General features: G+C 43.8%; 1 protein-coding gene and 1 long non-coding RNA gene across 2 annotated transcripts; one reads left to right on the top strand and one right to left on the bottom strand.

Annotated features, from left to right (window-relative positions):
- Positions 1–18,961: 18,961 nt before the first annotated feature.
- Positions 18,962–23,521, bottom strand: LOC144331388 (uncharacterized). The gene is made up of 3 exons (XR_013398491.1): positions 23,320–23,521; positions 22,606–23,091; positions 18,962–21,101 (listed from the first exon to the last, which is right to left on the bottom strand). It is a non-coding gene; the product is annotated as an uncharacterized LOC144331388 (long non-coding RNA).
- A 9,482-nt stretch (positions 23,522–33,003) lies between these two features.
- On the top strand, positions 33,004–54,851 carry LOC698176 (lysozyme-like protein 1). The gene is given in 7 exon segments (XM_015146723.3): positions 33,004–33,009; positions 34,577–34,609; positions 34,611–34,687; positions 37,320–37,483; positions 37,993–38,151; positions 52,200–52,278; positions 54,660–54,851. Coding segments are annotated over 7 exon segments (588 nt in total). The 3' UTR covers positions 54,730–54,851.
- The last annotated feature ends 17,238 nt before the right edge of the window (positions 54,852–72,089 follow it).

Below are 72,089 nucleotides of genomic sequence, written 5' to 3'. Positions count from 1 at the left end.
AGGGAGAGAGTTCTGCTCAAGGAAATTCAGACAACACAATACGCATCTACCCAGACGTGGTTGGTCACTTAGGAACAGTCTTACCTTTAGGAAGTGCAACTAAAAGCTTAGCATCAATTCCTCTTTTGTGGTTGGTGAGCTGATCTTTATCTTCAAATGAGAACTCTTTCTGAAAGTGAAACATTTCTCCATTAATAGTTAAGTCCATTTAAATCAAGATAAGATGTTAAATAGAAAATGCAGAACATAAAAATTATGCCACTGTTGATTGCAAGTAAAACGTTTTATATTGGGGAGCAAATTGGTAGCTTTTTTCATTTACTTATATTTCTGTAAATATTGTGATTTCTTGTGCAACTAAGTAATTACAGCAGGATTGTCGGGTGGTGTGTGAAGACATTGCTGAACTGGAAGTTGTGTGCTTTAGCTCGGACTGACCCCCTCTTCTTGACCTAGGAATAGCTGTGCAAGCTTGTATTAATTACTCAACCTCTCTGTGCTACAATTTCTTCTTCAGAAAATCAGTAACTTGTCTAGGTGATCTACACGCTGTCCTCCAGTGTTAAAATACATTAAAGTAACAGATGCCTTCAAACAACCAAGGCATCAAAGCATGGTCAAAAGTTTGGAAAGCCTCATGAAGACTCGTGTTGGAATAAAAGAGGAAACGAAAGAGGAGAATAATAAAGGAAGTGAGCCCTTACTGTGGACTTTCCCCCATGTTAAGCACATGGTATCTCCTTAATTATCTCCCCAAGACCCTACGAGGTATGAACTACTCAGCGGGGTGCTGATAAAGGTACAAATGGCCCTGACCTCTTGCCCCGCCCACCCGGGCCCTCCACCTGGCCTTGCAAAAAGCACCTGCTTTGTAGTATTGACTGGTGGTGTCAACACTCCCACCATGGCGGATCTCAGGCTCCCACAGGACTCACTGAACTCAAAGTCGGGAGAGAGGCACGCACGTCAGGCTGCAGCACAACACCGGAACTAGTACCATCCCCAGTTTACAGATCCGGAAATTGTTACGTGATTTGCCCAAAGACTCATATTTGACAAGAAGAGGAGATGAGATTCAAATCCGTCTCCTAGTTTAATACCAGCCACAGTCACCCCAAGACTGCTGTGTACACAACTCCAACTCTTTGATGTGCCCGGAGCAGGCAGGGCAGAGGGTGCTGCTGCCTCGAAGGAAGAAAACAAACCTGTGGAAACAGGGAACTGCAGTTCCTCAAGGTCAGTGTGACCTCCAGAGGGGTAAAAGATGGGCATGAAAAAGACTCACTGTGAAGCTGACCTTCCCCCTGTATGGGTGCATTTCCATAGAGGCCAAGGAAGAGACCGAGGAAGCCGCTGTGGGTACTGTGTAAGTGGGACAGCTGAATAAGCTCTACCCTCTGTGTAAACTACACGGAAAGAACTTCCACACAGTCCAAAGCGTGGCCACCATCCCGCGCTCCTAGAACCAAGCCCATCTGAAATCTTCGTCTTTCCATATCCAATGTAGCAAAGCTTATACTCCACAGGTAAGTGTATTCACATTATTTAATGAAAAGTCTAGAGAATAATTAGGCTTCATAAGCCACACTCCAGATTGGCTGGAAGAGCCCAGGACACCGGCCTAGTCAGAAACTTGGAATTAGCACTGACTTCTAAACACTGAATTGTAAGGCAGTAACTACTGCTTTCAATGTAGAAACCTCAAAAAATTAAATAATGGCAGAAATGTACCTGACTTAAGGAATGGCATGTTATTTTAACTGATTATTTAATTGCTAATTTAAATATCTTGACAAAGCTCTGTACTTTGGGAAACTAACATCTTTTCAGGAAAAAGCATCTACATTAGAATGAAATAATGCAATCCCTGAAATATTCAACTTGCTGGGCATTGACCTTGGGGCACAAATGCTGTCTCATATTTTCAAAAATAAACATCTGTATGTCTTTATTTTCCTCTTTCTTCATGTTTCTCAGAAAGCTCAATGGAGTCACTAATGAAAAGCAAAAAAGTGTCCCTGAGTTAAATACTCCGCTGAATTTACAGAGTGAGCTTTACGAGTCATCACCGAACACTGCCTGGCTCCACGGGCACTTATTTTCTCCAAACACACTACAAATAGTGCCAGCACCACGTCAAGTGCAGCCTTTTGATGGCAGGTCAGAAACTAAAGAAAACCCAAGCTTTAAGAGGAAAGTCTCTGATGCTTCTTAACGTGGTTCACTCGATATGCTGTTTCCTCCGCCTGAGCTCTCTCCCCACCAGCCTTCTGCCGTCCTGTGGCTGCTCTTGCTCCTCGTCGGGGCCTCAGTTGACTGGTCATGTCCCGAGGGCAGAGCACCTGGACCCACTGCCTATCCCGACCAGCACCAAAAGTATATTACACACCTTGGTAATCCCAGCACTTTGTGGGGACTGAGGCAGGAGGATTGTTTGAGCCCAGAAGTTCGAGACCAGGCTGGGCAACATAGCAAGATGCCATTTCTGCAAAAAAATAGAAAAAATAGCCAGGCACAGCGGTGCATGACTATAGTCCCAGCTACTCAGGAGGCTGAGGTGGCAGGACCCAGTAAGCCTAGGAGTTTGAAGCTGCAATGAGCTGTGATTGTGCCACTGTGCTCCAGCTTGGGAGACAGAGTGAGACCCTGTCCCTTAAAACATGAATTAAATTATTGAATTAAATATTATTTTAAAAAATTAAAATATGTCGAATGAATGGCTACTACAAAACGCTTCAGATGAATTCTACAATTCACTCTGAAGTATTTTTTGTGTACCTTTTATGCAAAGTTGATGTGATGGCCAGGGCAAAATTATTGCAAACATGGAGAATAACTATAAGAGCATACGGTCAATAACATCAGTCATAAGCCCCTCCTCCCTCCCTTCCGTCGCACCCTCCTTCCTTTCCTTTCTTCCTTTCTTTCCTTCTTTCATCTTTGGATAGGACATAATTTGTAACACATCACTTCTTAGTACCTTTGCTCACCTTGCATACATGTGTGAAAAACTGGCATAATTTCACATGTTTATAAAGTATCAATTTTAGAATCTGCAGCTTCCAGGTAAACATTTATGAGTCCACATGGCTGTCATCACCCTCTGGTCCTGTCTCCGCTGCCTCTCTCCCCTGACTCTCTCTCCTGGTCCCGCTAAATGACTGGGTGCTTCTGAGAAAGTGGATGAGCAGGCAGGAGGAGCGGGAGCAAGCAGACCAGGCTGGAAAGTGTGGCTCTGGCTCAAGGTGGTGCCACAAGCTGTGATTGATGCAAGACCCCTCAAATCAATAAATGAAATCAAGTTTCTCTTTTTTTTTTTTTTTTTTTGATGGAATCTTGCTCTGTTGCCCAGGCTGGAGTGCAGTGGCATGATCTCGGCTCACTACAACCTCCACTTCCTAGGTTCAAGCGATTCCCCTGCCTCAGCCTCCCGAGTAGCTGGGACTATAGGGGAGCAACAGGGCGCCCAGCTAATTTTTGTATTTTTAGTAGAGATGGGTTTTCACTATGTTGGTCAGGATAGTCTCGATTTCTTGACCTCGTGATCCCCCTGCCTCAGCCTCCTAAAGGGCTGGGATTACAGATGTGAGCCACGGCGCCCGGCCCAAGTTTCTTTCTTTCTTTTTTTTTTTTAAAATTATGTTTCTTCCTTGAACTTTCACTACCTGAGGGCACCGATCATCAGTGAAATTACAGGTAAGACGCGCTTGTAAAATTCGGGACGGTTCATCAGTGAGCACCTTTTTCGGCTCATCTGATGCTGATGAAACACAAGCACCTGTGAGAGTGCGGACTCTCCTCTCCTCTCTGCTTCTTCTGACTCAGAGGTCCCTGAGCAGGGAGACTGGTAGGTTCCATTACTAACACATATGAGCAGTGACCCCAATAGCACAGAGCTCTCGGATGCCGGATACCTCCCTTCCTCATCAGTCACCCCCCATCCCCAATCTCCCCAGGGACAAAGGGGTGTCTGCAGAGGCAGCCTCTGCAGGCCTTGGTGTCTCACTACAGCTCAACCAAAACTAAGATCCTGTGTTTCAGTAGGGAAGCATCTCTCCATAGATACTAAAGTAAATGCTATCCACTTCATTTTCTGTATTTTGATTTTAACTTTCTAACAGTGAGAAACACCTTTTGGATTTTTATCCAACTCTCTGTCTCCCCTGAAACAGTGCTTATTCGTTAGGACTGATTGTTTGTCCTGCCACCCCACTTCCTCTGCTTCAATAATCTGAGAAGAGAATGCCTCCTGCTTCCGTGGCAATTTTTCTTTAAAATGTGTCCCATTGGCCAGGTGCAGTGACCCTTGCCTGTAATCCCAGCAGTTTGGGAGGCTGAGGTGGGTGGATCACGAGGTCAAGAGATCGAGACCATCATGGCCAATATGGTGAAACCCATCTCTACTAAAAATACAAAAATTAGCTGGGCATTGTGGCACGCGCCTGTAGTCCCAGCTACTCAGGAAGGCTGAGGCAGGAGAATCGCTTGAACCTGGGAGGCAGAGGTTGCAGTGAGCCAGGATTGTGCCACCGCACTCCAGCCTGGTGACAGAGCAAAATTCCATCTCAAAAAAATAAAGATGTGTCCAATTAACCTGCTTAAATGCCTACCCATAGCAACATGGGGGAATTTTATTAAAGGAGAGCAGGATACTCTGCTGTTATTATCTCTATTTTTTACAATGTGGAGTATGCTTCTATTACAAGGGCTGTCCAGCACCCATGCGGGGACTGTCCAGCATGCACCTCTGCAATCTATTCATTCTGCTGCTGAAGTTTAAATTACAAGATACGGGAGATGAAGTCCCATTAGCTCATATTTTCGTCTCTTTTAGCTGGTGTCTGGTTGACCAGATTTCTTTTAAGGAAGCAGGCTCTTACACCTCCAGCCCATTTTACACTTAGCACCGTAGCACATAGGCTGTCATTTTAATAGGTATGCATGACGTAACACCCATGATTTGAGAACAGCTGTGTCTCTTTGAGTCTCTGTCCACTGATGTGTGTGACTTTCATATTGCGTGCTTTTCCTATCCTTGAATAAGGAATGCCTTCCTGTCTCTTGTTTCCTCAGTCACTTACTAGCTCCATGATAATTAAACCAACTCGCTAGGGACATATTAGAAACCAAGCTTCAGATCCTATTAAAATATGGCCAAGATGAGAAATATGGATGCATCCCATTAAAAAAGTAACGTTTTGTGAGTCAGTTAAGACAACCTCACTGATGATCCTGGATCATCATTGTTCTAATTAACCTTATACTTAGATGTGCTGCTTGATGATATTGTATGTAAAAATTAATAATCCCAGCACTTTGGGAGGCCGAGACGGGCGGATCACGAGGTCAGGAGATCGAGACCATCCTGGCTAACCCGGTGAAACCCCGTCTCTACTAAAAAATACAAAAAACTAGCCGGGCGAGGTGGCGGGCGCCTGTAGTCCCAGCTACTCAGGAGGCTGAGGCAGGAGAATGGCGTGAACCCGGGAGGCGGAGGTTACAGTGAGCTGAGATGGAGCTTGCAGTGAGCCGAGATCCAGCCACAGCACTCCAGCCTGGGCGACAGAGCGAGACTCCGTCTCAAAAAAAAAAAAAAAAAATTAAATAAAGCATAAACATTTAAAAGATGTGGATGAAATACACCAAGGATTTGTCCCATCCAATGTGTTCACAAGATCAACTGCCATTTTCAAATGCAGAGCAGGCTCAGCCTGAGGAGGACAGGAGTTAGACCCTTGTGTATTCCAATGTTATTGAAATGTAAATCCTTTTTGGTCAAGGAACAATGTCATAATACCTTAGGCACAAGAGCAACTGAGTGGAATTTGGGGCTGGGTCCTTCCACTATAATGAAGCACAGATTGAGACCTTTGCCTGACTGTGTAGGGGACAACTTTGTGCCTCCATCTGAAAATATCAAACTCTATTAATAACAGCGATCTACTAAGAAGCACCTGAGATACAGCTACTGTGTATGGCAGAGACATTCATTTCCACACTTCCTTACATCTATGATGATGTGTCATGGAGTTTTAGCACATTAGGCAAATCAAAATAGCACTCATAATATTCTGTAGCCAAGGGGACTGGAAGTACAGAAAGGTTAAGAGAGAGTTGGGAAGACCAGGGAACAAGAACTCACATGGATGGATGGATGGATGGATGGATGGATGGATGGATGAGTGGATGGAGAAAGGGAGGGAGGAGGGAAAAGAAGAAGGGAAGGAAGGAGAGAGGGAGGAGGAACAAGTCTAAACCATTTCTAAAAAGAATCTAGCTCTCTTCTTTGATGGACAGATTGCAAAAGGACACTGCCTGCTTAGAGGCAGGTGTGAGAAAGAAAAGATAATAGTCCTTTAAAAGTTTGCAATGACAAGAGACACCAAGATTCTGTTCTCCAAATCACATCCATAAACAGAATTAAATACAAAAAGAATCCTGTGCTTCATACATTGTAATAAATCAAACTCTAGGGAGAAAATATATTGCCAAACATTGAAACTTAAGAGTTAGGTGTTCAAGAGAATAATTTTAAAAGCTACGACAAATCTTCAAAATTTAACAGTCCTTGAGACAAGGCTACTTTATCTTGAAACTTTCCTTTGACGTGGGAATCCAGCGAAGCTTAAGTTTTTATTGTTGAAATCTAAGGGAAAAGAAATAATGTAACATTGAAATAGTTACACAAAATGTTTAAAACCCAATGAGAAAAAATTCCCCAAACTCTCTCTGAACATATAATTTAAGAAAAAGGAAACCATTAACCAGATAAAAACTAGAAATACAAAAATGACACCTAAGAATCAAATTCCACATGTAAATTTACATAGGCAAGTTTTTTTTTCTCTTCTAAAAAGTAGCCAACTTTACTCCAAGGGTAAAACTAATAATAATAACAATAATAACACAAATAATAATAATTCACACGTAGTTTAATGCTGTCATTTGAATTTGTCATGGCAACAAGAGTAACTCAAAGCAATTAAGTACTGAATAGTTACATACTCAGGAAAAAAGGAGAAAACAGGAAATTTTGGTCACGGTAACTAGAAATGTTTGAGATGCCTTTAAAGCATGGGGGTGGGGACTGAAGAGCAAAAAACAACTCAGCTGTGTCTTTTGCTTTCATTAAAATCAAACAATAACAACCAATTAAAATAACCATTTATTTATTTTTGAAGACAAGATACATATTATGTAAAGACAGCTGGTAACAATTCTATACAAGAAAAACACATCCCAATTGAACAGGTTAATCAAAACCACAGACAAAATTTATAAGCAGTCTAATGGCGTGTAATCTGTTTTACAGCCATAGGAACCATTGTCCACTAAGAAAACCACAAGCAAACCACTTACAGAAACTTCTTCCCCTAAGGAAGTGTCTTTGGCCGTTTAATAGTTAGACGCAGAAGCCTGAAGAAAAAGAAGTACAAAATATATCAGACGTCAACACTCTGTTATCCATCAAAATACATCCTCGATCCTGGAATTTGGAACTGTGGCCAACTAAAGAAATACAATAAAATGAGAGATATAATGCCAGTAAAACATCTAAGCTTTTCTCCTAACTATACAAGTTTCTTGTTATGTAATTAACAAAAGAGAAATCAATTCACAAAACTATCAAGTGCTGTAGGAGAAAATTCCTGAATCTGAGGTCTGAATTGTTCAAGTCACTTCCCAATAGTGCATTTGAGTTGGAAAACAGTTTTGATGTATCATGGCTGAGTTTCAAATGTGATACTCAAAACAACCTTAGCGTTTCATTTTTGTTCAATCAGTAAACTGAACATGCCACACCACTTCAGTAGTTAAATTGAGAGCATGTATTTTCCTCCGGGCTGGAAGAAAGCTACTGAAAAGACAGTATCTGGTTCCAAATTGTCTCACATGAAGAGTTAATAAAAAGATGCTACTCACCACTGCCTACTGGAAATAATTTAGTATGTATAGCATTTGATTTAGAAAAATATTTTAGCTAAAGTGCAGCACATCTAGAATTTGATCCAAAGTATGGGCATTCCGATTGCATTTGCAATTTTTCCTACATAAAGGTTTCAGTGGTTTAGTAATAACTTTAATTTACTAAGGGAAAAAAAATTCACATTATCAACAATCACAAGATAAGCTCAGTTAGCTATTTAAAGTGTCTTTTGAGAAATGTGTATAAGTAACTGGACACAGGAGAATACACAGGGTAAAATAGAGGAGCCCAAGCATTCATTATGTTACATAAGTGTATTTCATATTTCTCTTGCCTTGCCTTGTTTCTCAGAGAATTTGAAAGCTCCCAAATAGCTGGAAAAACCTGGGCTTCTGAACATGGCTGCACACAGAAGGCTCAGTCACACAGCCTGCTCTACAGCTAATTCTCAGCCAGCAACGACCTTCGTCTGGTCTAAGCAAAACTGGGTTGAGATTTTTCACAGTGCAGGACTAGAGCGTCCAGGCACTTGTGTCTTTGAGCCTGTGGTACACGAGAAGCAAGGGGCTGCTGGCTGGAACAGCTCAGACCCCATAATCAGATTACGAACAGAAATTAAGCCTGGAGGCGCTGCAACAGACTGGAGCCCAGTGATGGGACGTGCGTGATGTAGATGACCAAGGCAAAGCCATGGCGCATCCCAGCATTTGCTCTGGCTAAGGAGACAGTGCTGCAACCCAACCATCATTGGAGGAGTCAAATACAACTTCCTCTCCCTACAGACACACACACAGAGAAAAACCTACAGAGACCCTCATGTACTGGGAAGAAGGGACCCTTGAGTATTTCCAGGCTGCTCCAAATCTGGCTTTGGCTAAGTTAAATGAAGTATTTTACCTAATAGAGAGCCAAAAACCCATACTTAAGATTTATGAACAACATGTGAGTGAAACTGTGGGAAAAGAAAGGTCAGATATTACTGGACATTCCAATTTTTTTTTCTTTTTCTTTTTTGAGATGGAATTTCTCTCTTGTTGCCCAGGTTGGAGTGCAGTGGCGAGATCTCAGCTCACTGCAACCTCAGCCTCCCGGGTTCAAGTGATTCTCCTGCCTCAGCCTCCCAAGTAGCTGGGATTACAGGCGCCTGCCACCATGCCTGGCGAATTTTTTTGTATTTTTAGTAGAGACAAGGTTTCACCGTGTTGGTCAGGCTGGTCTCGAACTCCTGACCTCAGGTGATCCGCCTGTCTTGGCCTCCCAAAGTGCTGGGATTACAGGCATGAGCCACCGTGTCTGGCCCCAAAATTTTAATTTGAGGCAGAAGCCATTAAGTTAAACTTCACCTGTTAGACCACCACCTGTTTAATTTCAACCACAATACGTAGTTGATGGGCCCAAGCAATGCTCATGCAATTCCAAGAAAAATTTGCAATAATTACAGACTGACCATATTTACAGAGAAGTGGGACATTCAAGAGAACCAAGGGAAATAATGTCATTTGCAAACTAAGGAAATAGGGCTAGAAAGGTAACTGACTGCTGGATAGAAAACTGTTTGGTGATGGAGCTAGGGGATCTTGGGGAGGAGGGATCAGGACTGTGATTCACCACAGGAGCAGGGACTCTGAGTTTGTCTTTGTATCTTTAGTTCTGGACACTGTACCTGGTGCACAGTAGGTCTGCAGGAAATGTTTGCTGAATGAACATAGGAAATCATGAGATAATCTCTTCTAAGAGCTAGAGAGCTCCTTCTAAAATGGGTGCGTGGAGTTAGTATCCTGTGTTCAAATCAGGTGGACTTAGACTCATTTGTAAAATACAAACACACTTAAGGTGAAAATGAAGAATTATATGCTGAATTAATAAAGGCACATAAACACAAGCTATGTCAACCCTGGGTACTAGAGGGGTCAGTGATAGCATTTGGCATTTTTCTCTAAACTCCTCATTACATTATAGTCATAAAATCGGGAAAAACTATGGCAAATAGGATAGTTAAAAAAAAAACTCAGCGAGGGACAACGTCAGTACCATGAATAATTAAATTAGAAACTTGATGGTAAGGTCATAGATAATTAACAAGGAAAAGAAAAAAGGGAGTGTTGGGAGGAGAAGAGGAAGGGGAGGAAATAGTAGAAGCAATTGATTGAGGAAATAAAGAGATGAACCAGGCATGGTGGCTGACACCTGTAATCCCAGAACTTTGGGAGGCCAAAGCTGGAGGATCACTTGAGGCCAGGAGTTCAAGACTGGCCTGGGCAACATGGCGAGGCCCTGTCTCTACAAAAAATAAAAAATGAGCTGGGTGTGGTGGTGCACGCCTGTAGTCCCAGCTACTTGGGAGGATGAGGCATGAGGATCCCTTAAGCCCAGGAGGTTGAGGCTGCAGTGAGCCATGATCGTACAGCTGCACTCCAGCCTGGGCAACAGAGTGAGACCCTGTCTCAAAGAAAAATAAAACACAGAGAGAGAGAGAGAAAGAAAGAGAGAGAGAGTGAGGATGAAATTATATGTTGACATGTGGACAAAAAAATCCTTTATAAAGGATTTTCGGAGCATAGTATCGCTGCTTACCACACTTTCTGTGCCTGAAAACTGCTCTGCCTATAGAATAGTCAATTACAGTCATCCGAAAAGAATCTAAATGTTGATTTTGAATTATTATTAAGGAATAAGTCTATTCTGAATTTTCTTTTCAATTTGTCCTGTCACTTGCTTTTCCTTTTTTTCTTTTCTTTTTCTTTTCAACATTTATTTTAGATTTGAGGGTACGTGTTGCAGATTTGTTACACGGGTACATTGAGTGATGCTGAGGTTTAGGGTGCGATGGATCCTGTCACCCCAGTACTGAGCATAGCACCCAATCGTTAATTTCTCAGCCCTTGCAGCCCTCCCTCCCTTCCAATATTTTAAATTTTTTAAATGAAATTCTACTACAGAATTTTTTAAAATGTTGGATATTCTCTTTAAGTTAGTAACAAAGTCTTATTAGAATTGTTTGCTTCACCTATGGATTATGATACAAAGCAAACTGACTTAAATATGACTTAATTGTTGAAAGGAAAAAGCACAACATTCTTTATGAAATTATGGATATAAAATGTAATCTATTATTTAACCATCCTATCCATATGAAACCAAATAAGACTGAAGAAAAACCTATATTTTATCTTAATAGAAAGTATCCGTGAAAAATTTTCATTTACTCTCCAATAATCATAATGAATTATTATTTTTAATTTTTCCACTTGACATTCAAAAATTATTATTATTATTATTGTTCTAGGCTAGCTCATTCACACAGGGGAGCTACAAAATACCCAAACATTTCCTCACATCATTCTGTAGGTTAACACATTTATTTGCAGAGGAATTCTAAGTTGTGACTGTGGCTTTCTCAAATTTCAGGGAGAAGACGATTTAACTGAGCGCTGATGGTGGTGTGTTCCCTCTTCAATAGCATCACACAGCCACCAGCTCAGCATGAATGCACAAAGTTCCCTGCTGCTGTGTCCACTGAGAAGCACTAATCTTGCTCAGGGCAATGCTTTATGGAAGTACCATATTTTACTGGATATTTTTAAGGTTGTAATCTTTAACTAAAGAGAAGTAAAAGCAACTATTTAAGTTGCCTTTAGACGGGCATGCAAACCTGCTTTAGGAGAAGGGGTAAAACCGTGTGCCTGGGAGAGGCTGAGGGAGGTCACTGTCACAGTATGTCATGGAACATGGTCATCTCATGGTACACTTCACACCATGACATGGTACACATGACATCGGGCCATGGTACATGCCATGCTGTGTCATGGTACATGGGTGGTGGCTGGAGGAGACCTGAAGGATCTATGAGTGAGCCATTGCGTGGTATCACTGGAACAAGCGAATCAGGCCCGGGTGGACCCTGGGAAGACTGGAGCCGAAGGGGCCTTCCTGATCACCTGGTCTTCATGTAGTGAAATGTTAGGTGACTCCTATAGAATACTCAAGGTCACAAAGCTTGTGGCGTGGAAGTGCCAGGCTGAAAATCCACATGCTCCGACTCTCCCCAGGACAATTCCCACATCCCTGATCAGCCTGAACACAAGAGAACCGGGGCCATTGCTGTAACCTTGTCCTGGATTGAGGTCATAGGGCCTCCCAGCCCTGGCCTGCAGGGATGTTGCTGGTAAAGGGGCCAGCCTGACCCCAGAAGGAGACGTCAGCCAGTTGCAGTTGTCTTTCATAAACCTTATATGGTTTCTAAGTCTAGTTTCGATTCCACAGATGTTGCTCGAAACCAGGGCTGCCCCCAGATATGAGTAACTAGGGCATAGCTAAGGCCGTAAGGCTCAGAGAGGTCAGTGTCCCTGGTGAGGTGTGGGTGTTGTATTAAAAAAAGGAAGCAATTGATTATTATTTTTCATTTTCTTCCTAATTCTCTCACCTTATTGGAGAGGAATAAGATGTGGACGTGGCTACTATGAAGTGCGTAGGAAGCAAGGACTCATTAACTCTATTTCTGGAATTGCACACACAGAAATTACTATAAATGAACTCAAGGATGTTTACTGTGATTTTGTTTATAAATTTATAAAACTAGAACTAGTCTACATGGGGGTGCATATAGAAGACTGCGTAAATAAATTAAACAAGCAAACCAGGGTTGAAACTCCATTACTGATTTGAAAATTCTTAATGTTACATTAGAGATACACACATGCCTAATCAGAATGACAGGAGATAGAGCAAGCGTTAATTTTCTCATAATTCAGAGAACTCTGTTCATGTTTTTCCTTCTCTATTTTCCAAAGTATCTACCATATGCATGATTTCCTTCTGTAATTAGCAAAACAATTAAATACAAATGAAGATGAAGGCAATAAGACCAGCCACAATAAAATTTAAAAAAAAAAATCAAAGAGGAAAATAGGACAGTGAGGCCGGGATAAAGTGAAAGAACATATATGGAAGCACTCTGAAAATGGACTGCATTATTTAATCTGCGCAAGAAACTCCTTATTGAAAAGAGATTCGGGTTCAGTGCACGCTCCTGCAGAGGTCTGTATGATGTCACCTCCTGTCACCTTATTGTGCTCACTGAACATCAATGAAAGCATTCCCAGTCTACAGGAAAATGAGCTGAAATTTATTTATTTATTTATTTATTTATTTATTTATTTATTTGAGATAAGGTCTGGCTCTGTTGCCCAGGCTAGAGTGCAGTGGCACGAACACGGCTCACTACAGCCTCAACCTCCTGGACTCAAGCCATCCTCCTACCTCAGCCTCTTGAGTAGCTAAGACCATGTTCAACTATTTTTTTAACTTTATAAATATGGGATCTTGGCCAGGCGCGGTGGCTCACGCCTGCAATCCCAGCACTTTGGGAGGTCAAGGCAGGTGGATCACCTGAGGTTGGGACTTTGAGACCAGCCTGAACAACATGGTGAAACCCCATCTCTACTAAAAATGCAAAAATTAGCTGGGCATGGTGGTGCATGCCTGTAAGCCCAGCTACTTGGGAGGCTGAGGCTGGTGAATCACTTGAACCCGGGAGACGGAGGTTGCAGTGAGCCGAGATCGCACCATTGCACTCCAGCCTGGGCAATAAGAGTGAAACTCTGTCTCAGGAAAAAAAAAAAAAAAAAAAAGGTATGAGTTCTTGCTATGTTGCCCAGGCTGGTCTCAAACTCCTGGCCTCCAGTGATTCTCCTATCTCAGCCTCCCAAAGTGCTGGGATTACAGACATGAGCCACTGTGCCCAGCTATGAGCTGGAATTTAAATGGACAGTACAGGGGAGTGTGATATTATGACTGGCTGTTGTCTGAATATATACTGTTGTGAGTTATTGATACACTTCCAAAATTAAGAAGTGCCATGGAAATGAGTTTAATGAAATCTACTATAAGCCACCAAGGACCACAGCTGGACTGAAATTCCAAAGTGAAGGATATATTTTCATAGCCCAGTAAAGGAGCATTTTGTATGCTAGCAACAGCCATAAATGGTATTCTCATCTTCTTTGGTGGATTTTCTTTATGTGTGCAGATCTGTAACTGGAGGCAGAACTGCCTGACCTGAAGCAGTCCCCCGTGGAAAGCCCACTTAGGCCCTTTCATTTCCCTTTGATCACATCTCACAGGTCAGTTGGACCTTCCCGATTCCTCATTTTAGTCTAATTCTCCTCCTGTGTGCACTGTGAGATGCTCTGTGAATTTTGGTTAGTGGTAATGTTTTGGACAAGCCTGCAAATAAAATGTTGTGTTACATCACTACATAAGGTAATTTAAAACAGATCACGTAGGTAGAGACGAAAAGGCAAAAGTACGTTCAATAAGAAATATTACAAGTCACAGCTATTTTTTCTTTATCAGATGTGTTAAAAGAAAACGGTGCCAGCCTTTCTATACTTCAGAATTCTTTTTCAAAGAAGAGGCTTATTGCAATCACCTAAAAGACGTATTAGTGTCTTTAAAATAAATGTTCAAAAGAGTAATGTTAACATTTGTAATGAAATTATCTCCAATCATTTTAGTTTCTGGTTCATTTCAAGTCTATGGCTAATGACTCTTAGGGAGAAAAATGCAGGTACCTCAGAGGAAGAGAGGGTGGAGAACTGATTGTCAGAAAAAAAGATAAAGATCAGTTCTGTTTAAAGTACACACTGAAATATACATAAAATGGAATATTATTCAGCCTTAAAAAGGAAGGACATTCTGACACTTGCTACAATGTTGAGGAACCTTGAAGATGTTATGCTAAGTGAAATAAGCCAGTCACCAAAGGACAAATACTGTACAATCCTACTTATATGAGGCTTCTAGAATGGTCACATTCAGAGACAGGAAGTAGAATGGTGGTGATCAGGGGCTGGGCAGAGGGAAAACTGGGGAGCTGTTGAAGAGGTAGAGTTTCAGTTTGGAATGATGAAAAAGTTTTGGAGAGCGATGGTGGTGATGGCTGCACACTCTGTGAGTGAATGCACCTAAATGCCACCGAACTGTTCACTTAAACATGGTTAAAATGGTAAATGTCATGGTATGTATATTTCAGTTCAATATACAATAAAATGTACACTGAGGGCAAATCACAGCTGATGTAAAATGCAGGCACATGCTGAGCACCTGGAGAACAGCTCTTGTGAGGGGCACATGGCTGGCCCACCACTCGCAGGAGGCCAGGAGACGCCAAGGCCGATTCTGACCTGTTCAAAGCCCCAACCCACAAAGGGCTCTTAAACAATGATGTGATGAATAGACATAAAACTAACTGTTCCCAGGAACGGTGGCTCACGCCTGTAATCCCAGCACTTTGGGAGGCTGAGGCAGGAGGACTGCTTGAGACCAGGAGTTAGAGACCAACCTGGGCAACACAGTGAGACCCCATCTCTACAAAACATTTTTTAAATTAGCTGGGTATGATGGTGCACACCTGTAGCCCCAGCTACTCAGAAGCCTGAGAAGGGAGGATTACTTGAGCTCAGAAATTTGAGGCTGCGGTGAGCTTTGATCATGCTACTGCACTCCAGTCTGGGTGACAGAGTGAGACCCTGTCTCTAATAATAGTAATAATAATAATAAGTAGTAGTAGTAGTAGTAGTAAACTTAGGTGTTCACTGTATGAAGTCTGTGGCTGCATCCTGGGACATCATGAGGTGCAACGTGCCACACCTTCAGAGCTGCGGCGGCCCACGCCTCTCCTCTCGTGAGAAGAAGACCTCATGCAGAAGGGAAGGGGCTGACTCCGGTACAGTCGTCCAGGGAGGGCGGAGAAGGCTCTGCCAAATGCAGTCATTCCATGCTCACTACTTGATGGTTTTCACATGAACAGAAAGCAGGGAAACACTGAATCATCACAGAGGGGAATTTCTTATGAGTCTAAAAGTCCAGATGGCAGACAAGTGTATAAAAAATGCCTGTTGCTACCCAATAGATCATAGCTGTTCTAGAGCTAGACTTGAATGATTTGAAGGAAAGAGTTTTGAATCAAGTAATTTCTGGCCCTCCTTGTTCTCAGAAGGGCATCTTAATAAAATAACAACAATGACAAACTCAGCAACAATAATCAGTATGAAAATGCAAGATAAGCTCACCCACTCACCATCCCCAATGTCACTCTTGTTTTTCATGGTTTTTTTTTTCCCCTTTTTTGAGGCAGGATCTGGCTCTGTTGCCCAAGCTGCAGTGCAGTGGTGCAATCACAGTTTACTGCAGCCTCGACCTCCCAGGCTCAAGTCATTTTCCCACCTTGGCCACCTGAGTAGCTGGGACTATAGGCGCACACCACCATGCCCAGCTACTTTTGTATTTGTTGTAGAGACAGGGTTTCACCTTATTGCCCAGGCTGGTCTTAAACTCATGAGCTCAAGTGATCCTCCCACTTCAGCCTCCTAGAATGCTGGGATTACAGGCGTGAGCCACCGCGCCCGGCCTCCATGGGTAGTATTAACTTGTACCCGAGACCTACCAGGCTCTCAGAACAGGTTCCCAGTCCCTTGTTGATTAATGCAGGGTAGGGGAGGGCGTGTTTGTGAGATTTCACACGTTCATGATTGACTTTCTTCATGGTCATATTATTGCACCAGGAAAGCAGATCCCGTGCTTACAGTGCAGGTGCCATGGGGAGGTCATGACACAGAACAAATCAAAGGCATATTCCACAGTCCATTGAAATGACTCAAGACACATTTACGCTTATGCATGGGTGTAACATCTGATTAAGCAAAAGATATCAAACTTGGGTGGCCCTCAGACCATGTGCGGTGCTTGTTTAAAAGGAAAGACCCCTCACCCCAGATGATTAGGATACGCCCACAGAGTTAGAAAACCATGAATACAAGCCACTGATGATATAAAGCCCGGGAAGAAGCAGGGAAACAGCATAATCAGATGGGGTGAGTGTGATGAAGGAAGGCTTCCTGGAGGAGGAGGCTGGAGAGCTTATTTGTGGAGGAGACGATGGCAATAGGTGAATGGGAAGGCCAAGGGCCCTCACCTCTGTGCCAGGAAGAAAAGTGGACACCATGGGAGCTGGAACTGGAGAGGCCTAATGGGGACTGAAATGGTCCCATCCCTCTGTATGGTAAATGCACCTGACAGCAATCACTTAGGCACACCATGAGAATGGCCCTGTATGGCGGAGGCACCCACATGGGGTTCAGGCTTCCAAGCTAAGGAATCCAGGAGAAGCCAATTGGAGATTCATTCCTTATCTATGAGGAACATCCGAGCAGTTTCCCTGCCCCGCCCCCGCCACTGCATGCACAGGGGATCAGGGCTGTTTGTTTTGGGGTATGTGAAGGCTGCCAGGTGGAGATTGTCGGGGGAGGTGCCAAGTGGACATGCTATTGCCATATCAACTGCACGTCTTTTGAAAGCCATTGTGGTTCTCCTGCTCAGCCCGCTGCCACTGGACTCTCTCCCCTGTATACAAATTCCCAACAGAACCCCCTGTCTCGTTCGCTGGCTCTGGGTCTCTTCTTCGGCCTCTTAAAACTTGTGCCTTCCCGTGGAGTTGACAGGGTTTGGCATGACACCCATCCACATTCAGACGGAACGTGCCGTGGGCCCAGCCAGGGCATTCTGAGGTGGGAAGGGAGGCCATGGACAGCCCGCGAAGAAGCATCAGAGCCATCCCTGAAGCCCACGTGGAAAAAGAAAATTCAGACACTTGTCACACCCAGACATCAAGCTGGGGTACATCACGCTGCTTGGTCTTCAGGTAGTGAGAAAACAAATTAAAAAAAAAAAGAAAATAGGGTCTTGCTCTGTTACCCAGGCTGGAATTCAATGGCATGATCATAGCTCACTGCAACCTCGACCTCATGGGCTCAAGTGATCCCCCCACCTCAGCCTCCCAAGTAGCTGGGACTATAGGCATGCACCATCAATACCCAGCTAAGTTTTTTATTCTTATTTTTCCCCCTGTTGTTACTGGGGTGCAGTGGCACTATCCCAGTTCACTCCAACCTCAACCTCCTCAACTCAAGTGATCCTCCTACCTCAGCCTCCCGAGTATCTTGGACCACAAGCGTGCATCACCATGCCCAGCTAATTTTTGTATTTTCTGTATGGGCTTTCGCTATGTGGTCCAGGCTGGTCTCAGCCTCCTGGGCTCAAGTGATCTGCCCACCTCGGCCTCCTAAAGTACTGGGATTACAGGTGTGAGCAGGTAAAATTATTTCTTTAACAGAAGGAGAAAAGTGAATTTGTGCTTTCCCTGAACAAGTAGCAGATGTAAGCAATGAAATGAAGACAACAAGGACATGGTTCCATGCTCAAAACAGACACCAGACAGAGCAGAGCCAGCAGCACCTCAGATGTCTCCCAACTGTGCTAAAAATCCACACACACACGCACTCTCACACACACACACACACAGACACACACACGCTCTGAGTCTGACTCCAGCAGTAAGAGCTGTCCCTGTTCTCATGCAAGAGCTTATGAGCCCTGCTGCCCCAAGGTCTCTGGAGGGAGAGGAGAACTGAAGCCGGGTCCCGAGCAGTCAGGAGTCAGCGTGAGCCGCGGTTCGCGTCTGTCTTCCCTGCAGGCTGTCCGACGCCTCAGCTCAATGAATGAGAAGCCGCTTAGACAAGGAATGTGAGCCTGAGCGCTCTGAGCATGGTCACTGCTGCATCCTGAACACAGGTTCCTCCAGGTGTTCGTTTGTCTCACTTGCTGCTTTGGTCCATGAGCCATAACCCATGGAACCTGAGGCATCTGCACGAGCATTTCAGTGCAGGAAAGCGCCATCTTCACTAACTTTCAGCTACTGCAGCAAGTTTGGAAGAAACTCAAAAGAGAAAAGATGGATTCAGCCTTACAGGTTCTGTCAGGGGAACGGTCCCCGTGGATGCTTGGCTGTGGCTGTTAACCTCACACACGCATTAAACAGCTTTACTGAAGAGAACACAAAGGAGAGGGGAGGCTGGTTAATGCAATTTGAGGAGAGAAATGTACAATGGAGAGGTAATGGAGTGCATTCAGTCTACTCTACATTTTTATATTAGTTTTTAACTGACAAATAATAAATGTACATATTTATGGGGTACATAGTGATGTTTGAATACATTTAATATATAGTGATCACAGATTCACTAGTGGTCACTAGTGATCGCCCACTAAGCCCTAGATACATAAGCTCTACCATTCTGTCCTTGGGGAAGTCACCTTCCCAGTGCAAGTGACTTATCCACTTAGCTCACTTGTGGCAGCCCTGGAACACAGGTCCTCTGGCTCCTAAAACTCTGCTGTTTCCATTGTACCACCTTATTACCTAGTGATGTTTCCTTCCTACTACACACATGACTTCACCATTAGAAAGACTTTAGTATAAAACACAAACAAGATTTAGAGTCTGCAAAACATCTTGGATTAAAAGGAAAACATTCCACATTTCCTGATAAGGAATACTATGCAGCCATAAAAAAGAATGAGATCGTGTCCTTTGTAGGGACACGGATGGAGCTGGAGGCTACTATCTTTAGCAAACTAACGCAGGAACGGAAAACCAAATACTGCATGTTTTCACTTATAAGTGGGAGTTAAATGATGAGAACACATGGACACATAGAGAGAAACAACACACACTGGGGCCTTTCGGAGGGTAGAGGGTGGGAGCAGGGAGAGCATCATGAAAAAATAACAAGTGGGTACTGGGCTTAATGCCTGGGTGATGAAATAATCTGTACAACAAACCCCCATAACAGGAGTTTACCTATATGACAAACATGAACTTAAAAAAAAGAAATTTCTGATAAAGTCCATATTCTAGAATCAGCCCTGATACAGGACTGAACAGCACAAGCTATGCAGTGAAGAAAGCCCCATACCATTCTGTCCTTCGGGCAGTCACCTCCTCCTATAAACCTCCTGTTTTCCAACCAACCCATAAAGTATGCCTGCCAAGGAGAGGGCATATTCCTGTCATCGCGGAGCACTGTCATTAATAGAACAGTACTAGGCCACGTCCCAAGGGCTTGGGTTCTCCGGCTTCGTACAGGACACAAGCTCACTGCCACCGCCTCTGCCAGCCAGTCCCCAGCCGCCATTCTCCACAGTCTGCCTAATAAGGCAATCTGCAGGTTGACTGGTGGCTTACAGGTCACCACGGCAAAATGCACACTCTGGGCTTGAAGCAAAGGGAGGGGCTACCTTTTGGCAGACAAAGGGTTACCCTGTGCCAAAAACTCTTCCAAGGCTGCACTGGGACTCCATTTACATAATAATAGAAACTTGTCACTGCAGCTGGCCGGACTCCAGCCACAGGGTCCAGCTTACAGAGCTGAAGAAAGCTGAACTTCGGCAGTGGCCTGGAGCTTGCTCAGCCTTTACACGGAAACTTCTCTTTGCCTTCTCCCAACCTCATCAGAGGACTCCCGGAAAGTCCATCTTGCAGGAACTTATGCGGCATATATTCAATTCCCTGAGACTCCCTCACTTCAAAATAGCAACCTGCAAAGAGACTGCATATCCCAGATGCTTAAAAAGGAGCCATAGGTCAGGGAACAATTCTCAGCATTCCAGAAAATCATTACACGCCAGCGAAAAGTGGACGTCTGTATTTCCAACTATGGAGGCGGAGTTGTTGGTCAAGTCATGCCTGATAACAAACGTTCATTATTTTTAATTCTATGAAGGTCTGGGCTCAGAGACTCTCCCAGCCCTGGCCCCTGCGCTGTACTATGCATATAAAGAAAAGAACAGATCTCTGGTGATTAATTGCAGCACATTCATCATTGCACAGATTTCCTTCAGCTTTTAGCCACGGGGCCCCTTTGTCATTCAGAAGGCATCCCACCCACTGGCTCACCAGAATTTAATATGTCCCAACGGAGTTTTGAATACTACCAGCATTTCAACAGCGGACTGGAGCTGCTGAACCACAGCAATATTAGGAAGGGGGTCAGGGAGCATGTGATAGCAATTACCGTGGAGGGTAATAGTCACCAAACCACTAGTTCAGAGTCCTGCGCCTAGTCAAATCTAGCACAGCTGAAACGTGTGCTGGTGGCAAACAGAGACGCATTTGATGCTCATCCCTTCACTCTGCCCTTTGTGCCGGTGTCCAGTGTGGACTCTCTTCACGTTAAGACAATTCCTGTGCAGCTTCTCGGACACCCGCAGTGAACATACAGCACCCATTCATTCTCTGCTTCTCTGGGGAATGAAGTCTGGGATGTCTGAAACAAGACTTATGAAAAATGGTTGCCTATTAAGAGCTGTTATGTTAGGGACATAAATAGCAGGTCGATTTTTAGTTTGCACTAATCCAGCATTTATCAATTCAAATTACGTTCTATGGGGCTGGGCACAGTGGCTCACGCCTGTAATCCCAGCACCTTGGGAGGCTGAGGCGGGCAGATCACCTGAGGTCAGGAGTTGGAGACCAGCCTGGCCAACATGGTGAAACTCTGTCTCTACTACAAATACAAAAATTAGCTGGGGGTGGCACATGTCTGTACTCTCAGCTACTTGGGAGACTGAGGCAGAAGAATCGCTTGAACTCAGTAGATGGAGGTTTCAGTGAGCTGGATCGCACCACTGTACTCCAGCCTGGGTGACAGAGCAAGACTGTCTCCAAACAAAACAAAACTCCCAAAACCCAAAATAGTCCCTAAGGAATTCTCTATAATAGAGTGGGAAAGGAAAATAAAACCTTGGGACCCCCAAACTCACTATGCCAAAGTGAAAGTGAAACTTAGAAAAACTGCCTTTCTTTTGTTCCCAAAGAGATAATTGTGACTTCACAGGCTTACTTTACCTTATGTAAAACGTAGATTTACCATGCAAGAGACAAATGTGTAATTGACTTCCCCCTCCTTTGTTTTCACAAGTAAAATGTAGATTCACTAAGTGCTCATCAGAGTCTCACAAGAATGTGACCACTTGCCTCATTCTCTACTGATAGGGCTTCGCTCTGTGTCCCCACCTGAATCTCATCTGGAATTGTAATCTCCACATGTCAAGGGAAGGACCTGGTAGGAGGTGGTTGGGTCGTGGGGCGGTTGCCCCCATGCTGTTCTCATGATAGGGAGTGAGTTGTCATGAGATCTGATGGTCCCACTGGGACTTAGGTCTCTTTCCCAGGAGCATCCTCAACCTTGGCAAAATAAACCTTTATGTTGATTGAGATGCCTCAGTCACTTTTCAGCTCACAAAAGGTTATCAGAAATTCCTGTCTGGATATTCATGGCAAAGGGAAAAACAAACAAACAAACAAAAAAAACAAGGATGTGAGACACTCAACACCAAAAGCCTGTCCTCCAGCTCTGTGGAAAGCAGCATTGGGAAACGGAGTTTTATTTCTTTATTTATTTTGAGACAGAGTCTTGCTCTGTCACCCAGGCTGGAGTGCAGTGGCATGATCTTGGCTTACTGCAACCTCCTCCTCCTGGATTCAGGTGATTCTCCTGCCTCAGCCTCCCTAGTAGCTGAGATTACAGGTGCCAGTCAACATGCCCAGCTAATTTTTGCATTTTTAGTAGAGACGGGGTTTCGCCATGTTGGCCAGGATGGTCTCGAACTCCTGACCTCAGGTGATCTGCCTGCCTTGGCCTCCCAAAGTGCTGGGATTATAGGTGTGAGCCACCGCGCCTGGCCTGGAAACAGTTTTAAAAAGTAACACCAACCCTGTGCTGCCCTATTACATGGTTGCCCGCACAGCCTCGACACTGAAGCACTCAGCTCACACTCACCTTTGTCTCCTCTAACTTAGGCAAGGGAGGAGAGGATCCACAGCTGACTAACAGTGTGGCCGGAATCTGGAGGGGAGAAGAGCGGCCCATTCTAACCCCCAGAAACTGTGGGGACTTCACCAGTCCCCTTTCATGTCCCCTGCAGCGTGCAGCCACGGAACAGGCTGGCATTAGTTTATTTTAATGACAAGCAGCTAATTTCCTACTGTTTAAGACCAAGTTAGATGGCACTGATGCACCACCATATTCCCCCTTTCCTCTTCAGCTGCCGGCTTTGGGGGCTGTTTGAGTCCTAATTGGAACTTCCACCCAGAGACCAGGCAAGAAAAGAAAAGGAGGTGAAACAGTTTAGCTGCTGGCTACTGACTCTTGCAGCAAGCTCTTTCGATCAGGACTCCTGGAACAGGGGGTCTGGAGTTGCCGAGAGACCTGGATCTACCTGGATGTTCTTATATGGCCAAACCTCAGGACCTCAGGAACTGCAAACTGAAAATAGGAATAAAAGAATACATTAATTTCCCACATAATTGGCAATGTCTACCAGACTAATATTAAGTTTGTTCTCATTAAATATAATGTTGTAGAGGGAAATTCCTCCCTTCCAGCCCCTAGGATGCCCTCCTTAATCATATATCACCAGACCTCCCATCCCATAGGCACTCCCATGTTAAGTAAGGCTGCCCAATAGGTTCCCAGCACAAAAGAGCTACTCACATGCTTGATTGTACCGAGCCAGCCCCTGACACTCAGCCATGATGGAATATATTTAGTCACTGTCTATTCCTCAGAACTAGAAGCTTTGCATTTCCCCCTTGATGTTAAAACGGCAGTGTCAACTACACGGACAAAATCATAGACTTTTATCAGATCTTTTCCTGTGCTAATAGCCTTTGGCTATTGGATCACATATGGCGTCTGGTTGGGCATCAAAAAGTGATCGTAAAATGAGGAAAGACTCAAACGTCATTTGCAACCCATTTATATAATACTTTATTTTTAAACACATTGTCAGGCTGTATTTATGGATGTTATTTTTAACTTGGATACATGCTTACCTTGTGTTAAGCTTAAAATATGCTGAACAGTTTTAAACCTCATCCTGCAGTGCTGATTTGACTTAGTCACAGTTATTCACATCTAAGAGTATCAGCTGAAGTACTAACCACTCTGAAAAATAACGCCTTAAAAACTTGATTCCTGGATGCACTCTGTCGCCCCCTGGTGTCAAAAAAGAATTGATGCACTTCCCAAAGCCAATTTTACAAAACACTCTTGCAAATGGAAAACCTGAAGCTAGGACATTTTTTTTCCGCGTAGGTTTTTGGGGAACAGGTGGTATTTGGTTACATTAGTAAGTTCTTCAGTGGTGATTTGTGAGATTTCGGTGCACCCATCACCCGAACAATATACACTGAACCTGATTTGTAGTATTTTATCCCTCACCCCCTTCCCACCCTTTCCCCCTGAACTCCCAAAGTCCATTGTGTCATTCTTAGGCCTTTGCACCCTCATAGCTTAGCTTCCCCTTTAAGTGAGAACATACGATGTTTGGTTTTCCATTCCTGAGTTACTTCACTTAGAATAATAGTCTCCAATCCCATCCAGGTTGCTGTGAATGCCATTAATTCATTCCTTTTTATGGCTGAGTACTATTCCATCATATATATACACCATAGTTACTTTATCCGTTCGTTGATTGATGGATATTCATGTTGCTTCCACATTTTTTCGATTGCAAATTGTGAAGCAAGGAATTTCTGTTTAAGGTAGCTTTAATATCTCCAAGATACACAAGAAGTTAAATGTTAGCAAATTATTTCATTTATTCACTCAACATATATTTATAAACATCTAATACGCCAAGCCTGGTTCTGGGGCTGTGACTACAGTGAGACAAACTCCCTGCTCACGTGGACTTAGGTTCTAGCAATAAATAAATAAAATGTTTCACATGCCCATTGACCTTTTCTTTTCTTTTCTTTTTGGAGATGGAGTCTTGCTCTGTCACCTAGGCTGGAGTGCAGTGACGTGATCTCAGCTCACTGCAACCTGTGCCTCCCGGGTTCAAGCAATTCTCCTACCTCAGCTTTCCAAGTAGCTGGGATTAAAGGCGCATGCCACCACACCCAGCTAATTTTTTGTATTTTTAGTAGAGACGAGGTTTCACCATGTTGGCCAGGCTGGTCTCAAACTCCTGATCCACCTGACTTGGCCTTTCAAAGTGCTGGTATTACAGCCGTGAGCCACTGTGCCCGGCCTGGCCTTTTCTTTTAATGTATGTGAAGGGAAATGTATTTACGTGCATGAAATGTCTGGGAATGCCCGTGATTTTGCATTGCTGCTTTCTCTTTTCAGCTCCTTATCTGTCATTCTCATCTTGACCTCCCCAGGCAGATGCAGAACTTTCCACCCCACGGCCTCAAGAAGAACCTGTTGAATAAAATGACTACGGGCCATGGAATCAAAACCCAGGGAATCCAAACTAAGAGGCTTTATGGTTTATGGTCAGCTAAATAAAAGGGCTTTTACAGTTTCAATTGCCCATATTAGAAGCTAAAACATTGACAGTTATAAAAATGAGGGAGTCTTATAAAAAACTAATAGGTCTTTATAAAACTGATGCAATAACGCATCTTAGAAAATTTTTGTATATAAACACTGCAACTGTGTGAACATGTGCCTGTAGTCCTAGCCACTTGGGAGGCTGAGCCAGGGGGATCCCTTAGGCCCAGGAGTTTGAGTCCAGCCTGGGCAGCATAGTGATTCCCTATCTCTAACAAAAAATAAAATAAAAATAAATTCTCCCTTGACTGCGTACCAAAGCTCCTGTGCATATCAACGGAGGCAAGGAGAAGCAGTACCTGGAGAGGGTGGGGGTTATTTTGGAACCTCAGCTCAGCCAGGGGCAATGGAGCTGGGGGCGGAAGTGGCAATGCTGTGTGACTTCTGTCTCTACTAGCAGCCACGGACGCCTGTTACACTTGGACCCAAGCAGTCCTACATACGCTGTGAGTCACAGTGCTCGTGAGTCACCTGTTCAGAGAATGTGAGTTCTGCAAGCAGCATTTCTCTTCTCTTCACTATGGATGGTGAAAGAGCATCAACAGGATGGAGAAAAGTCAATGGTCTGAATCTGGTGTTTGAGCTCACCCGTTGTCTGTCCCTGGGGCTGCCTGCTGTAGGCATGTTACTGACAGCAACACGTGGCGGCTTCTCCATCATGCCTCCAGGGAATTTCTTCATTTCAATTCCTTACTACATACTGGGCTTGCTTGCAGGTCATCCCAAACCTTAGGTCTTAAGAATATTGCTATAGATATTCCTTTTATGAGCTAGCTGATCATATCTTTGGAATATGGTAAAAATAATTAATACTAGAAGATGGACCCACAGGGAAAAGGGCAGTCAGGTATGTCTGAAACCTAAGAAAGAATTTGGCTGTGTTTTTCCAGGGATGTAAGGATAATAGTATATAGAACAGAACACCTAGGGCAAATCGTTGGTTAGGAATGCCATCTTTTTGGTTCTTTCTTTAGTGTCTTGCTATCTGTCCTGAATCTTGGAAACACGCTCTAAAAGAGTTCTGAAAAATTTTGCCTTCGAGGCTCACCTTCACATAAAATTCACTATGGCTGAAACGAAATTTATATTCCTTCTTGTTTCTGTCTTGGGTTTTCTCTAGAATTGGTGGTGCTGGGGCTTGAAACATCAGAGAAATGTTTGATGTTTTTCTTTCCCTTTTTTCCCCTCTCCTTCACTAAGCGTGGGACAATTATTCCTTGTGTCTTTTACATACATCTGTTTATTGTCAGCCCCCATGTGGGGATGTCTTGGCAGTTGTGTATGTTGGCCTGAACCTCAGGAGAGAAATCTCAGCCAGAGATAAATTTGGGGATAAATAAACCAAGAAGATAACAGGGTAGGTAGAGGGACAGGGTAGGTAGAGCAAGAAGATAAAACCAGGCTAAAAACCTAAAGCCAAAAATGTTTTTTAAATGAGCAAAGGGATCACAGAAAAAAAATCAGAAATGGGCAAGAGGAACTGGGCACAGTGGTACGTGCCTGTAATTCCAGTAATTCAAGGCTGAGGCAGGGGTATTGCTTGAGCCTGGGAGTTTGAGACCACCAACATAGTGAAACCATGTCTCTAAAAAAAATTTTTTTTTTAAATTAAGTGTGGTGGTGTGTGACTGCAGTCTCAGTTACTTGGGAGGCTGAGGCAGGAGGATCACTTGAGCTCAGGAGTTAGGGACCAGACTTACTGAATGGACTTGACTTAGAGATGCATTACCTGTGGGTACCCCCTGAAACTTACGGCATGTGCTACAGTCCCCAAAGTTCCCTAGAGTAGTCTTAGACTCAGCCCTATCTGTCACCCCAATGGTATAATGACTCCCGCACTGGTCTATAACAGTGCCAGAAATCTGACTAATAGGAGTTCATTGATTTGGGTTAAGGCAGTGACTTTTTGTTTTCAAACAAATTTGAAACCCATTATTATTCAGAGCCCAAATATTCAAGCTCCCCCCACTGCTCCTACACTCACAAAACGTAGAGCTGGAGAGCAAGTCAGATTGCCCTGGGGATAGGAGTGGGTCTGTCCATTCCCGAAGGTGGCTCAGATCTCCTGGTGCAGGGTTTGGGGAACAGGGGGGTCAGTCCTAAGGTGACATCATGGGGCCTTTAACCTCTGAAGAACTGAAGCTTTCAGTCTGAAACTGTATTTGAAGATGTCTCAATTCATACTTCCATTCTCTTGGGAAAAGTTACATATTGAGTCAACCTCAGTGATTAATTCCCAATCGTAAATTCATCTGTCAAGTTGGCCAGCTGAGCCCACAGGAAAGTAGCCATCCACAGTGTCAAGGTTAATAGAAGATGGAGAGGACTAGCTATTTCAGATTTTCTCACACTTTAGTGGGCATTAGGATCACCTGAGGAGTATGTCAAATCTCTGTTTCCTAGAGGCCACCACACCCCTAATTCTGATTCTGCAGACCTAGACTGAGATAAAGGAAATTTTATTTTAACATATTTTTCAGGTGAGGTTCCCAGGCTGGTGGTGAGAACTACACTTTGAAAAACACTGGTAAAAACGTTGTAGACCCAGTTACAGGAGATATCCAGAACAGGTAAATCCACAGAGACAGAACACAGATCTGTGGGTACCAGGGCTGGGAAAAGGGGAAATAGGAAGTGAATTAATGGGAATAGAGTTTCCCTTTGGGGAGATGAAAAAGTTATGGAACTAGAGAGAACCGATGGATGCGTGCTATGAATATACTTAATGACTCTCATTGTACACTTTAAAATGGTTAAAACAGTACATTTTATGTAATGTCTATTTTACCACAATTTTTAAAATAAACAAATAAACAAAAACACTGCACACATTTAAAACCTCTGCTGCCATCATCACCGCTGAGCTGACCAAGTCTATGTTTGATTTGCTTCGTGTTTCTGCGTGGTCTCAGCTTTGTGGCTGCTGACTCCATGTAGGTAAATGCGTAAGTCAGCTGAGGAGCTTGAGTCTTTACCCCTGTGTTGTTTGGCTCTTGCATCTTCATCTTACTTTCTGTGGCCCCAGATAAGAGGATGGAGAATAATGTATCCATTTGCTCCTTTTAGTTTACTGCAATATGTGGTCGTTTAGATGGCACAGGATATCACCAGTGCAGTCCTATTTTATATAAAAATAAGTAGGATGAGACTGTATCTATAGAGTGAAATTAATACAGTTAATTTGATTAAAATGAGACCTTTAAATAATAGAACCTTCTTAATAATTGATCATGAGAAGAGCAGCGACTTTGAAAACCTTTTGTGGCACATGTGTGCTGGGTTTCTCACTGGCAACGCAGTTACAATCATTGGCCACTGTAGAGATTAGTCACTTTTATTTTTCAATAATCAAGCAATTCAAATCCACTCACCTTCTCTGTGATAAGTGGTTATCAACAGTATGCTAGCTCACAAATTTTTAAGCTTATTTTGGAATCATTTTAGATTTATAGAAGGCCAGGCGCGGTGGCTCAAGCCTGTAATCCCAGCACTTTGGGAGGCCGAGACGGGGGGATCACGAGTTCAGGAGATCGAGACCATCCTGGCTAACACGGTGAAACCCCGTCTCTACTAAAAATACAAAAAAAATTAGCCAGGCGAGGTGGCGGGCACCTGTAGTCCCAGCTACTCGGGAGGCTGAGGCAGGAGAATGGCGTGAACCCGGGAGGCGGGGCTTGCAGTGAGCTGAGATCCGGCCACTGCACTCCAGCCTGGGCAACAGAGCCAGACTCCGTCTCAAAAATAAATAAATAAATAAATAAATAAAAATAGATTTATAGAAAGGTCGTGTAGAGTCCAGAGTCCGCACATACCCTTTTCCCAGCTTCCCTGACATGAACATCTTACACGTCCACAGCACGTCTGTCAAAACCAAGACATTAACATTGGTGCAATGCATTAACTACAGGCTTTATTCAGCTTTCACTCGTTTTTCTAATATTGTCCTTTTTCTATCCCAGGATCCAATCCAGGACACCACATTGCTTTTGGTTCTCATACTTCCTTAGTCTCTTCCAGTCTAGCGTTTTCTCAGCCTTGCTTTTCTTGACTTTGACATACTTGAGGAGCAGTGGTCAGGTATTTTGTGGATGTCCATCCTTTGAGGTTTTATTAATGTTTTCTCATGATTCAAGTGGGGTTATGGATTTTGGGGAAAGAAAACCACAGAGGTGAAGTGCCCTTCTCATCACATCCTATCAGGGGGACCTACCATGACTCATCCCTGGTGAGGTTAATTAACCTGGATCACTTGGCTAAGACAGAGTCCCCTGGGTTTCTTCACCAGAAAGTCCCCATTTTCCCCTTTCTGTGTTCTATCCATGGGAAGCAAGTCAGTCAGTCCAGCCCCTACTCAAAGGGAGGAGAATTAAGCTCCATTTCCTGGAGGGGGATTATCTACATAGATTACTTAGAATTCTTCTGTGAGACAGACTTGTTTCTTGTCCTCAGATATTTATTTATTCGATCATTTATTCATATCGTATGTCCTCATATGTATTATTTTATTCTCTGAGTTAGAATCCACTGCTATCGTTATTTATTTTGTTTTGTGATTGTCCCAGTTTTGGTGACTGGGAATTTTCTCAGTTTGGTTCCTGTGTTTCTTTGGTATGCGCCTCCCTTAACCACAGCATTTCCTTATTCTCTGGGACTAACAAGATACTGCAGACTCATTTTGCATTTTCCCTGACCCAGTCCTGAAATCAGCCTATTTTCTTTTTCTTTTGAGACAGAGTCTCGCTCTATTGCCCAGGCTGGTATGCAGCGGCACAATCTTGGCTCACTGCAGCCTCCGCCTCCTGAGTTCAAGCCATTCTCCTGCCTCAGGCTCCTGAGTAGCTGAGACTACAGGTGTGTGCCACCACGCCCACCTAATTTTTTGTATTTTTAGTAGAGACGGGGTTTCACATGTTGGCCAGGATGGTCTCGATCTCCTGACCTTGTGATCCACCCGCCTCGGTCACCCAAAGTGCTGAGATTAGAGGCGTGAGCCACCGCGCCCGGCCAATCAGCCTATTTTCTAAGGAGTCCTGGTTTCCTTTACTGGCGAATGAAATGGTATTAGAAGCAAGTCTGTGTGTTGAGAATGCTCATAGCTACTGGAGTGCCACTGTTTCTAGGTAGATGGGCAGATTTATATTCATGTCTCCGACTCTAATCCAGTATCACAGAGTTCAACTCTAGTCTTTCTCTTTTGCTTATTTTTAACTTCTCTCTCTGACAGTGTGAAATCTGGCTCCCATTATCTGCAATGTTTTTCTTCATTTGTTTACATGTGAAGTATTTTAAGAATTGCTGATACTGGCCGGGCACGGTGTTTCATGCCTGTAATCTCAGCACTTTGGGAGGCCAAGAAGGGTAGATCACCTGAGGTCAGGAGTTCAAGACCAGCCTGGGCAACATGACGAAACCCCGTCTCTACTAAAAATACAAAAATTAGCTGGATGTGGCAGCCCATGCCTGTAATCTCAGCTACTCGGGAGGCTGAGACAGGAGAATTGCTTGAACCTGGGAGGCAGAGCTGAGATCACACCACTGAACTCCAGCTTGGGTGACAGACGGAGACTCTGTCTCAAAAAAAAAAAAAAAAAAAAAAAATGCTAACATTGACCCCTATGAGACAGAAATTCACCAACTGGAGTACAGTGTTTATGTACAGATTGTTTTGCCTTTAGACTTTAAATATCCAGTCAAAACACTGTTCTCAAAGTTACCTAGATCAGTGGCTCTTTTCATACTCCTTCAGCAAATGCATGTCATACATTTGTAATACAGTTAGGTCTTTTCGTCACAGACTCAGTTCTATCCTGGGATTCCTCAACATCTTGGATGATTTTTAAAAATAGCATACAATGAAGTTCCCGCTTTGTGGTGTATGGGCCTACGGGTCTTGACAAATTTATGAAGCCATGTATTCACTACCCCAGTACCATAGAGAACAGTTCCAATGACCTAAAATAGAACATGTGTGGTCCCTTTATCGCTGATTTCTCCTCTAATCTTTGACAATCACTGAACTGTTTTCCATCTCCATAGTTTTGCCTTTTCTATAATGTCATATGCCTGCAATTATCTAACATGTAGTCTTTTGGGTCTGGCTTCTTTCACTTAGCAAAATGCATTTAAGATTCATCCACATTGCTGCGGGAATCAAATAGCTCATTCTTTTCATTGCTGAGTAGTATTCCATTGTATGAATAGATCACGGTTTTTAAATATATTTGCCTGTTGAAGGTCATCTTTGTTGCTTCCATTTTTTAGTGATTATGAATAAAGTTGCTATAAACATAGATTAACTTGGTTTTGTGTGAATGTAAGTTTCTGATTCACTTGATTAAATACCTAGAAGTGTGATTGTTGGTTTATATGATAAGTCTGTGTTTAACTTTATAAGAAACTGCCAAACTGTTTTCCAAAGTGACTGTAACACTTTGCATTCCCACCAGTGATAAATGGGAGTTCTTACGGTTCTCTGTCTTCATCATCATTTGGTGTCGTCTGATTGATTTTAGCAATTCTAATTAGTGGGAAGTGATATATAATTGTGGTTTTAATTTATACTTCCCTGGTGACAATGATATTGATCATTTTTTCATATGCTTATTTGTCATTTGGACTTCTTATTTGATGAAGTGTCTGCTTAAATCAGTTGCCCATTTTTAATTGGGTCATATGTTTGCTTATGGTTAGATTTTAAGAGTTCTTTATATATTCTGAATATAAAGCTTTCATCAGACATGTGATTTATAAATATTTCTTCCAGTCTGTAGCTAGTCTTTTCATTCTCTTAACAGTGTCTTTCAAAGAGCAAAAGTTTTTAATTTTGATCAAGTTCAACTAAACGGTTTTTTTTTTCCTTTCATGGATTGTGCTTTTGTTGTTATATCTAAAATTTTATTGCCAAACCCAAGTCCTGCAGATTTCCTATATTTACTTATAGAATTTCATAGTTTCACTTTTTACATTTATGTCTTTGATCCATTTTGAATTAATTTTTATATGAGATATAAGGTATGTATTCTTCAGTATGCCTTCTTTTATTTTGTTGGTTTTGAACACGTGTTTTGGACATAGACAGCCTTATTTTAGTACCATTTGGTGAAAAGAACACCATTTTTCCATTGAATTTAATCAGCATCTTTATAAAAATTTTGTTGACTAAATATTTGTAGATCTATTTCTGGGCTCTCTCTTCTGTTCCACTGGTCTATGGGTCTATCTTCCCACCAATATCATTCTGTCTTGATTACTACAGCTTTATATTGTCTTAAAATCATGTAGAATGAGTCCTTCAATTTCTTTCTTTTTCTGAATAGTTTTGTTTATTCTAGTCCATTTGCCCTTCCATTTAAGTTTCAAGATCATCTTATTGATATTTTCAAAACAATTTTCTGGGATTTTAATTGGAATTCCATTAAATCTATAGATTAAATCTTAACAACACTGAATTTTTGAATTCAGGAACATGGTATATCTTTTCCACTTAGGTCTTCTTTAACTTTTCATCTGTCTTATAGTTGTCAGCACATATATCCTACACAGATTTTGTTAGGTTTACATTTAAGTACGTCATATTCTTGTGTGTGCTACTGTAAATGATATTTTGTTATTTCAGATTCCATTTTCTATTCCTAGTATATAAGAATATAAATGGCTTTTGTATATTTACTATGTATCTGAAAACTTGCTAAACAAGCATTTTTGAAAAAAAAAAAAGACCATCTGTCTCTATTTTCTCATTGATTGTAAAATCCCTATTTCAAAGCATTTTGAAAAAGATGTTTGAAGAAAAACCTATATATTTTCTCATATTATAGACAATTCACAAGAAAAAGCATGCAGGTCAGGTGCCATGGCTCATGCCTGTAATTTCAGCACTTTGGGAGACTGAGGTGGGCAGATTGCTTGAGATGAGGAGTTTGAGACCAGCCTGGCAAACATGGTGAAACCCCGTCTCTACTAAAAATACAAAAATTATCTGGGCGTGGGGGCACATGCCTGTAATCCCAGCTACCCGGGAGGCTGAGGCATGAGAGTCGCTTCAACCCATGAGGTGGAGGTTGCAGTGAGCCGAGATCACACTACTGAGCTCCAGCCTGGGCAACAGAGGGAGACTCTGTCTCAAAAAGAGAGAGAGAGAGAGAAAAGTCCACAAATGGCTTCTAAAGACAAGAAAAGATGCTCAGACAGCTTGAAATAAGGGAAACTAAAATTGAAACTATGCTGACAAAATTATGTTTCATCTCTAATATTGGCAAATATCTTAACCTTTGGTAACACAGTATGCTAGCCATCTTCCTTATACAAGCCCATGTGGAAGGCAATTTGGCAACATCTAGCAAAATTACAAAATTACAGTCCTTAACCCAGCAATTCAATGTTCAGGAATGTATCCAACAGATATTCTTGCAAATGTACAAATGACAAATGTACAAGATTACTAATTGTAGTATGTTTATCATAGAAGAAAAAAATACCGTTAAGTGTGAATCAATATGGAATTGGCTAAATATGTTATATCTACACAGTGTAATACTATATAAGCTTAAAACTAGATTTCAATAAAACCTTTGCATTATTTGTAGATAGAATTTAATAAAATATAATGATTCATTAGTGCAACTAACAATAAACTTATACTTAGATCTACATATTCCAATGAGAATTCATTTCAAATGTGTCATTAAATCTGAACACAGAAATAAATGGGCCTTGAAACCAGGTCTTTAGTTATTGATTCACAAAATGTCAAGCCAATTTTTTATTTTATTTTATTTTTTTGAGACGGAGTGTCAAGCCAATTTTTTAAAAAATAATGAAATCCTGTTGATTATACATTAAAAATTTTTAATTTCTTTTGTGGCCCTCTTTTGAAAATATTTTATTAATGAACAATATAACTATAGCAAAGAAATGTGCTGTTAATAAATTTTTAACGTTAATTTCACCTCTCTCATTCATTTTCAGATTTTAGTTTTGTGTATGTTGATAATTTATGTAGCATATTAGTACAGAGATACAGAAGTGTGATTTATAATTTAATATACATCTAAAGAGGATACATGCTTAACTTTATTAATGGAATTTGTGATAAAGTTTGCAGACTGTTGCCTTAGAGAACAGCTCTCACTTGTACAGGAGGCCCTGGCCAAGTTGTGTAGTGTGAAGGGTTGTTGAGAGGAAAAGAGAAAAAATGAGAGATATTAAGGCCCAGAAGACAGTTATCACCTGCCTCAGAACACAAGCATGCAGGATGATATAGCTTTTAGTCCCAAGAAGTAGAATTCTCGCATCTCTAGGTGGTGAGAAACAAAGGACTAAGAATTTTTCTTTCTCTAACACTCTAAAGAAAGGTTCTCGAAGGAAACTTGCGCCTTGTTAGAATCAGACATGGCTTCAGGGGATACAGGATGCTCACCTGAGCTGCCAGTCACCGACTGAGTAAGTGGAACAGTGTTTCTTCCGCAGACTCACCTGAGAAATCGGCCTCTGGGGCAGGCACCGGGAATCTGCCTTTTCAGTAAGACCTGAATTACTCTTATGAAGCCACCTGTCCCTGAGAACCAGCAATGGCAGGTTCTTGAAGGATGCAGGACATGATGCTTGGGGTTATCATTGCTGTGGGTTTTGTTTTGACTTGTTTGAGATCAGTAAAATTCCAAGGCAGGGGATGGAAACCCACTTTATTTGTAAGTTCTGCATCTTTTATTTTTTTTTGAGACAGAGTCTCACTGTGTTGCCCAGGCTGGAGTGAAGAGGCATAATCACAACTCACAACAGCCTCAACCTCTGAGCCTTAAAAGATCCTCCCACCGGCCGGGCGCGGTGGCTCAAGCCTGTAATCCCAGCACTTTGGGAGGCCGAGACGGGCGGATCACGAGGTCAGGAGATCAAGACCATCCTGGGTAACACAGTGAAACCCCGTCTCTACTAAAAATACAAAAAAACTTAGCCGGGCGAGGTGGCAGGCGCCTGTAGTCCCAGCTACTCGGGAGGCTGAGGCAGGAGAATGGCGTGAACCCGGGAGGCAGAGCTTGCAGTGAGCTGAGATCCAGCCACTGCACTCCAGCCTGGGTGACAGAGCGAGACTCCGTCTCAAAAAAAAAAAAAAAAAAAAAAAAAGATCCTCCCACCTCAGCCTCCCAAATAGCTGGCACCACAGTCAAACACCACCATGCCTGGCTAATTTTTGTGTATTTTGTAGTGACAGAGGTCTACCTTTGTTGCCCAGGCTGGTCTCAAATTCCTGGCTTCAAGCAATTTGCCCTCTTCACCCTCACAAAGTGCTGGGATTACCGTGCCTGGCCTAAGCTCTGCATCTTAAACCTTGTTTGTCTGTCCCTCACAGCTTAACACTATGCTGTACGCCACAGCCTGGCATGCTTTCTCTGAAAAGGACCAGATAATAATATGTTAGGCTTTGTGGTCCGTACAACCTCTAACACAGCTACTCAACTCTGCCACTGCAGCAGGAAATCAGCCACCAACAATATATTACCAAATGGGTGTAGCTATGTTTCAATAAAACTTTACATACAAAAGCAGACCTAATTTGCTGACCCTTGCTATTCACGTTTGTAATGTGTGTGCTCCTCATGAAACACAGTTCTTACCTTATTGCTTAGTCACCTTAAAGCCCCGCTTGTTACTTGGTGCGGTGGCCTTGCTGTTGACTACTCATCCCTGTTTTGGGCCTAGCCTTTCAATCCAGCCCCAGGGAGAGAAACTAATGACTGGAGAAGTTTCTAGGCAAGTGCAGAAAATGACACGGGATGAACATATGTATGAACATCAAGTTCAGGATCCCGAGCAGGTGTCAGAAATTTCACTTCACCCCATCCCAGCAAGGCTGCTGTATTTGGGGAAGACATTCTTTTAAGAGAGGAGGATATTGTGGAAAATCAGTAGGCAGCAGGAGATGGCACTCTTGATCCTACTCCCATTTCAAATGCTTCCCTGGGGGCCTCTTTATTGCCCCTCTGCTCCCCCAGGTGCTTTCCTCCTTTCGTGAGCCATCGTCCTCCATCCCTCTTGCTCCCCAGTCAGGCGCCAGACTTTTAGGAGGCCCCCCAGAGCACTGGTGGTGAAGCCTAGCAAAGCAAGGCATTTGCCATCTAAGATAAAACACTGATACTTTGGAAGCAACGCTCCCACATTTTGAATTGCATCAAGAAAATAAAATGAAAGATTAGGTGCTTAATCTTCACCCTTCAGTAAACCCCCAAACAATGAATCTTAAAGTTGTCCCTACAGGCCCACGAGTCTTTCATCTCTGGCTGAAATGGGATGTCTGTTTCTACACATCCAGTTGATCCTTGAACAAATGCAGGGGCCAGGGGTGCCAACCCCTGCTCAGTTGAAAATCTTGCACTTAACTTTTGACTCCCCAGAAGCTTGACAACTAATAACGTACTGCTGACGGGAAGCTTTATTGATAACATGAACAGCCAATCCACACATATTTTGTATGTTCTATGTCTATACTGGGTTCTTACAACAAAGTAAGCTAGAGAAAAGAAAATGTTATGAAGAAAATCATAAGGAAGAGAAGATATATTTACTATTTGTAAATATTAACTATTTGTTAACAGTAAATATTTACTATTATATTATATTCACTATTTGTTAAGTGGAAGTGGCTCATCATACAGGCCTTCATCCTGGTTGTCTTCACACTGAGCAGGCTGAGGCGGAGGAGGAGGAGGAGGAGGGGTTGGTCTTGCTGTCTCAGGGGTGGCAGAGGCAGAAGAAAATTCAGGTATAAATGGACCCACGCAGTTCAAACCTATGTTGTTCAAGGGTCAGCAGTCTAGGGAATGTTTCACCCTTGTATTCTATTCTTTATTCATAGAATTCAAATAGAAATCCTGAAAATGCCCCCTGTGGTTTTCACCTGGAGGGTTAATTTTTTTATTTGCTTAACCCTGGGAACACAGCATTGACTTGAAAGTTACTGTATGGAAAAGCACTAAGGAAACAGCCTTCAGTCACATTCCTTCCCTGGACTGTAGAGTGGCCGGTTTTGCCTGATGGTGGCTCTGAATGACCAAAGTGACAGGCAGCATCTAGGCAGGGCTGTGCACAGTTACCACGGCTGGATTTCAAAGATCCCGAATGAAGATCGTCTGACTGGGTCTCCTGCTCGTTGGCAGGTTCTGTCTCCAGCAGGCTCTGAGGATGAAGGCTGCGGTTATTCTGACCCTCATTGGCTGCCTGGTCACAGGCGCTGAGTCCAAAATCTACACGCGCTGCAAACTGGCAAAAATATTCTCGAGGGCTGGCCTGGACAACTACTGGGGCTTCAGCCTTGGAAACTGTGAGATTCTTTCTTTCCTCCTCTCTTTCTGTCCTTGACCTCCCCCTGAGATGTTAAAGTCCTGGCCACACTCCCCGCTGTGTCTTCCCAGCTAACGATGCTCTGCCCTCACCGCACCCAGGGTGGCTGCCGGCCTAACTGTGGCTCCCTGGGTCTCCTCTCCTTCCTCCCCTGCCCCTCATTTCCTTATTCCTGGAGTCCTGCCCTTACGACACCAGCCAGGGAAGGGGAAAATAACGCCACCTCTGCTGGCATTGTGGGGAGTGGGGGGACCTGACTTTTGTTCTAGATTAGGCTCAGCCACTGACTGGGTGTGCAGCTTCAGGTGCGCCATCCCAGCCCCCAATGTGCCCCCGGTGTGCCCCCTGGATGCATACCTGCCCCACTCAGCCCCAAGGAGTATTGGGAGGAAGCAGTCAGGTAACAGGGATAAGGAAACTCACCCTCAGACCAGGCTTAGAGCAAACAATGCACTTTCTTTGCTGACATTTCTGGCTTTGCCCCTCCAGGGATCTGCATGGCATATTACGAGAGCGGCTACAACACCACCGCCCAGAGGGTCCTGGATGATGGCAGCATCGACTACGGCATCTTCCAGATCAACAGCTTCACGTGGTGCAGACATGGAAAGCTGCAGGAGAACAACCACTGCCACGTCGCTTGCTCAGGTGAGGCTCTGACTTTCAGCGATGCCATCCTGGGGACCAGGTGAGAAAGCCGACAGTGGGATCACCAACCACGTTTTGCTTTAACTAAAATTTGGAGTTCAGACTTGCAAAATAGGTCCGTTCCAGATTGGTAAATTATGCAACAGTTTCCAAGGTGACACTCAGGATCCTGCAGCTGACTTGTCCAAAGATGACTTATTCCTTGTAGGACAGTTTCATGAAGCCCTCCCCTAAAGCAGGGGGATGGACAGATGACCTTACTGCCCTTTCATGTATAGAGATATTTGATGTCTTCAGTAAGAAAAAAGAAGCTGCCTGACAGCTGCTTTCCATAAACAATTCACTCCAACGATGCAGTATGTACCTCTCTGAACAGAATGAGAATAATACTCTTTATGTTTCTTTCTCTTTTCTTTTCTTCTCTCTCTCTCTCTTTTTTTTTTTTTTTTTTTTTTTTTTTTTTTTTTGAGACAGGGTCTCACTCTCTTGCCCAGGTGGTACATTCATAGCTCATTGCAGTCTTGACCTCCAGGACTCAAGCAACGTTCCCTCCTCTGGGTGGCTAGAATAACAGGCATATGCCCAACTATTTTTACTATTTTTTTGGTACAGACAGAGTCAGTCTGTGGGGTCTTGCTATGGGGTCTCACCCAGGCTGGTCTTGAACTCCTGGCCTAAGGTGTCGACTTCACTCTTGTACCTTACATGGCAAAAGGGACTTTGCGGATGTGAACAAGGATCTGAGCTTGAGCAAGAGAGATTATCCTGGGCAATGTAAGTGAAGCCAGTCTAATCTCATGAACCCTAGAAGGAGAGAATCTTGCCCAGCATACCGAGTCATTAAAACAGCATTGAATTCACTCAGAAAGGAAGTTAGGTTTCTATTGCTGCCCTAACAAATGACCCCAAACTTAGTGGCTTAAATACCACAAAATTTCCTTAGTTCTCTAGGCTGGAAGAGTGCCAAGGGATTCACAGAGCTGAAGTCAAGGTGCTGGCAGGTCTGTTTTCCTTTCTGGAGGTTCTGCAGGAAGATCCATGTCCTTGCTCATTTGGGATTTGGCAGAGTTCAGTTCCTTGTGAGTGTCGAACTGAGATCCCTGTTGCTTGCAGGTTGTCACCCAAGGGCCATTCCAGGCTTCTAGGGACCACTCACATTTGACTCATGGCCCCTTACTCCATCTTCACAGCCAGCAATGAGGGGTCAAGTCGCTCTCACACTTTGAATCTCTCCTCCTTCTTCTGTCATTGGATCCCTCCGTGACCACAGCTGGGCAAGATTCTCTGCTTCTAACAACTCATGCAAAGCCCCTTTTGCCATGTAAGGTACAAGAGTGAAGTCATAGGGTAACCTTAGGCCAGGAGTTCAAGATCAGCCTGGGTGAGACCCCACGGCAAGACCCTACAGCCAGACTCTGTCTCCACAAAAAAATTAAAAATAGCCGGGCATATGCCTGTAGTTCTAGCCACCCAGAGTACATTTTCTGAGAACCAAGTTGTTAAATTTTTTACCTCCTATATCATAAAGAATCCTAACTGGAAGACAGAAAAAATGCAAACTGGGATATTGGAAGAGAATGTTAATAAAGACTGTACTTACAAAGATCTTATCAAATCATAGAAAAACCATGGCAATAGTGAAGTGAGGGATTAGGAACCCCTTGCCCAAAGAGGAGTGGAAAGAGAGCTGTGACCAGCACTGAGGTACAAAAGGTCTGCAGGGAGAGGTCTGCCTTCTAGGATCTGAGATCTTCCCTCAAGTAGGATCTGAGATCTTCCCTCAAGGGACGTGACTTGTGCTGAGTGACCTGACAGAAAAAAAGCTGGAAGATACTATATGTATATCCCAACCTCAGTGTCCTTTCTCTATTCCTTCCCTGCTGATGCCTACTCTTATTTAAACTCCTCCAGAAGTCAGAGGACATGGGAATCCATTGACGCCAACTGTGTGTGTCGGCCTCCGAGTGCACAGAGCATGGTGGAGAAAGGTAGAGAGTGGATCCGTCAGGGCAAAGATGAGATATTCAGCTCAGCTCCCATGCACCCTCTCTCACAAAACTATAGGAAAATGTGCTCCACCAAAAGGATAAACTAAAACAATGAAGAGGAAACACAGTTCAGGAAACAAGGGACTCGATAAGGGAGAAAGGCAAGAGGAATGCCCAGCCTGAGAGTGAAGGATGATCCCAGGATGAGCTTTTATTATAGATTTCTAGTTACATCTCATTAAGATCAGAGAATATGGTCTATAACAGCGGCCCCCAACCTTTTTGGCACCAGGGAACAGTTTGTGGAAGACAAATTTTCCGTGGACCAGGGGAAGGAGGATGGTTTCAGGATGATTCAAATGTATTACCCTTATTGTCCACTTTATTTCTATTATTATTACATTGCAATATATAAGGAATAATAATGCAACTCACCATAATGTAGAATCAGTGGGAGCCCTGAGCTTATTTTGCTGCAACTAGATAGTCGCATCTGGGGGTGATGGGAGACAGTGACAGATCATCAGGCATTAGATTCTCATAAGGAGCACTCAACCTAGATCCCTCACAAGTGAAACTCACAGTAGGGTTTGCACTCATATAAGAATCTAATGCTTAGCTGTTGATCTGGCAGGAGGTGGAGCCCAGTCAGTAATGTGGGAGATGTGGAGTGTCAGTAAATACAGATGAAGATTAACTCACTTGCCTGCTGCTCACTTCCCACTGTGAGGCCACAGACCCACATAGGTCTGTGATTCAGGGGTTGGAGATTCCAGGTCTATATGATTTGAAACTTTTACTATTTCTTTAACCTTGTTTTACAGCACAGCAAATGTGTCTTACGGTGATTGTGCATTTGGAAAAAATGTGTATTTTATATTTGGTGTGGATGTTCTATAAATGATTGTTACATCCCTTCTGATTTTCTCACTTGTTCTATTATACAGTGAGAAATAGATATTGAAATTTGCAACTATCATTTTAGTTTTGCCTATTTCACCTTTCAGTCTTGTCCATTTTTGAAGCTTTGTTCTTAGGCAGATATTCTTTGAGGATTGTTATGTCCTTGTGGTGAATTGACTCTTTTATCACTGGAGTCAATGTTTCTCCTTAACTCTGGTGCTATTTCTCATCCAGAAATCTACTTTGTTTGATAGCAGTATAGCCCACTCTCACTTTCTTTGAGGAAATATTTGCATAGTATGTTTCTTTCCATCCTCTACTTTTAATCCATCTGTGTCTTTATATTTAAGGTGAATTTCTTATAGGTAACATATAGGTATGTGTTGCTTTTATATCCATTCTGATAATTACTGTTTTCAGTAGGAGTGATTAAACCATAGGTCAGCAACTGTTTGCCCAAAGGGCCAAATGGTAAATATTTTAGGCTTTTCAGGCCATATGGTTTAGATTGCTACTACCCAACTATGACGTAGTGTGAAAGCAGCCATAGAAAGTATGTAAATGAACAGGCCTGGTTGTGTGCCAATAAGGCTTTATTTACAGAAATGGGGAGTTGGCCTGTGGGTTATGCCATGATTAGGCCATTTGCATTTAATGTGATTACTGATCTGGCTAGTTTTCTTTCTTTCTTTCTTTCTTTCTTTCTTTCTTTCTTTCTTTCTTTCTTTCTTTCTTTCTTTCTTTCTTTCTTTCTTTCTCTTTCTTTCTTTCTTTCTTTCTTTCTTTCTTTTTCTTTCTTTCTTTCTTTCTTTCTTTCTTTCTCTCTCTCTCTCTCTTTCTTTCTTTTTTTTTTTTCTTTTTTTTTTTTTTGATGGAGTCTTGCTCTGTCACCCAAGCTGGAGTACAGTGGCGTAATCTCGGCTCACTGCAACCTCTGCCTCCTGGGTTCAAGTGATTCTCCTGCCTCAGCCTCCTGAGTAGCTGAGACTACAGGCACATGCCACCACGCCCGGCTAATTTTTTGTATTTTTTTTAGTAGAGATGGGGTTTCACCGCATTAACCAGGATGGTCTCGATCTCCTGATCTTGCGATCTGCCCACCTTGGCCTCCCAAAGTGCTGGGATTACAGGCACAAGTCACTGCGCCCAGCTAATATGGGTAGCTTTAAATTACATCTTGCTATTTTGTTTTCTGTTTGTGCCATCTATTCTTGGTTCCATTTTTTCTGCCTTCTTTTGAATGTATTGAATATTTTTTAGTATTCTCTTTTATTTCTTCCATTGGTTTTTTAGCTATACTTCAATTTTGTTTTAGTTTTTAGTAGTTGCTTTAGGGTTTCCAATAGGCATCATTATCTTCTTACATCCTACCTTCAAATAACACACCACTTCACATGTAACATATGAGTTACTTAACAGTATACTTCAGTTTTTCCTATTCCATCCTTTGTGCTGTGTTGTCATGCATTTTTCTTCTATATTGTATATCTCACAATGCATTTTTATAATTTTTTCTTTAAACAATTGTCTTTTAAATAAATTTCTAAATGAGAAAAAAAGTTTTATAGTATTTATTACATACTTACTATTTCCAATACTCTTCATTCCTTTGGTGGATTTATTTGAGCAGACAGTTAATTGATATCATTTTCCTTCAGCCTAAAGAACTTTCTTTAACTTTGTTTTGTTTTAGAGTAGAGGCCCATTAGCAAGCATTCTGTCTGAAAATATCTCTGTTTATTTTGATTTTGAGGAATATTTTCTTTACATATAAAATTCTGGGCTGACAGTGCTTTTCCACCTCAAGTTGTTGTTTTGAGACAGGGTCGTGCTCTGTCCCAAAACAACATGTGAGTGTAGTGGCATGATCACAGCTCACTGCAGCCTTGACTTCCTGAACTCAAGCAATTCTCATGCCTCAGCCTCCTGAGCATCCGGGACCACAGGCATGTGCCACCGTGCCTGGCTGATTTAAAAAAAAAAAATTGTAGCGATGGGGTCTCGTCATGTTGCCCAGGCTGGTCTCAAACTCCTGGGCTCAGGCAATCCTCTCTCCTCAGCCTCCCAAAGAGCTGGGATTACAGTTGAGCCACCACACTTGGCTTCAAGTTTTTAAAGATATTCTGTTGCCTTCTGGCTTGCCTTGTGTATGATGGGAAACCAGTGATTTCCTTCTGTTTGTCCCCGGTATGTAATACGTCTTGTTTTTCTCTAGTTGTTTTTAAGATTTTCTCTTTGTCACTCATTTTCAGCAATTCGATGATGTGTGATATTTGTGTTTATCTTACTTGGTATTCATTAACATTTTGTATCCCTGAGTTTATAATTTTCATTAAATGTGAAAACATTTCAGCCATTCTTTCTTCTAATGCTTTTCTTTTCTCCTTCAAGAATTCTAACGGCATGTATATTTGATCACTGATGCTGTCCCATTCATCATTGAGGTTCTTTGTTTTTTAGCCTTTTTCCCTCTCTGTGTTTTATTTTCAATAGCCTCCATTGTTACGTCTTCAAGTCTGCTGTTACTTTTTTTTTTAGTGCTAATCTATTAAACTTATTGATTGGATGTTTCTTTTCAGATACCGTGTTTTTTATTTGGCATCATAATTTTTTGTATCTTTTATTTCATTTTATTCATGTTTCTCTTTAAGCCCTGGATATAAATAATTATATTTATAAGCAGTGTTTTAAATTTCTTATCTGCTAATGCAATCAACTGTCATTTCTGGGTCTTGCCCTTGACTGATCTTTCTCCTGGTATGTGTCACGTTTCCCTGCCTCTGCACAAGGAATCACTTTTTATTGAATACGCACACAGTGTATGTGTTGATGGCTGTTGTGAGTCTTCAAGTCTTGTCTTCTTAGTTGAAAAGAATTTAAACAAGAGACACACAGCAAAGGAGATGTAGCATAAAGTAATTTATTGAGAAAGAGAAAGACTCTTTTGAAAGTTAGGCGCAGAATGGACAGTACACTCTGAGAGAGGGAGATTTCAGGTCTGGCGGCTCGTGAAGATGGGACAGCAAAGACCGGAGCAAGGGATGCTCCCTTTATGAGAGTCTTCCATGGTTATTCATAAACGGGTAGCAAGAGGTGTTGCTAGTACGCATGTTCTGGACGGTCCTCTTGGTACATTTGTGTAGTAGCTGTACATGCTTGTTCATACATCTCATGTGTCATTAGCACCTTAAATCTCCACCCAGGGATGTGTTTTTTATTATTATAATGAGCAAGGGGTTAGTCTGAGGACAGGTAAAGTCAAAATGTGCATGTTCCCTACAGGGGAAATTCCCTTCTGGAGACAGCTTTGTTTGAATGAGCTGGCCTACATGCAGTGTGAATGCTGAGACTCATGGTGTTGACTGGACGGATCACCACAGTTGCCATATCCCGAGGGTGTAGTTGCTTCCTTGCCTACTTATGGCACCTCATATGTGACATTGTTGAGTGTTTAGATTATGTTGTCTTCCTTTAAGGAGGGTTGAATTTCTTTTGCCAACCAGTTAAGTTTATTCTGATCAGTTTAACCCTTTTAAGACTTGCTCTTAAACTTTGTTAATGAAGTTCTGGATTAGTCTTTATGGTAGGGCTAGTTTAGTTCCACTACCAACGCATGACTATGCATCCAGTATCTCTTTTGTTTTTTTGGTTTTTTTTTTTTTTCTTTTTCCTTTTTTCTTTTTTTTGTTTTTTGATGCAGTTTTGGTCTTGTTGCCCAGGCTGGAGTGCAATGGTGTGATCTCGGCTCACTGCAACCTCTGCCTCCCAGGTTCAAGTGATTTTCCTGCCTCAGCCTCCCGAGTAGCTGGGATTACAGGCGTGCGCCCCCACGCCTGGCTTATTTTTTATTTTTAGTAGAGATGGGGTTTCTCCATGTTGGTCAGGCTGGTCTCAAAACTCCCAACCTCAGGTGATCTGCCTGCCTCAGGTTCCCAAAGTGTTGGGATTACAGGTGTGAGCCACTTGGCCGGCCTAGTTTCTCTTTTGAATGTGCTGAGGATTCAGCAAGGTCCATTACCTCGGGCTCATCAAAAATCAAATGTCTTCCAGCCCTGCATGAGGTTCGTAACTGCCCTGCTCCTGGCAGTAGTTGTCGGCCTCGCCCTGTGGAATTTTGCCTATGCATACTCAGTTTGGCCTTCAGTCAACGACTGGGTGGAATCCCTTTGCAGATTTCTGCTGCTCTTCTTCTGGGTAGCTCCTGCCTCCCAGGTATTCTTCACAAAATCTGAGCTGCCTTGGTGTCTGAGGTCTGTCTCCTCCTCTGAGATGGCCATCCCCTGCCTGGTTCTACCTCCCTGGTCTGCAGAGCTCCTCTGGGCAGAAAGTCATGGCAATCACAGGGTTCACTGTGTTTTTCTCTCTCTCAAAGACCATGATCCTGCATTGCCAGTTGTCCAATGTCTGAAAACAATTTTTCTTTTATTTTGTCTAGTTTTCTAGTTGTTTACAGTGGAAAGAGAAATCTCTGACTCCATCATGGTCATGTTTGACTTTAAATGCAGATTACTAATTTAATATTGTTCAGTTTCATTCCAATTAAGGAAGTCTGGGGCAAGGGTCTAGCTGCAAGACAATCTTAGATTCTAAGAAATTAAAGTGTCAGAAGGTTCATGGTCAGAGGTAAAATGACACTCATATCTGTTTTCTTATCATAAAGAGCATGGGATTTTCAGGGATAGCTTTAAAATAGAAAACAAGGTATTTGTTCTATGTACTAACCACTCCTCTGTGGCAGGCTTCCCTTAGCCTCAGGCCAGAGAGGCTTTTATTAGAACAATGTCATTGTGTCCCACATATTATAGAATTAGCAACATTTTGTCATGGGAACCTGAAAAAAAAGAGCATCAGGATGTGTATACAAGGTATGTGATGTTATATGCACGTACAGTATAGAGACACTTCATGCTCATTTTCTTTTTTTTTTTTTTAATAGAGACGGGGGTTTCGCCATTTTGCCCAGGCTGGTCTTGAACTCCTGGGCTCAAGTGATCCTCCCACCACGACCTCCCAAAGTGCTGGGATTACAAGCGTGAGCCACTGCACCCAGCCCGCGCCCATTTTCTGAAGCTAGACAATCTCCTCACTCTCACTCCACATTGTATTCCTAAAATTCCTGCCTACTTTCCCTAAACTATTTGGAGAGAAAGTCGATGATATATTTGTATATTTAAAGCACACATAAGAACACACATTCATATACCTACACATATACACACACACAGTGCACAAAATTTCTGATGTAATGACAGTATTTTCCCCTGACAGCACAGATGTCATTAAAATAAGAGCATTTCAGGAAAAAAATGATTACTGACTCTCTATCTAGTCTAGTGCACTTATATTAATCTTATTTCTCATCGCCCTGGTATCTGAATTGGCCTTCGTCACCTCACGGGGGAAAGAGATGAACATCGAGGGCGTGGTGGCTGCTGGATTTCACTTGGGAGGCAGGAGGATGCTGAGGAGAGACAGAGATACTTAGAAGTAGAACTAACATAACTGAAAATAGGACTGAAGCTCTTTTTGTGTTGATTGTTGCTGTTTTCTGTTGGATGTGGAAGAATAAACGATTCTTTGCTGTTCAATGTAACCCTTTCCTTACTCATGTTTGACTGGACAGAATTGTCTATTTAAAGTAAATTGAGCAAAACAATTCTTGGCAGGAATCTTCATTTGAAAAGTGCCATCTTAACTCATGTCTGCCCCTCTGCGGCTATTTCTTGTAAAAATAGCTCAGAGCTATGTAGCGTTCTTGATTTGCCACCACCCACCTTCTCTAATACGTTTTCAGTTTTTCATTTTTTTTTTTGACACAGTCTCGTTCTGTCACCCAGGCTGGAGTGCGGTGGCACAATCTCAGCTCACTGCAACCTCCGTCTCCCAGGTTCAAGCAATTCTTGTGTCTCAGCCTCCCGAGTAGCTGGAATTACAGGCGTGTGCCACCATGGCCAGCTAATTTTTGTATTTTTAGTAGAGACAGGGTTTTGCCATGTTGGCCAGGCTGTTCTTAAACTCCTGACTCAAGTGATCTGCCTGCCTCGGCCTCCCAAAGTGCTGGGATTACAGGTGTGAGCCACCGCACCCGGTCAACGTACTTTCCTAAACAAATTCAGTCATGTCCAACGAGTACTTTCAAAACATCCCAATTGTGCAACAAAACGCTCTAACAACGTAGGGGGGGACAAGCAACTGTACGCGGTGTGCGCTTCCTGGTCCTGCATGGCCTGACCCTTTCAGGAATCCTTACAGGGCATTGCCAGCCAAGCCAACTGCCCTGCCCCCAGTACAAATGTGCTCTTTCTGTACATGCCTAGGATGACCTCCAATCCTAGAATAATAGAATGTGATCTGCTTCCTCCTCACTGCATCCCTCCAACCCCTAGAGACAGCCCCAAACCCACGTCTCCCAGGAAATATGCTAGACCACTTCCAAACACAAACCAGTTATCAAGCGCTTACGCACCCGAGATAAAGCATCTCTAAATAATTTGAACATATATCAAGGTACCAAATGCTTAAGTTTGGATAACCTCATAGGTAAATAATTACTAGAAAAAATAAAAGTATACTTTTATCATCAACTTCATTACTATATAGTGTTTTATGAGCAGGAATCTTACTTAAGTGGCCTCTGTTGGAAGAAGGAATCAGAGGAAAACAGAATTTAAGCCCTCTATGGGAATACAGGCTCATTAACTGGGTGTGCGACCCCAGTTTATAGGGATCAAATGGTACCCACAGAAATGGTTGTTCTGAGGACTGATGGAGATTTTGCGTGAAGAGATTTGACATGTGCCTGACATAGAGTAGGATTTCAATAAAGTATTAGCTAGTGGTAATAGCTATTATTATTCTAAATATTTATATCTCAAGAAGATAGGCAAAAGACTTTTTTTGTTGTTTGTTTGTTTTTTTGAGATGGAGTCTCACTCTGTTGCCCAGGCTGGAGTGCAGTGACTCGATCTCGGCTCACTGCAACCTAGGCCTCCCGGGTTCAAGTGATTCTCCTGCCTCAGCCTCCCTAGTAGCTGGGACTACAGGCACGTACCACCACGCCCAGCTAATTTTTCATATTTTTAGTAGAGATGGGGTTTCACTGTGTGAGCCAGGATGGTCTCCATCTCCTGACCTCATGATCCGCCCTCCTCGGCCTCCCAAAGTGCTGGGATTACAGGCGTGAGCCACGGCGCCCGGCTGGCAAAAGGCTTTTATAAGCTGATATGGCTTTAGTTTTCACTGTAGAACTATAAACCAAATGCTAGCGAATTTGCACATGTTGTTTCAATTGCTCTTATAGATGATGTATTTTGTTAGTTTTTCTCCTGGTTAATAGAATTTTGTTTTAAATAAAAATTAAGCCACATTTAGAATAAATTTGCTTAAAAGAAATCTATCACTACATTTATCTTCTAGTGAAGCCTAACTGAGAAAGCCAAAAATTAGCAACTCAAGGAAATAGCAGGCTCAAGGAAAAATTCCACCTTCAACTGAGTTAATAGAATAATTTGGAATTACAATGCTCTATTGAAAGCAACATTTTATGCTAACATTATTTTTGGTTATTTTTCTGGTAATAAAAGTAGTACATTTCTATTGTAAAAACTTTTAGAAGATACACAGTAAAGATTTAAACTATTGGTGAACCCACAGTTAAGAGTCAATCTTTCTTAAACTACTGGTGAACTAATGACTATCTTTTTTTTCTAAATGAGTGCTGTCTAACAGAACTTTCCATGATGATGAAAATGTCTTCCATCTGTGCTGTGAAACATGAGAACCACTAGCCATGAATGGTTATAAAGTATCTGAAACGTAGCTAGAACAAATAAGGAACTACAGTTTTAATTGTGTTTAATGTTAATTACAATTCTTTTTTTTAACATTTTTTTCAGATTTATTGAGGTATAACTGACAAATCAAAATTGTATACATTTAAAGTAAATAACATAATTTGATATATTTATAAATTGTGAAATGATCACTACAGTCGAGTTTAACATCACCTCACATAGTTACTATGTGTGCATGTGTGTGTGTATGAGAGAGAGAGACAGAGAGAACACTTAAGATTTACTCTCAGCAAATTTCAAGTGAGCAGTACAGTGTAATTAACTATGATAACCATAGCATACATTAGATGCACAGTCCTTCCTCACCTTATAACTGAAAGTTTGGACCCTTCCATCAGTATCTCCCCATTTTCCTCACCAGCCACTGTTCTACTGTCTGCTTTTATGAGTTCAACTTTTGTAGATTTTGCATATGCATGAAATCATGTGGTATTTGTCTTCTTCTTTTTTTTTTTTTTTGAGACGGAGTCTTGCTCTGTCACCCAGGCTGGAGTGCAGTGGCTGGATCTCAGCTCACTGCAAGCTCCGCCTCCCGGGTTCATGCCATTCTCCTGCCTCAGCCTCCCGAGTAGCTGGGACTACAGGCGCCCGCCACCTCGCCCGGCTAGTTTTTTGCATTTTTTAGTAGAGACGGGGTTTCACCGTTTTAGCCAGGATGGTCTCTATCTCCTGACCTCGTGATCCGCCCCTCTCGGCCTCCCAAAGTGCTGGGATTACAGGTATTTGTCTTTCTATGTCTCACTTCCTTCACTTAGCATGATGTCCTTCTGTTCATCCATGTTATTGCAAATGTCAGCATTTCCTTCTTTTCCAAGACTGAATAATACTCCACTCTCTATACAGACATATTTTTATCCATTCATCTGTCAACAACTATAATTTTAATTTAAATTATCACACGTTGCTAATGCCTGCCATATTGGGCAGTACAGCTCTTGATGGATATTTTTATGATATTGGGAACTTAACATTGCATTGGGAGCATTTCTCCATATTATTAAATATCCTGGGAAAACATAATTCAAATGGCTCTTTATTTTATTAAATGAAGGTATTATGATTAATTTGAATATCACTGATTATGAAGCAATTAGATTTTTTCATTATAACTCTTATAAATAAAGCTATAGTAAACCACTTTGTAAAGAAATATTTGTCTAGCCTCAAGACTATTTCTTTAGGATAGATCTGGAGAGAGAAATTATTAGGTAAAAGGATAAAAACCTCTTTAAGGCTCTGAACGCATGCTGCTATGTCGGTTTCCTGAGACGCTGAATCCATTATACTCCCACCAGCAAGTATCCAGAGAACCTGCCTCTCTGTGCCCTTGTCAATATCAAGCATTACCCAATTCTCAAAAAAAAAAAAAAATACTTTGTGTAATTGACAAGCAGAAATGAGATCAACTGGTTTGAGTATTTTTGTCCTTGGTTGGTGGTTGTGGTGGTCATGGAGATGGGCCTCCCAGATCCCCTGCTAAGGGAAGACATGCCGCCCCTGCTGCAGTTGTGTGATGAGCAGACAGTACCTGCCACCTGCTTCAGGATCAGCCTCAGGTGCAGGTTGTTCCCTTCCGGGGTGGCCCACGCCCAGTGGGCTCACTTGAAATTTAAAGTAAATAACATAATTTGATATATTCATAAATTGTGAAATGATCACTACAGTCGAGTTTAACATCACCTCCCACAGTTACTGTGCGTGCATGTGTGTGTGTATGAGAGTGAGAGAGAGAGAGAGAGAGAGAGAGAGAAAACACTTAAGATTTACTCTCAGCAAATTTCAAGTGAGCAGAGGCACAGGCATGCGAACCTGGCAGATGGGCAGTGCTCACTGGGGAGCTCATGGCTGGGCTGCCCGAGGAATTGCTGGGTCTGCATCACATATGGACATCTGTCTGCCCATCCTGCTTCCCCCCCATCCCATTCCTTTCATAGGTGTGGATTGCTGAAAATTTCTGGCATCTCAAACCCATCTCAGCATCAGCTCCTGGAGGACTCAACTTGCAGAAGAAGTAATGTTGAACTATGTTTTACTTATTTGCCTTTTTCTGTCATGTTTGTGTTGAGGATCTTGAGGCCGCTTCTAAGCAAGCAGGAAAGAGTGTGGATATCAACTAATACATTTCAATTCAAAGATTTGTTATGTCTGAAGCAATAGAAAAAATAAAAGATGGCGGGGTGTGGTGGCTCATGCCTGTAATCCCAGCACTTTGGGAGGCCAAAGCCAGAGGATTGCTTGAGCCCAAGGGTTTGAGACTAGCCTGGGCATCACGGTGAAACCTTGTCTCTACAAAAATAAAAATAAAAAATGGTCAGGCACGGTGGTGCACACCTGTATTCCCAGCTACTTTGAAGGCTGAGGTGGAAGGATTGCTTGAGGCCAGGAGGTTGAGGCTGCAGTGAGCATAACAGCTTGGGTTACACCACTGCACTCCAACTCGGGTGACAGAATGAGATTCTGTCTCAAAAAGAAAACAGAAAAGGGAAAGTAATAAAGACAAAAACTCACATATTTGATTTAAAACTTAAAACTTTCTGCACACGAAAAACACTCTGGATAAAAATTTTTTAAGACACAAACTGAAAAATGACAATAGACAAAAGTTTAACGTTTACCTGTAAAGACACCTTACATGTCAAACTGACTCAAATACAAAAAAACACTGTACTATCCTGTCTTATGTGTCTTTTTTTTTTTCTTAAGACAGAGCCTCACTCTGTTCCCCAGGCTGGAGTGCAGTGATGTGAACACAGCTCATTTCAGTTTTGACCTCCTGGGTTCAAGTGATTCTCCCACCTCAGACTCCCGAGTAGCTGGGACCACAGGTGTGTCCCATCACACTAGGCTAATTTTTTTTTTTTTATGTTTTGTAGAGATGGGATCTTGCTATGTTGCCCAGACTGGACTCAAACTCTTGGCCTCAAGGGATCCTCCTACCTCAGCCTTCCAAAATGCTGGGATTGCAGGTCTGAGCCACCACGCCTGGCTTGCACCTATTTCTTTAGGACATAAAGAACATTTTCACATGGCAACTTCTCTAAACACATTTCCAAAAACTCTGCAGGATTGGGCTCTTCCTCTGAAACGTCAGGTAGTGCAAGATGAAGATGGTCTTAAAACAAAAACACAGTTCTTTTCATTATGAAGCAGCTTAACAATAATGAGACTGTGGCTTTGCAGGGAAAATCATAGTTCTTCCAACCTTCCCATTCCCAAAAGACTGAGAAAAGTGAAGTAAACTTCAGTTGGGGTCCCTCTCCAACAACAAAGTCTCACCAAACCCTGATGTCTTCTCTCTCTACAGCCTTGATCACTGATGACCTCACAGACGCGATTATCTGTGCCAGGAAAATTGTTAAAGAGACACGAGGAATGAACTATTGGTAAGGGTCTTTCCTTGGGAGACTTTGGCCATCATGGGCAAAACCTAGTGTGTGTACTCATCACAGCTGTGGTAGAACTGACAAAGTCACCTCTGCAGAGTGGTGCAACCAATGGAACGAGATCTTGTTTCTATTCTCCTCCATCGGTGTGCGGGTGTGCAGTGAACATAGTAGTACATAAAAGCGGAGAGGAGAGATGGTGTGTCCGGAATTGGTGGGTTCTCGTTCTCACTGACTTCAAGAATGAAGCTTCGGATCCTCGCGTTGAGTGTTACAGTTCTTAAAAGATGGTGTGTCCGAAGTTTGTTTCTTCTGATGTTCGGATGTGTTCGGAGTTTCTTCCTTCTGGTGGGTTTGTGGTCTCGCTGGCTTCAGGAGTGAAGCTGCAGACCTTTGCGATGAGTGTCACAGCTCTTAAGGCAGCGCATCCAGAGTTGTTCGTTCTTCCCGTTCAGAGTTGTTTGTTTCTCCCGGTGGGTTCGTGGTCTCCCCGGCCTCAGGAGTGAAGCTCCAGACCTTCGCGGTGAGTGTTACAGCTCATAACCACCCAAAAAGTGAGCAGCAGCAACATTTACTGCAAAGAGCCAAGGAACAAGGCTGCTACAACTAGAAGGGCACCCGAGAGGGTTGCTGCTGCTGGCTCTGGCAGCCTGCTTTTATTCCCTTATCTGACCCCACCCACCCACATCCTGCTGATTGGCCTATTTTACAAAGGGCCGATTGGTTCATTTTACAGAGAGCTGATTGATCCATTTTACAGAGTGCTGATCGGTCCATTTTACAGAGGGCTGATTGGTCCGTTTTGACAGGGTGCTGATTGGTGTGTTTACAAACCTTGAACTAGACACAGAGTGCTGATTGGTGCATTTGCAATCCTTCAGCTAGACACAAAAGTTCTCGAAGTCCCCATAGAATTAGCTAGACACAGAGCACTGATTGGTGCATTTACAAACCTTAAGCTAGACACAGAGTGCTGATTGGTGCATTTACAAACCTTGAGTTAGACACAAGGTGGTGATTGGTGCATTTACAAACCTTCAGCTAGACATAAAAGGTCTCCAAGTCCCCACCAGATTAGCTAGATACAGAGTGCTGATTGGTGCATTTACAATCTTCCAGCTAGACATAAAAGTTCTCCAAATCCCCACCTGATTCAGGAACCCAGCTGGCTTTGCCTGGTAGATCCCATGCAGGGCCAGGAGTGGAGCTGCCCACCAGCCTCCTAAAGGGTGCCTGCACTCCTCAGCCCTTGGGCGGTAGATGGGGAGTGTTGAGGAACAGGGGGCGGTGCCTGTCCGAGAGGCTTGGTGCCTGTCGGGGGTGGGGGGGTGGGGTGCCAGGCATGGTGGGCTGCAGGTCCTGAGCCCTGCCCCACAGGGAGGCAGCTGAGGACCTGCAAGAATTTGAGCATGGTGCGGGTGGGCAGGCAGTGCTGGGGGACACAGCACCCCTTCAGCAGCTGCTGGCTGGGGTGCTAAGCCTCTCATTGCCCGGTGCAGCAGTGCTGGCCAGCCGCTCCGAGTGCAGGGCCCACCGGCGGAGTGCGGGGCCTGCCAACCCCATGCCCACTGGGAAATCACGCTGGCCCGCAGGCGCCAGGTGCAGCCTGGGTTCCCGCCCGCGCCTCTTCTTCCGCATCTCCCTGCAAGCAGAGGGAGCCAGCTCTGGCCTCAGCCAGCCCAGAGAGGGGCTCCCACACTGCAGCAGCGGGCTTTAGGGCTCCTCAAGCATAGCCAGAGCGGATGCCGAGGTCGAGGAGGAACAAGGGCTGCTAGCACATTGTCACCTCTCAATGGGATTGGGTTAAGACAATTTGCAATTGTTTTTCTTACGAATGTATTCCAAACAATGGAAAAAGGTATTTTTCTAAAGTGACTTGGAAAGGGTCGAGTCAATTTGAGAGAGGAAAACAAAAAAAACATGAGTTTGCTCTAGATTTGAATAAGATTTTGAGGGTTACAGCAACATTTTGCATGGAAAGAAAATGAGCAGCAGCGAGAGGAAAGTAAGTCATGGTAACTCAGCAGAAAGCATCCCCAGGATTGAGCCTGGGTCCTTGCATTACCTGCTGCTGTGTTCTGGTGAACTTTGCCAGCTGGCCACCCACTCAGAGAACCCGAATTTTCAGAGATGTGGGTATGTAATGAAATGACCCCTCCTTACAAAAGTCGATTGCTTGTTGCTGAAGCTAACAATGGCTAGGAGAAAATCAGGAGAGAAAAGTCTGAACAAGGCAAAATGCGTCTTTGAATCTCAGAAGCAAATGAAACCCAACCCAGGGTTCTGCTGGCGATTTTGGTTAATTTTTGTAGGCTTTGAACCTAAGACGATTTGGATTGTCATGCTTCTTTCTGCTGCTCTTGCTTCCCTGTTGTCCTCAGGCAAGGGTGGAAGAAACACTGTGAGGGGAGAGACCTGTCCGACTGGAAAAAAGGCTGTGAGGTTTCCTAAACTGGAACTGAACCCAGGATGCTTTGCAGCAACGCGCTAGGATTTGCAGTGAATGTCCAAATGCCTTTGTTATCTTGTTCCGTTTCCTCCCAATATTCCTTCTCAAACTTGGAGAGGTCAAACTAAGCTATATTTTTAAGAAAATAAATATTTTCATTTAAATGTTTTCACTCTGACTCGATTCCCTTTTCTTCTTTCTCTCTCTCTTCTTTCTCTTCTTTCTCTCCCTCCCTTCCTTCCCTCCCTCCCTCCCTCCCTCCCTCCCTCCCTTCCTTCCTTCCTTCCTTCCTTCCTTCCTTCCTTCCTCCCTCCCTCCCTCCCTCGCTCCCTTCCTTCCTTCATTCCTTCCTTCCTTCCTTCTTTCCTTCCTTTCTTTTTTTCAGAGTCTTGTGCTCTGTTCTCCAGGCTGGAGTGCAGTGCTGCGATCTCAGACCACTGCAACCTCCACCTCCCAGGTTCAAGTGATTCTTGTGCCTCAGCCTCCCGAGTAGCTGGGATTGCATGCATATGCCACCACATCCAGCTAATTTTTAGTATTTTTTTAGTGTAGACAGGGTTTCGCCATGTTACCCAGCCTGGTCTCCAACTCCTGAGCTCAATGTGATCTGCCTACCTTGGCCTCCCAAAGTCCTGGGATTACAGGTGTGAGCCACCACACCCCGCCCTGACTCAGTTTCAATAATGTCATAATGGCATCATGTTAAGACTTTTAAAATTGCCTCCAAAATGCTCTAGCCCTGGAGGACAAACTTCCCTTCTTCCTTGTAGGGAGTGCTGGTTCCTGTGGCCATTCGAAACAAGACTCATTCAAAAACAACACTCCCTCATCTTCAAGGCCATCCTCAGAAACAGGACGCATGCAGAAGGGTGAGGTTAAGAGCTAGGAGGACCTGAGAGGCGGAGCCCCCTTAAGAGTACCCCAGAAGGACCATCTATGCATGCATACGCACAAGTCTAGACACCATTTGTCTACCTACACTCACTCAAGAGATGTGGAGAGACAGGGCAATGAGATTCATGGTTTGATGATTAAAATTCTCATAAAGGTTTTTAGTTGTATTTTCTGTATTTTGTATTCTGCATTTTCCAAGTTTTCCATGACATCTTGCCATTAAAGAAAACCGTCCTCTTTTTTCCAGAAAAAATAAATAAATAGGACTCCCAGTGAGGCACAGTGGTTCACGCTTTTAATCCCAACAATTTGGGAGGCCAAGGTGGGAGGATTGCTTGAGGCCAGGAGTTTAAGACAAGCCTGGACAACAATAGCAAGACTCTGTCTCTACAACAATTTTTTTAAGCCCTGCATGCATTAGGTATTTGTCCTAATGCTCTCCCTCCCCTTTCCCCCAACCCCCACAACAGGCCCCGGTGTGTGATGTTCTGCTCCCAGTGTCCATGTGTTCTCATTGTTCAACTGCCACTTATGAGTGAGAACAAGAGGTGTTTGGTTTTCTGTTATTGCGTTAGTTTGCTGAGCATGATGGTTTCCAGCTTCATCCATGTCCCTGCAAAGGACATGAACGCATCCTTTTTTATGGCTGCAACAATTTATTTTTAAATTGCAGCTTTTACCCCAAGTCCTGCTGGAAAGTCTAATAGGACAAAATAGATAAAATTGCAGCTCTTATCCCCAACATCCAGAGAGTTCTCCATGTTATTCCAACTTCTACTTCCATCAAGCTTTTCAAACCTGGCCAAGGATGGCTTTAAATGTGGCCCAACACAAATTAGTAGACTTTCTTAAAACATTATGAGATTTGTTTGTGATTTTTTTTTTTTTAAGCACATCAGGTATTGTTAGTGTTCATGTATTTTATGGGTGGCCTAAGACAATTCTTATTCCATTGTGGCCCAGGGAAGTCAAAAGATTGGATACCTCTAATTGGAAAACTGACTCCAAAAATAAGTGCTTCAAAATTCGAGATGAAAGAGCATTCGGGGCCCTACCATTAGACTCATCTATCTTTTTGCAAAACTCATAAAGTTTCTAAGCATGCAATCCTACTCTTCCCCCATGTTTGATTTATTTCTCTAAATAATAATTTATGGTGAAAATGCATTTTCCCAGATAATTTTCCATAAATAATGCCTTCAGAAATTCAAGAGGAAATGAATACTTCTATGCCTGAGTTATCTTTATTTAACAAAAGTATATTTTAGAAAAACCAACACTCATATTCCCCTTTATAGTTTCCAAGATATTTGGAAATAGATTTTCATTTACTACTCATGGCCACATTATCTGCTGGTTACCAGGTACGCTGAGCAGACTGTTGGGTATTAGGTTATAGTAACTGGCTTATGTGGGGACATGTTTTCTGTGGGGACTCAGCTCTGCCTGATTCTTGGGACACCCCCTGCTATCCCCAGCATCTGGCTCTTTGTATCCCAGCTTGCTCCATGTTGTTTGTTCCTCGATGATTTCTGGTCTGGCCTGCGATTTTCTCTAGATGTCTTTTATACCAAGTATATCATTTCCCTGTAGATGTCCTTGCTCTTGGTTTTTCCCAAACTTGGAGGTTGTGCTACTCCCCTGCAGCCTATTCAAGCCTGGCCCAGCCAACATGAATCTCCCTGCTCCTCTAACCTCCTAAAGCTCTTGCCTCTGAACTCATGGCAGGTGTGTGCTATAGGATTAGGTCACTGGGAATTGGTATCCTCATCCAGCCTGTAAGCTCCTTAAGGCCTGGACCATGTCTTTCACTGTTATATTGTCCACAGTCCTTTCTGCAGTGCTAAATGCATAATAGTTAACATTCAAAAATATTAGATGTTGACCAGGCACAATGACTCAAGCTTGTAATCCTAAAACTGTAGGAGGCCAAGGCAGGAGGATCAGTTGAGCCAGGAATTGGAGACCAGCCTGGGCAGCATAGTGAGACCCCATCTCTACAAAAAGTACAAAGATTAGCTGGATGTGGTGGTGCACACCTGTAGTCCCAGCTACTCAGGAGGCTGAGGTGGGAGGATCACTTGAGCCCAGGAATTTCAGGCGTCAGTGAACTATGATCGAGCCACTGCACTCCAGCCTGGATGACAGAGTAAGGCCCTGTCTCTTAAAAAATTAATAAAAAAATTTGATGTTGGTTTTTTGTACCACTGGACACATGTGGAATCACAGACGGAATACAAATAAGACCTTGCATTTAGAACATTTTTGCTTTCAAATCAGGTTCATGTTTATTATTTCATATGCTTCTCATAACAACCTTGGGATATAGGGGAATGTAACCTTCACTCCATATACATGTCCCTGAGATACAGAAGGGGTACCTATTGCCCAGGGGCCACAGTGCCACAGCAGAGAATCCAAGAGGCCCCTGCTGCCGTGCGGGGATCTTCAGAACTCAGTGATAACGTGTCCTCGTTCCTTTACGAACAGGAAGTGCCAGAGTCCTTCACCTGTGTTCCACACAGCCACTGTGCTATATTGTGTCTCAAATATAGCACAAACCCTAAGCTGGCCCATGAAAGATTTGCAGGAACAATTTAATCTCTTCGAGGTGAATTTCAAAAACAGAGACTTTATCAAGAAACCCAGAAAGATTTTCTCTGTGTCTCCAAAATAGAAGGAAAATGATCTAGATACGTAAAATTGAAATTCCCAATAAACAACAGTTACTTTTTCCAACGAGAAAACAATTACATTTTTTGATTTAAAAAGTGTAAGGGCCACACGTGGTGGCTCATGCCTGTAACCCCAGCACTTGGGGAGGCTGAGTCTGGAGGATTGCTTGAGCCCAGGAGGTGGAGACCAGCCTGGGCAACAGAGTGAGATCCCATCTCTCTTTTTTTTTTTTTTTTTTGAAGCGGAGTCTCGCTCTGTCCCCCAGGCTGGAGTGCAGTGGCCGATCTCGGCTCACTGCAAGCTCCGCCTCCCGGGTTCCCGCCATTCTCCTGCCTCAGCCTCCCGAGTAGCTGGGACTACAGGCGCCGCCACCACGCCCGGCTAATTTTTTTTTGTATTTTTAGTGGAGACGGGGTTTCATTGTGTTAGCCAGGATGGTCTTGATCTCCTGACCTCGTGATCCGCCCGTCTCGGCCTCCCAAAGTGCTGGGATTACAGGCTTGAGCCACCGCGCCCGGCCCGAGATCCCATCTCTATGAAAAATTTTTGAAATTAACCAAGTGTGGTGGTACACGCCTGTAGTCCCAACTATTTGGGAGGCTGAAGTGGGAGGATTACTTCAGCTTGGGAGGTTGAGGCTGCAATGAGCTGTAATTATACCACTGCCCTCTAGTCTGGCTGGGCAACACAGCAAGATATGTAGGCTAATTAGCCCACTCCAGGCCCACTCAGCCTCCTGGCGACGTTTCTACAGGGTATCGGGTTTCGTCTATAGTGCTTCTGTCTTGAAGGGTCCGACTGCTTGAGGATGGACATTGCCATCCGCCAGGGCTCAGGCTGAGAGCAGTTCTTTACACGCAGTGATGTCTGAGGATAGAAATTCACACATCTGGCTTGCAAAAAAGCCACAGCCAGGGAGAGCTTAGGATCCCGATCTGGGAGGAATCCTTGGTGTAATAGAAGCTTTGGGAGCAACATGAGGCTCCTTGAGGGCCAGGAAGGCAGCTTCACAGCACTCTGCCTTGAACAGGTGATTCTTTTCCTCATTTTTCTCCCCTCTCTCATCCAATTCGGCAAGTGCAGGGAAACGGAACAGGGGACACTCAGAAACTGTTCCGAGTCACAGATTCAGCAAGCACCTCGCTTTAAACTGATCCTCCAGTAACAGGAGAAAGAGAAGAAGGAAGCACAAGGTCAGAAGCTAATAAACAGAGTCTTGCTGGAGAACAGGAGAGAGAAGAGAGGCAAAGAATCTATTTCCTTACACAAGGCTGCAGTTTGCACAATTTCTACCACTGGGGCCTCCTCGCTGACGTAACCCAAAAGAAACGCTGTGTTTTGAACAGAGACATTGTTTCACTCACCTTATTGGTTAGGCTCTGTTCATAACAATAATCTACATTCTTTGTAGGGTAGAAAATATTTTTCAAAACTCTAAAAATAAAAGAAAATAGGCTAGGCACGGTGGCTCACACCTGTAATCCCAGCACTTTGGGAGGCTGCGGTGGGCGGATCACGAGGTCAAGAGATAGAGACCATCCTGGCCAGCATAGTGAAACCCCGTCTCTACTAAAAATACAAAAATTAGCCGGGCGTGGTGGTGGATGCCTGTAATCCTAGCTACTCAGGAGGCTGAGGCCGGAGAATCGCTTGAACCCAGGAGGTGGAGGCAGCGAGCTGAGATTGCGCCACTGCACTCCAGCCTGGGCAACAAGAGCAAAACTCCGTCTCTTAGAAGAAAGAAAAAGGGCCGGGCGCGGTGGCTCAAGCCTGTAATCCCAGCACTTTGGGAGGCCGAGGCGGGCAGATCACGAGGTCAGGAGTTCGAGACCAGCCTGGCTAACCCGGTGAAACCCCGTCTCTACTAAAAAATACAAAAAAACTAGCCGGGCGAGGTGGCGGGCACCTGTAGTCCCAGCTGCTCGGGAGGCTGAGGCAGGAGAATGGCGTGAACCCGGGAGGCAGAGCTTGCAGTGAGCTGAGATCTGGCCACTGCACTCCAGCCTGGGTGACAGAGCAAGACTCTGTCTCAAAAAAAAAAAAAAAAAAGAAAAAAAGAAAAAAGAAAAAGACCAAAAGTATGAAAGCTGATCACAGTTTGATCCATCATCTACCATTTGGTTGGTACTGAGGGAAAACATTTCAAGTCGGTACTGTACTGAAAAACCCAACACATGCCCTTACTGTGGCTCCAGGTCTTCTGTCCCTGGTGACAGAGCAAAGATGACAGCTGTGCAGAGTGGGGAGTAGACAGGGCACCCTTGAGAAGCTGCCAGAGTTAAGTTAAGCCCACCTCCTCTGAGACTGGCTGTGTGAGCACAGACAAGACACTGAAGTTCTATATTTCACATCCTGTAAAATAGGAATAGCAATATTTGCCATACACGACCATGGTAAGGACTAGTAACTGTGTTAGAAGCACATGGCACACACCAGGACTTTAAAAAGCATTGGTGACTAATTTAGCTGGGGATGGTGGTGCATGCCTACCAGTCCCAGCTGCTTGGCAGACTGAGGTAGAAGGATTGATTGATCCTGGAAGTTCAAGGCTACAGTGAGCTATGATGGCACCACTGCACTCAGCCTGGGCACCACAGAAAGACGCTATCTCTAAGGAAAAAAGGTGATTATTATTCTATTTCTGTATTTTACCTTCTCTATGCTATTGTACCAGGTGATTTCTAACAGGACCTGCAGACACTTCGACAGGATAAACTACATTTTATGTGAAATAAAGCATGTTCAAAAAGCAAGGGGGCAGATGGTGGCTGAAAGAAACTCCACCTGAAACCGAGGATAAGTTTATTTTCCCAGGTCCCTGCTGCTAAGATCTCTAAGCTGCAGGGAAAAAGTTAAACTCGTCTCTAGATTTCCCTGCCTGCTCAAGGCCACACCCCCACTGGCAGCTTAATTCTTGGTAAGGATGAAAAAACTAAATCTATACTTGCCTTGAAAAGCAAGTATAGATTTTCAAAATAGTATCCTGTTGCCAGCTAAAGCAAACAGCGGTTTCAACCCCAGGAACTGACAGGCAGTGCAAAGGGGCAGATTGGAAGAGATTAAATATTTGTGCAAAAGCCCGTACCCCCCTTCACAAAGGGCTGCCTCTGTCTGACATAAAAGGGAAGGGATGCGGGAACTGAGAAGACGGCCTTGTCTTTCCAGAGGAAGGACTGTTTGGGGCCGGAGGAGGTGGAGAAGGGGAGAGAAAATAGCAGAGGAGGGGAAAAATCAGACGGGCACATGTTGCCTAGTCACTGGCCAGGCTGCTGTCATCGGCAGAGGCTGCACTTCTGACCCCTGCGGTGAAGCCAGGCCACGCGGGCTCAGGGGCAGACGGAAACAGGATGACTCGAGCTCTGAAGCTGCCAGCCTGTGATGGCAGAGAGACCAGAGAGAAGCCCGCTCCAGAACCCACTGTCTCAGTAGCACCATATTAATTTGCAGGGAGGTGGGGAGGAGAGAGGAGGACAGGGGCGGAGTGGGGAGGGCAGGAGAGGGTGGGCTGGGACAGAGGCCAGGGAAGCAGGTCATGTGCACACCGCAGCCCAAAGGCCCGCCCGGGGGGTGCCCAAGAAGGACTCTAGAGAAGGGAGATAAAATTGTAGTTTTCGACTCTGCTGACAGTCGATCAAAGCTACTTTCTGCTTCTGAGACATTTTAGTGGCTGCCAGGAACTTAGAATTTGGAAAAGAAAAAAGAAGAGGAAAGGAAAAAATCTACAATGGAGTAGTCTGTGCCGGCGGTGGGGAGACTGCTGATGAGAGTCTTTGAGGAATTGGGATTTTTCTGTGGACTTTGGAGCTCCTCGGGGGCTCACCACAAAGACTAACATGGGGCCGGCGGCGCAGCGAAAAACACCCTTAGGAGGCCCTTTGAACACAGCTCAGGTTACCACATTTGAGGAGAGACAACGGGATGGACGGCCTGCGGTCCCTTGCGCCAGTCGAGGGACAGGGCTGGAACTCTAGTTCCAAACCCTGGCTGCACAATGCAATCGTCAGGACACGTGAAAAAATGCAGATGCTGGCTGGGCGTGGTGGCTCACGCCTGTAATCCCCACACTTTGGGAGTCCAAGGGAGGCAGATCGCGAGGTCAGGAGCTCGAGACCAGCCTGACCAACATGGTGAAACCCCATCTCTACTAAAAATACAAAAAATTAGCCGAGCATGCTGGTGGGTGCCTGTAGTCCCAGCTACTTGGGAGGCAGAGGCGGGAGAATGGGGTAAACCCAGGAGGCCGAGCTTGCAGTGAGCCGAGATCACACCACAGCACTCCAGCCTGAGCGACAGAGAGAGACTCCATCTCAAAACAAAAACAAACAAACAAGCAAACAAACAAAAAAACCCAGAAAAACAAACAAACAAACAAAAAACATTAACCAGGCGTGGTGGCAAGGGCTTGTAATTCCAGCTACTCAGGAGGCTGAGGGAGGAGAATTGCTTGAACCCGGGAAATGGAGGTTGCAGTGAGCTGAGATTGCACCACTGCACTCTAGCCTGGGTAACAGAGTGAGACTCTGTCTCAAACAAAACAAAAAATGCAGATGCCAGACCTGGCTCACTTGAGTTAAATCAGTCTCCCTGAAGACGGGGTCCTGATGCAGATTTTTAAAAACTCCGCCACTGATTCTAATGCCCAGGCAAGGTCATGAACCCTGAGTAAGAGACCTAATGGGGCTCTGCTGAGGACAAGCTTCCCTTGGGCTGCGGTGCCCCATCTCTGCACTGGGTGATATGGTTTGGCTGTGTCCCTACCCAAATATCATCTGGAATTGTAACTCCCACAATTCCCAAATTTCCTGGGAGGAACCCAGTGAGAGGTAATTGAATCATGGGGAGTGGGTCTTTCCCAGGCTGTTCTCTGATAGTAAGTTTCATGAAATCGAATGGTTTTAAAAAGGGGAGTTTTCCTGCACAAGCTCTTTTCTCTTGTCTGCTGCCCCGTGATATGTGCCTTTCACCTTCCCCCATGATTGTGAGGCCTCCCCAGCCATGTGGAATTGTGAATCCATTAAACCTCTTTCTTTTGTAAATTGCCCAGTCTCGGTTATGTCTTTACCAGCATTGTGAAAATGGATTAATACATTGGGAAAAGAGGTCAGGGTCACCCACCTTCTGACTATGCCCTGAAGACTCAGGAAGCCTTTCCCCTTCGATGGCTGAGAGTCAATCCAGGGACCTCGAGAGTGGAGCCTTGTCATCAGAGCAGACTGGGGACAATAGAGGACAGAACACACACAACGTTCAGCAAATATTTGAGGTCAGGCATGGCGGCTCATGCCTGTAATCCCAACACTTTGGGAAGCTGAGATGACAGAATCTCTTGAGGTCAGGAGTTTGAGACCAGCGTGGCCAACATAACAAGACTTCCTCTCTAAAAAAAAAAAAAAAAAAAAAAAGCAAAAAATTAAAAGAATAAGCCAGGTGTGGTTTTGCACACTGTAGTCCCAGCTACTGGGGAGGCCGAGGCAGGAGGATCTCCTGAGCCCAGGAATTTGAGGCTGCAGTGAGCCATGATCCCACCACTGCACTGCAGCCTGGGCTAGAGTGAGAATCTATCTAAAAAAAAAAAAAAAAAAAAAAAAAAAAGCCCACCAAAACAGAAGCAAAAAACCCCAAATATGTGAGTAACTGTGCCAGGCACTATGCTATGCAAATGATGAGTCTAACCAATTGGTTGATTCTGCAGCTCTGGGTTTTCCTGTAGACAGGAGCAGGAGAACAAGCCATACCCTGAGGTCTACAAGTGCAGAGAGAGTAAAAGCACAATTTCCAAAAAGATAAATAAGGGACTCTTCATGCGAATATAAAATGAACACATGTCAAACACTTTATCCAACTCATCAATTAATGAGGAAATCAGTAAGATCTTAATACCAGGTCTGAGAGATGTGAAAAGCTAGGTATGTAGAGGCAATTTACAAAAGGAATGTTAGGGTATGATTACCGGCTTAGATACAAGCTAGTTAATGTCTTTCAGGGAAATAAACTATACACTTTGGAGTTTTTTTTTTTTTTTCCTGCCAGATAGAAATGACTTTCATCTCTACCAAGGAAAAATCTACAACTGAACACATAAATTCTCTAAGTCTAGGAATTTTAAACAACAGTTAACAGTTAGTTGAAGAAAGGGCTTCTGCCCCGTGTGACATTGAAAGGACATGCTGCCACCAATTTCCCTGTTTCAAGTTTTTGACCATTTTTCTCATTTTTTTTTTTTAAGAGACAGGGTCTCACTGTCATTCAGGCTGGAGTGCGGTGGCGTGATCATAGCTCACTGTAGCCTCGAACTCTCACATCAGTCTCCTGAGTAGCTGGGACTACAGTCACCTGCCACCACAACTGGCTGGTTTTTTAAAATTATTTTTCTTAGTAGAGATGGGGTCTTACTATGTTGCCCAGGCTGATCTCAAACTCCTGGTCTCAAGTGATCCTTCTGCCTCAGCCTCCCAAAATCCTGGGAATATAGGAGTGAGCCACCATGCCCAGTGGATCATTTTTCTTGAAAGAAAGAGAAAGGTGGTGAGACCACAGGCCTAGAGAAGAAATAGGAAGGTACAAAGCACAAGAAAGGGCAAAATCGATGCAGCTACAAACCGAAAAAGTGCGGGTCCTGTCTGGTTATGCCGGGCACTGGTATGGAGGGATCATCCACATATTAGCTATGGCCACTGGTCCCTCAAGATCCTGGGAAGAGAGACTCTAGGAACATTGGAATGCCCAAGGCCTTCTGCAAGATTTCTGAGCACTAAAGAGCTTACATTCTCATGGTCTTTTCTGGCTCTGAGCCTCCACTTCTGCTGAATTTGTTTGTTTGTTTAAAAATCCTCTCCTTGGCCCAGGCGCAGTGGCTCACGCCTGTAATCCCAGCACTTTGGGAGGCCGAGGCAGGCGGATCACCTGAGGTCAGGAGTTCGAGACCAGCCTGGCCAACATGGTGAAACTCCATCACTAAAAATCCAAAAAAAAAAAAAAAAAAAAAAAAGTAGCGCCTATAATCCCAGCTACATGGGAGGCTGAGGCAGGAGAATCACTTGAACCCAGGAAGCGGAGATTGCAGTGAGCCAAGATCATGTCACTGCACTCCAGCCCGGACAACAGAGTGAGACTCCGTCTCAAAAAACAATAATAACACTAATAAATAAAAATAAAGATCCTTTCCTTGGTATGGTTGTTACTGACAGAAAAGAGGTTTCTTTTCTTCCTTTGTACCACACAAAAATAAAATTAAACCTTCCACAGAGACGTTTATATGGACTTTCCTTAGAAAGTTTAGGAAGACTGAAAGATCTGAAAGATCTAATGCAAAAAACTCAGACATGAGCAATTCCTGTTCCTTAAATGATGCTTCTCCTCCTGCTCCCCTTCTGAGGTTTTTCCTCTTGTTTTCTCTTTTCTGTCTGACCAAACAGCCAATTTTTCTTTTGTTCTGGTTTTTTTGTTTGTTTGTTTGTTTTTGGTTTTTTTTGAGACATAGTCTTGCTGTGTCACCCAGGAGTGCAGTGGTGGTATCTCGGCTCACTGCAACCTCCGCCTCCTGTTCAAGTGATTCTCCTGCCTCAGCCTCCCATGTAGCTGGGACTATAGGCGCCCACCACCACTCCTGGCTAATTTTTGTATTTTTAGTAGAGCTGAGGGTTTCACCATATTGGCCAGGCGGGTCTCGAGCTCCTGACCTGGTGACCCACCCACCTCAGCCTCCGAAAGTACTATCATGCCTGGCATTTTTTTTTTTTAATCATCTTGGCTTGTAATAATTCCGATGCTCAAAGTTTTATCTTCTCTTTAAGCAGTTGATGAAAAAATGCTCTTAAATGAACTTTGATCCCGCCTATAAGAAAAATTTGGTGCTGGCTGATAAGAAAGCAAAATTTTTACACACATTTATAGTAAAACGTATAGAGCCCTCTTCCCCGCACAGCACTGCTCCCTCTGTCCCAGCCCTGCACACCCAGGATCTAACCTGCTCCCGACTTGAAAGACGTAAAAACCTAAGTGTACATTTGCGGCAGATGTTTCTTTGGTTCTAGTGTTCTGGGCAGGCCCTTAGTTTCATGAACCTCTAAGAATTTCTTGATTTGGTGAGATGGAGCAGGGACCTCTCTTAAGGGTCTGCTGAGCACCCCCAAACATGACAATAAAGGAAAGTCTTGAGTTTCTTCAAGGGAAGTTCCAGGCACCTAGCTGGCCCTGAGAAGTAAATGAGCAACTTGATAAGCAAGAAGGTAATAGTAGCTTCAAACAGTAGCCAAGGGCCGGGTGCAGCCAAGGCTCACGCCTGTAATCCCAGCACTTTGGGAGGCCAAGGGAGGTGGCCATGTCTCTACAAAAAATAAAAAAATTTTAAAAAAAATTAGGCAGGTGTGGTGGCGCATGCCTGTGGCTCCTGCTACACGAGAGGCTGAGGTGGGAGGAAGGCTTTAGCCTAGAGGGCAGAGGTTGAGGTGAGCTGAGATCACACCACTGCACTCTAGCCTGGGCAACACAGTGAAACCCTGTCTCACAAAAAAAAAAAAAAAAAAAAAAAAAAAAAAAAAAAAAAAGGTGAAAGCAGCTGGCTGGCTCAGGATATTCACTAGATGGTGATGCCTAACCATGAAGGATTCATTTTCAAAGACCCAGGATTTTATTATTTTATTTGAGTGCATCAGGAAATACGGTTTCTTTCTTTAAAAAAAAAAATGTATTTCAATAGTTTGTGGGGTATAAGTGGTGGTTTTTGTTACATGGATGAATTATATAGTGGTGATTTATCCCAGCCCCTCTCCCCCTTCTCCCTTCCGCATTTCTGAAGTCCATGATGTCACACTGTATGCCTTTGCATACTCATAGCTTAGCTCCCGCCTTACTTCACTTAGAATAATGCTTCCACTCGCGCCTTACTTCACTTAGAATAATGCCTCCAGCTCCATCCAAGTTGCTGCAAAAGACATTATTTCCTCCCTTTTAATGGCTGAGTAGTATTCCATGGTGTATATGTACCACGTTTTCCTTACCCACTCATTGGTTGATGAGCACTTAGGTTGGTTCCACATCTTTGCAATTGTGAATTGTGCTGCTGTAAATTTACGTGTGCTGGTGTCCTTTTCATACAATGACTTCTAGGAAACGCAGTTTTGATGAACGCTCCAACCTGCATTCCTTGCATCGCTTTGGGACTTTTACCTACTCCTATAATTCTCAAACATTTCCGCCCCTCTGCCTTCCAAGTAAGATGCTTACTCAGCCAACAATTCCTGAGTGCCTGCTGTCTGCTAGGTGCTGGATACACAAAGATGAAGAAAACGCAGTGCCCGGCCCGCTCATGAATTCCACTGTGGATGCGTTGAGTTTGAAGTTCCTGTAGTACTTCTGGGTGGAGACGTCCAGCAAGCTGTTGAATATTTAGATTTGAAGCTCAGAAGTGACATTCAGAATCAGGGAGACATCATACCTCGTTTGTAGTTGACCGTGAGCGTGAAAAACAAGGCCCAGGACAGAGCGTAAAGTGGGAGGGGCTATGAGCAGGTACAGAGTCCTGCAGAACGTGAGCGGGCCAGCCAGGAGACAGGCTTGCAGAGGACAGAAGGACGGTTCTGAGAGCCATGGGCAGAAGCAGGGCAGGGTGGCGTCAAAGAAATGGGGGCTATGAAGGGACAAAGGAGAAGTGTCCCCTAGAAGACAGAAGAAAGTCCATTGGATTTGGAACAGGAAGAGGCCCACTGAGAGTGGCCTGGGGACAGAGTGCATGTGAAGACAGCCCAACATCGGCTGCTTTTTATAAATAGTGTGGATGAGAAGAGAAGAGTCAGGATAGTTACTAGAGGAGCACTGAAGGTGGGGGGGAGTCGGTTTGGGGGGCTCTGTTGGTGTTTGACTGTTTATTTATTTACTTATTTACATTGGGAGAAAGAGATTTGATGGCATTTACAGGCAGAGGGAAGGAGCCAGTAGGGAAGGACAGGTTGATGATTAGAACACATGAGAAGGGCTGACACCCCCATCCCACTGCTTTTCTCCTTGTCCCAAACAAGCTGTGTGCCTTTGGGTGGTTTCCTGCCCCCTCTCATCCTCAGACACCTCACCTGGAAATATGTACAGAGTAAAATGGTGAATCATGTGTAAGATCTCTCCTAGTTCTAAGAAAATTCCATTTCCCAATTTCAATCTTTCAGTTATCTAAACAACAAAGGGAAGAATTATACAGGTTAAGTATGTTTAAATAACTGTCTTTGAAATGAAAGCCAGCCTTACAATATCTCACAGCACTAAATGCATGCATGTGGTAAAATGCAAAGCAACCCATTCAAAATAGTCACTGGCTGGTGTGGGGTTGACCGTGTAAATGGCATGTCTCCCTCTGCTTGTGAATCCAGGGGCTGGCCCTCGAGATCCACCGTCCACATGTCATACCACAGTTGAGTCTTCAGATCCAGCCTGTCGGTATTTCCATCCTCGAGCACTGGGTAATGTGGTCCTGGCATAGCTCTGTGCCAAACACGTGGTTAACACTTGGACTTATAAATCGTTTATAATCAGCCTCCCTGGTCAATTACAATAGACAATTTGTATGCAAGTGAAGATATTCAGGCATGCAGAAAATTAAACTGTCTATACACATGTTGAAATACATCTTGCAAATTGCAGGAAACATGTTCATGTTATGTTTTGTGAAGGCCCCAGCTGTGTTTAATAGACCCTTTCTAATAAGGAATGTTTTGACTATGATTCTCCCAAGACACTATAGCACTCAACAGAAAGACATTTTTTTATTCATGAATCTTATAAACTTGAGCTCAAGAAGGACTTGGCACGCTTGTTCTGTGTCCCAGCAATGGAAGACGAGTGGTAACTTCATTTGTTTCCTTGATGAAAAGATACCTAGATTGCTCTGCATCTAGAAGAATGGCTACTTTAAGTCCCAGGGGCTTAACGTCTTTGGATTGAGTGACAGGGATGAGCAGAGAGCAAACTCCATTTCCCTCCTACCATCTAATAAGTAGCCAGGGGCCGGTTCTTCCAGGTGCATCCTGGGCTTGATAGCACACAGAGGTCAGTCCATTAGGGAGGCCAGGCCTCCAAAAGAAGAGGGTCACAAAAAGACAAAACTTGGTGACCACGTTCCTCCAACTCAAACATCATTAACACCTTCATTCTTGGGACAACGATAAAGTTTCTTGATGAGTATTGATAATTACCTGCTCTAAAGATTATTCAGACCCCCTGCTCCCTTTTCTGTTCTCTCTCCCTCTCACAATCTCTCTTTACCTTTTGGTGCAGAAAGAGAACGAGCAAACATCAAACCAGTCATCTGGGCTCTGCGATGAGCCTTTCAGGTTGAGCGATGTGCTGCCAGGAGAGTCGGGGATGTTTGGCTGGAAGGAAAAGGTGGCTTGTTGCTGTGTTTCCGTCTCTTCTGTTGCCCTTGCCTCTCGTTACTGATGAACTAGGGGACTGGCTAAAGAGAGAGGGGCCTCCTGTATCTGTGCTCTCTGGGGGCTGCCTTCTGCCTGCCTTTCTGTACCCGCGCTCTGCCAACAACGTGCGGCTTGCATTCAATTTGTTCAAACACTCACCAGCTTTAATTAACTGATTTCTGTTCCAAGAACCAACATCAAATACTCTTGTGATCTTTCACGGTGAAGCAGAAACCACTGGGTGAGGGGACAGGAAATCGCCCCGCCCCCAACTCCTGCTGGTTACACTGAGCTGGGGCCAGAACCACCCCGTAAACCCTCGGGCAGTCATTTATTAGAAATAATGGCATTGAAACGGAAGTTGCCATGGTACAGTGGCCTCCCGCTGAGAGCCCAGACTCCTGGGGAGGAGGGAGGGAAAAGGCGCTCCAGCTCCCGCTGCTACACGTTACCCTCACTCCCCATGTGCAGATAAAGCACCACAGAGGTTTAGCGACTCTTTCATTTAAAAGGTGACTCAGGTGAGGTTTCTCTTTAACTCCATTGAATAAATGCTGAAAAAATGTTGGGGTCAGGAGAGTAAAATCAGAAGCTGAAACAAAATGACTTAATTGCTTTGCCATATACAGGCATATTTAGAAATGGGAGGGGCAGCAGGAAAGATTGCATCACTGAGATTTTAAATCCTTGGTTACTGCAAGCAAACACAGCCACAAACCTGGATCCAAACTCTGTCCAAGTTGAAATAAAGGCAAGATTGGCTTTATTACAAATAGCTAGAGGTATGGGCTTATTGGGATGGGCAGCTTTTGAATTCTTTTTGCTAGACACTGTTTTACAGAGATGGATAGCTGGACAGTCCAAGCCCAAGGATAGGGATTCGGATTAAACCAAGTGTGTGGTTTGGGTTTTAAGCTGTGCTGGGGGTCCTGTTACCTAATGACCCGGCCTCTGCTGTCTGCAAATAAGCCTCATCTTTCTGATGAAATTAGCAAGCATAGGCTTTTCCTCCTTTCCCATGGCCTGTCACCGTGGGTGCACATGGAATGTGGAATTGCTCTTCGACTTTAAGTGGCTTGGGAGCCCAGCATGCTCCGGCCCCTCTGAGGTGTGCAACCCTGTGCTGCCTCCTCTTACCTGCGTGACCTTAAGCAGGTTAGTTTCTGTGAACTTCTGATTTGTTACTCCTAAAATTAAATGAATAGTAATAAGAATAATACCTACTGTATTTGTTACTATGGCTGCCTAGCAAATGACCCAAAACTTAGCAGTTTAAAACAACAGACATGTGCGGCCTCACACAGTTTCCACAGGGCAGGAATCCGGGAGCAGCTTAGCTCTAGCCCCAGACCTCCATGAGGCAGCAGTCAAGGGGAAGGCTGAGCCCAGAGTTATTCAGAGACCTGACTAGGGCCGGAGGACCTGCTTACACGATGGTGCATTCACAGGACTGCAGACAGGGAGCCCCCGATCCTCACCTCCCAGGCTTCTCCACAGCTCACTTGAACATCCTCATAGTGTGGAAACTGGCTTCCTTTCCCCAGAGTGAGTGATCCCAGACAGAGCAACGGGTTAAGCCACAATAGCTTTTGCAGCACAGCCTGGGTGGTGACAAACCTTCACTTCTGTGTTCTGACAGCCACACAGACCAACTCCAAGGACTGTGGGAGAGGCCCACGCAACGCTGCTGACCACGTCTCCCTTGAGGGGTGTTAGGGAGATGAGTGCATGTTCACGTGAAGTAAACAAATGGCACTCGGTAGAGGCTCAGTAAAATAAACCAAAGTTATCATTATTTATCCCATCAGTACGAAGCATCCCAATTCAAAATGTGAGGCTGAGAAAGAACTGCTAGGTTAACATACAGAAGAGCCAAATGAGGGCTGGGCGCAGTGGTTCATGCCTATAATCCCAGCACTTTGGGAGGCCGAGAAGGGACCGTTAATATACCCCAGGTGCTGAAGCCCAGTGCAATGAGGACAGAGGAATGGCTATTGGATCTAGCAGTGCAGAGGTCGTCAGTGACCGTTAAGGAAAATCCTGGACCTGGCTTTTCCTTTCAGAGGCCACAACTTCCACGTGTGGGTCCCCTACGCTCATCCCCAGGGACACAGGCTCTAGACCACCCTGATCCCTGATGACCGCAACTTCTGAAGCAGCTCTGCCTGCTCTACATTCTCCTTCGGGCCTGGTTTCTGCCCCTTGAGGGAGGCGACAGCCTGCCCGAGTGCTGAGCCACGCTCCCTGCTGACCTGAGTGTGGGAGCATTTTAAAATGAGCGTGCTCATTTTACCAGGTGGTTTCCAGAGACAATGTTCCTCAACCAAAGGAAAGCATCCTAGTGATTGGAACTGCACCTTGAAGAGTAGGTCTGGAGTCTCAGAAGGAGAATT

The sequence above is a fragment of the Macaca mulatta genome, chromosome 9 (genome assembly GCF_049350105.2).
Source record: "Macaca mulatta isolate MMU2019108-1 chromosome 9, T2T-MMU8v2.0, whole genome shotgun sequence".
Classification (NCBI taxonomy): Eukaryota; Metazoa; Chordata; class Mammalia; order Primates; family Cercopithecidae; genus Macaca; species Macaca mulatta.
This window is presented reverse-complemented; position numbering and strand designations above follow the sequence as displayed.